Source organism: Cibotium barometz, chromosome 37 (assembly GCF_041138505.1).
Source record: "Cibotium barometz isolate CiBa-2024 chromosome 37, ASM4113850v1, whole genome shotgun sequence".
In the NCBI taxonomy this organism is placed as follows: Eukaryota; Viridiplantae; Streptophyta; class Polypodiopsida; order Cyatheales; family Cibotiaceae; genus Cibotium; species Cibotium barometz.
In genome coordinates, this window is record NC_141082.1 from 38831978 (window position 1) to 38904066 (window position 72089).

Genomic DNA, 72089 nt, shown 5'->3' on the forward strand with positions numbered 1-72089 from the left:
TAGTTGCTTATATATCTAGGTGAGTTATTTTTCTACCCTAACTTTATTGTGTTTTGGGTAGTTATCATTAGAAAGGCGCCAATAATTCAATTTCTTTTCTAATGATGTACTCAGAAGGATTTATTCTTTGATGTAGTCTCAAGTGTATAGAGACAGGTTTAGTATGTGAAAGTCTGGATAAGGCCATCTTATTCCTTTTATACAGGATTTTATTCATATTTCCTAGACGACATACTAGGGAGTTTCAAATTGTTAAGGTATGTATGGGTGGTATCATGGTGGTATGGGACGCTAGGGATCCCTCACATATATTATCTTATGGGATAATTTGGGCTCAAGATTGTTGCTTTGCTTACATCACTTGGCATGTTGACCTCAACATTCAAAGACAATCTTATTTTCTAAATTCACTAGAAGTTATAGTGTGGGCATTCTCTAGATAAACATCTTTTATCTATAGCCTACATGTTTTGATGAGGGTAATCTCATCGGCATTTTCACTTGTTGAAATCTCTTTCTTTAGAGTTCAAACAAGTTTATCTTGTTGTGTTCGGATAAGGAAATTTGGATTCTTCCTTTGTTGGCATTTCTTTCTCTAGTTCCGTAATTTAGGTGATTTACACAATCAACCTGATAGGTTTACGGATGGATATATGTGACTCATCGAGACGTTGATGATTCTCTATGTTGATATGGACGTCGATTATTCCATATGCAGATGTGGGTATGTCGGGGCGCCGATGAATCCCTGGTTTCTGCTGTTATAATGCCATGTTTTCCTACTTTATTCCGAATGGTTTACAACGAGGAAGTTACTTTGAATGTGAATTGTTCTGATCATCCGCAGTAGTCTGATGGGCAAACAGAGTGTATGAATCAGATTATAGTGTATATGCTTTCTGCATATGTCTCTAGAAAATCATCATATTGGGAAATATCTTCCAATGATGGAATTTGCCTATAACAGTTTTAAATTTACGGCTATTATTTTAGTCCGTGCATACTTATGTATGGGTATTAACTCAGGGCACCTATTGATGTCAGTCTTAAGGACATCGAGCTTGATGCATCGAGGGATTTCTTGCGAGATATGTAGGAAATTCTGACCGAAGCTCGGGATTCTATCAGGAGTGCTCATGATAGGGCACGGTTTTATGCTGATAGGGGACGCTCATCTCGGTCTTTTGAACCAGGAGCGTTGGTTTATTTTAATGTTCCTAAAGATTTTCAGACTTTGTCAATGGAAAAATGCTCGAATTTATCTCCTAGATATTATGGTCCATTTCGAGTTATATATCGGATTGGCACGGTTGCGTATGAACTAAAACTACCTCCAATTGTTAGAGTTCATCCAGTCTTTCATATCGATAGATTGAAAGGGAAACTGGGAGGTGAGGATGACACAGTTACTCCTCAAGAACTCGTTGAAGTCGATGAATTATCCTATGTTCCACATGAACCTGATAAGGTACTTGAATTCAGGGAAAGGAAACTTTGTAGTTGACTAATTCCTGAGGTTAAATTTAGGTGGAAAGATAGGGAAATTGAGAATTCGACTTGGGAGTTGGTTGAGATTGTTCAGCGCAGTTCTTCTTCTTTTCATTGCAAGAGTGCAATGTTTTGAGAGAGGGGAAGTATGTTATATGTACATTATGTGTGCTATATTATATACACATTATGTGTGCATATACTAGGAGGCTAACCCACATTAGGCTTGTGAGCATGGGAGCATGGGAACAAGCTCTAGTGGAGCATGGGTTAGGACTAACCTTAAGGTTTAAGGTTAGGGTCAGGCATCCAAGGGTCACACATGAGGAATGGAAAGTCAAGAGTCACTTGAGGGCCCTCCTATATAATAGGGGCATGGGGCACACTCAAGGGGGCTTGGAGCTTGGAGGCTTGGAGGCTTATGCTATGGTCTCTTGTGTAGAGGTCCATATCTTCTCACCTACCATTTCACACTATAGCTACATGCTATTGGATTGTGTTATACCTCTTGATGGTATGGGACATCAAGGTAGAGGTATGATGTATTTCATTCATTATTCATGTGTGCATCCCTTGGGCTCGGGGGTGGTTGGGTGGTTGAGTTTATGCCTGATTTATGCATGTTTTATGCATAACAATTATCTAGAGAGATCTTAGGGTTTTAACACTTAAGGCGGCAATGATAAAACGACAAAGCTGAAGAAGGCCACCAACGTACACCTAATTCATTGCTTTGGAGACTGATGGCAAGGAGCTATTGGTTCTACAGCCAAGCTCTGAAAAGCGTAACAAGAGCCAACACCAATGACGACATGAAAGGTGTTAAGGCCAATGGCAGGAAGGCGAGGCGGGACGCAGGCACAAACTTTGATGGTGGCAGGTGTGCCAATAGTCGAATACAGATGTAGGCTCCAAAACCAAGACACTAAACTTGGCTCTCATACCAATGTTGGATGAGGGAGAAGATGCTCTGTACCTCCTCTATACACTCACATAGACACATACGCACATAATCAAATCGAGCTCGAAGAACGAGAGAGAGAGAGACCAGAAGCGAAGTTGGAAAGTACTTGATGATAATGACAAGGAATGAATGGAGTACAAATAGCCTAGCCCTAGGACTGATGTGGCTAACACACAAGAGTGTATTCACATGGGGAAAAAACCCTTGCCAGCACAAGGTATGTAGGTCTGTTCACAAGGAGTTTCTAGTTTTGTTATTTTGTATAGGATTAGGTGATCACCTAGATATTGTATAAACTTTTGATACTTAGAGTTTGCAAGGAGTTTCTAGTCTTGTTATTTTGTATAGGATTAGGTGATCATCTACAATGCTTAGATTTTATCTTCTGAGCTTATAGCCCAAATTGGAGGGTTTTTTTTGAGGTTGAGTCTCTTTTCAAGGCTGAAGTAGATTCTTGTTGCGTGGGTTCTTGCTAATATATCAAACCACTTTTTCATAAAAAAAGGTATCAAGTGTTAACCCAGTGAACCCAGTGAAAAAGGTATCAAGTGTTAACCGCTTTTTCATTAAAAAAGGTATCAAGTGTTAAACCAGTGAACGCATTGACTAGGTATCAAGTGTTAACCCAGTGAACGCATTGACTAGGTCAATAAGAATCAACAAAGTCAAAGGACAATGTGGAAAGTTGATGCTGACAATGTCAAGAATACAAGGACTAGCCATGGGATCAATGTGTGCAAGACACAAAGTGCTAGCAAACTAATATGTGCAAGATACAAGGACTAGCAATGGGATCAATGTGTGCAAGATACAAGGACTAGCCATGGGATTAATGTGTGTAAGATACAAAGTGTTGGCAAACTAATCAAGCACATGGGTTGCACATCTAATTCATGGTGGGTGTCATAAGATGAGTACACATGAGAGATGCCAACAACAATATCAAATATCGCACTTGTACGTACTTGTAATTGTGCTCACACTTGTACTCACACCACCTCGCTCTCGCACTTGTACTTGCGCACTTGTTCACCTAATTTGTAAATAGAGACAAGTTAGTCTAGGAAGCTCGAATCATAGATTTTGTAGTGAGCACTTGCTTCAAAAGATTCAAGTGGATGGATTAGCCAAGAAGAGAAAAATTGGAGTAGGTCAACCGCTCTAGTTAATTTGCTAACTCTTCTAGGTGATAGCTAGAAGAGGGAGGAACTAAGAGATCCAACAGATCGTCTTTGACCTTGTCTAGCGCCCACCTCAACACAATAGCTATCTCTATGGCTATAAACCCTGAGAAAAACATGTGCGTGTTCGTGATGATTGGGTTAGCATCAAGTGGTACGGATGCTCACATACCTTGGGTATCAAGCTTATATCATAAGGAAACTAGAAAATAAAAACAATCATATGTAAATAATGTTAGAGCTAGCAAATGGCTGTCTTTGGGTCACTTACTCTTAGGCAAGCTAGTGAGAAATAAATTATGGAGCGTAAAAGTAAATTTCCTCATTTTTGTAAGAATTTTCCCATTTTCATATGCAATAGACTAAGTGGTCTCTCTACTCTCTCTCTCTCTCTCTCTCCCTTGAAACTCCTTTTTTTTTTGGTTGGGAAAAGTAGGTATATATTTTTGTTTTTATATTAAGGGCTCTCTCTACTCTCTCTCTCTCTCTCTCTCTCTCTCTCTCTCTCTCTCTCTCTCTCTCTCTCTCTACCTTGCAACTCTATGCTAATGCGTGTGGACACGTTGATGTTTAGGGTTTGGGAAGGTAATGCCATCTCTTTTCCCATTCTATTCTTTTCTCTTCTCTTGTCTTCTCTCATCTTGCTTGTGGGTCTAGGCATAGATTGAGGCTTTTGGCGACCAGACAAGCCTTGGGTTCATCAATTCATGATACCCATTACACTTTGAGCAACCACAATGTGGTAATGCTCATGGGAGGACCACTCCATAAAGGTGGAACACACAAGTTTGGCTTTGTTGTAAGTTTTTTCCATGACCTTGTGAGAATAAACAAATAGAAACATCCATTGATGAAATGAAGGCCCTTAAGGATGAACTCTAAACACTTGGTGAGAAAGGCCTTTTGCAATGGTCGAAAGAACCTAGCTGTATGGAAGAAGGCACACTAATGAAAGAATAAGCTTCATTAGAGCTATGATGATTATTGCTAGTGATGAAAGATTCTTGAGCTCTTGTGAAAGGAAGAGGTGAAGGGAGCATCATTTGCCAAATACAAATTGTAAAAGCAAAAAATAAGCAAAATTGGAGACAACCTACAAAATCGACAAAAAGAACGGCCCTCATGAGACTACCATTTCATACTAAAAAAACAAATCTAAAAATAAGACTTTTTTTTTTCTGTAATACACTCTTAAGCGTAAATAATTTTTAAGCTTCAACCCCACCCAAAAGAAAATGCTTTTAATTAATATATTGTTTCAAACGATCTCTTTAAGAGACTTTGGGCGTTCACACCCTTCGTATGCTCAAAGCCGAGCATCCCTCTCTCTCTCCGCATTTTCCTCGTCTCTGTGTCGTTTTCATTGTCTGTAGAAGGAAAGAAAGCTGCAGTTTTGGCCATGGCCGAGCCCGGATCTCACAGCTTCAACGCCATTGCCGCTTCTGCGACCCCTCAGCATGACTGGGAGGTGCTCTCCATGTCCATGTCTGCCTCCGCTTTCGGAAACCCCAGTTCGGCAAGCGATACTAAAACAGTCAAGATCGAAAACCCTGATTCTCAGATTGAGACTCCCAACCCTCAGATCGAAAACCTTAATCCCCTGGTCGAAAACCCTACCTATGCTATCGGAAACGCTAGCCCTAGCTCTGACAATGGAGCTTCATGCTCTGAAATGCCTGCCGTTACGTGGACAGATCCCTTTCACGCAGCCGGGAGCAGTGATGGCGGCAACAAGATAACTGAGCCATTCACAGAGGGATGGAAACCTCACCTCTCAACTTCTGCAGATCTCCATGGATATCGTGCAGAGCATGGCGAAGGGGATACGCGCTCTTTCAACCAAAGCACAGAGCCCTCCTTTCAGAGAGACACATTCAGGGAAGCATCCAAGGGCTTTTGTGTAACAGAGAAAGAAGCTGCAGAAGCAGAGAAGGGTGTTCTGTTAGGCCTTTATTCTGATGATGTTGATGTCGATCAGGCTCTGACGAAGAAGGCTCGCAAGGGGTGGAAACGGTCCCGGAAGTCCAGAGCCATGTGGTCCATAGCAGTGGCAGCCACAGTGGTGGGAATTGTCGTGTTAGGGCATCGCTGGCAGCTTGAACGGCATCATAATCAGCAGCTCCGACTCGAGCTTTCTGCTAAGGATGAGGTACACTTCTAAGCTCCAACCTGCACACATTTCATACCATTTGCATCAGTGAAATTCTCTCCATCTGGCCTATTTCACTGCATGGATCTGCACTGAATGTTTTTGTAATGGTTTGTGGCACCTCTCTACACCATTGCCAAGACCTTGCTCTGCAAGTCGAGTTTCCTAGAGGACTCCTTTTGATGGATTTCTTTAAGGTTTTGGATGGTATGAGCCTTGGGGCAGTTATTTAAGAGATCAAGTTTTATTTAAATAGCAGAATTATTTTGATGGTTCAATTATGATTGAGATGAGATACTTGAATCGTTTTTGGTGTTGGTGAAAGAGGGCATTATTTGATGAATGTGACAAAGGGCAAAACTATAAATTTTTTGGTTTGCTTATATGGTAGGATTTTTCGAATGCTGCTGAGCTAAAGACATGTAGCACACATCTTCAAGGCTGGTTGAGTTGTTTTATCTATCAAATCCTTCACATTAGATTTTAAGTACCTTGTTTAGGGTATTGCTCAGTTGTTTTATGGCTTCGAAGCAAATTGCTTAAAGCAAAAGAGGAAATGCAATCATTTAAGAAACGAACCTAGAGCTCATGGTTACTTTGTTGTGAGTTATTTTTGAGTATGGTTTGATGTTAGAGGATGTTTATGGGCTGGCCTATTTGTATTTGATCATTTTTCCCTTTGTGGTCAAATCAATACAAGAGATATAGTCCACATGTTTTTAAGAGACACTTGGACATAAGCATTGAGAAGGTGCTGTGGATGGAGATATCGCTGCATTGGATGCAAATGAGATGCCGTGGATGAAGAGATGGTTGCATTGGATGCAATTGAGACATGGGAGTTGGTGTCTTTGCCGAACGAGAAGAAAGCAATTGGATGTTAGTGGGTCTAAAAAGTAAAACAAAATTCAGATGGTCCTTGAGAAGGTACAAGGCAAGATTGGTTAGTAGAAGGTACAAGGGAAGATTGGTTACTAAGGGATATGCATAGACCTATGGCATTGACTATGAGGAGACTTTCAGCTTGGTTGTTGAGATGGCAATCGTGAGAGTGACCAAGGTTTGGCTCTTGTTTACTAGCCTTTATTTGTGGTTAATCAAATTTGGATGGGACTTGTTTTTGTTTCTTGGGAGTCGGTTTTTGGCAGAAAGAAGATTTTTTAAATGAAAAATATGGTGTGAAGATCTACATGTGTAACAAGTTCTTTCTATTAGTTCCAAACAAGAACTTTTGCTTGCAAGTCGATTACTTCCTCTAAGAAGCTAGTGTGTATAATGTAGAATATACTTGGGGGGAAGGGGGAAGCCACAATGGGGGTTTGAGATCCCTAGTGAGGCGGTCTTTTTGGGTGAGAAAAGGTCGCGGGCACCAAGTATGATGAAAAACGACAATCTTTTGAGTCATTCGTTAGGCGCTCAAAGTGTCTGTGAATGAGGCTTGTTAAGGTACAAAGAATGGTGTATGGTCTTTGCCGATAGTGCTTGTGACTTTGTGGCTTCATGCACCGTGTCCGCTAGATAGGCTAGGTATCAATGTTGCTAAGAAGCTCATCAATGCGAGTTTGAAGAGTTCATGGTGCCGTTATAGTTAATGCGGTAATAGTAGCGGAGATTTTGAAATGAATGCTAGAGCATTGCCATTCTCCCTGTAGAGGAGTGGTGCATTTATCTTTGCAGTGTGAGGGCAAAAGGTCGAAAGGACCAGATGTATGAGAGATCAGAGCAAAACAACATAGCATGAAATGGTTGAGTGAGTCTATATATGATGGTGAGTGAAAATATTTACAAGAGGTCCTCTGATGTGAGGGGACTTTGTGAAGAAGATCGGTGTAGAAGCAAAGATGATGGCGGAGCTGAAGCACGGTCCGTGACGAAGGCTTGCGTGACGCGTCAATGTGAGGCAAAGGCACTCCGTGAGGTGGTCGGTGTTGAAGGCTCTTGTCAATGAATGCAGAGGCACTCCAAGGTGGTAGTGAGCAAAGGCTTGCATGTTGGGCCATACCGTGCAATCTTTTGGACCATTTCAATGAAATATGGAGACCTGGCAACATTGAATGCTACATGATCATGATAAAAGAACCTTGCAACAGTTGCATCTACCCTCTCTTTATTGCGGGGATCCCAAGCTCCCAAGGTTTGCTGCTTGCCGGAGCTTGCACCCATAGGCTGCGAATCTTGGAAAAATGCAAAGCTCCCAAGTCCTCCATACTGGTGTCCATCTCCCAAGTGTACATCTTCCCCATGCCTACTGAAGTAAGATGCATCAATTGCCGGTTTCTTTCGTGCATATGCTTTCTCCTCTTCACTTGGGTACTTTGCCAAAATCTCTCTACGCATTTCAGGTGTTGTCCCTGGGCATTTGTTCACTTGTGCTTTTTCATTGTTTACATGGCATAGATGTGCTCTCACATGGTTTGCTCCTGCTAACTTCTCTTTGTTACATTGCTTGCATTTCCATCGTGTTGCCTGAAGTTTGAACAGTGACATAGGTAATTTTTAAAAGACCAAAAGTTCAAACTTCAAACAGAGAAAGAGGGAGAGAAGAAAGAGAAAAGCTTGTTGCCTTGCCTTGTGAAGATGTAAACTTGAGTCTTGATCACTCTGTTGCACAGGGCCTAGGTAGGTTGCAGTGTGCACTGTTGTGCTTGCAGGCTGGTACTCGGCACGGTGGTGAAGCACTTACAAAAATCAAGTCATTGACTTGTTTTGTCCCATATTTGTTCCTCTTCTTGGATGCAACATGGCTGAACACACTCCATAGTTGCTCAATCAGAGAGGAGCTTGCACCTTGAGACAAGATCCTTACTACCAATGATTGAAGCTGTGGTGTACGAGCCCCATAAGCAGCCCCTATCTTAAACCTCTCTCTTTGTGCATCAGCCGATCCAAACCTTCCCAACTTGCCGCGATAAAATCCAAGTTGGTCTTTCACCAACCTTCGTTTATCTGCATCACGAACCTGCCTAGAAAGCATTGTCTCCCAACCATCCATCACCTCATCATCAGCCTCTTGTCCACATCCTTGGAACTCGGGATCCAAGACATACGCAGCAGTATGCATAGGAGAATGATAACCATTCCATCGTGCTTCACATAATTCTCGAACCTTTGCATATTTCTCAGCAGACAAGTCCATTTCAACCTTGCCAATGCATTGCTCCCGTCCATCTGCAATCCGCATCAAGCACATGATCGGCTTCATCATAGCATTGATAGTGTTGACTTCATCCCAAAATGTGAAGTCTTGTATGGTTCTTGCAACCTCTATGCCGACTCTTGAGCGAGAAAGAGTCCATCCCATCCACTCATTGCATACAACCAACTGCTTCAAAGGCAAGGGCACTTTGGATAACCTCTTCATCATGAGAAAGTTATAACCAAAGCGTGTCTCTGAGTACTTCAGGAGATCCTTTTTGGGCGATCTCTTGCGGAATTCATTCAAAATAAACTGATGGTTTTGAATGAAGCTTATTATCTCCTTGCCTTTTTGAATGTGTGGATCAACCCATGGCAAGCTGCCAACATCCTTCAATAAGTTGCTCAAACAATGAGCAAAGCATGGACTAAATGTGATATGCGGATACTTGTCTTCAAGCTTAAGACCAGCTGCTCTATTTGTTGCCTCACCATCAGCTAAGAACTGAATAACATTCTCTGGTCCAACTTTCTCAATACCTTCGGCCCACTCTTCCACAAGTTGATTTGCAGTCTTTCCAGTCCCAAAAGCATCATGTGAGGAAATGAATTGCATTCCTCCTCGAGAATAAGCAACCATGTCATGAATGGACCTTTTTCGAGTGTCACTCTAGCCATCTGCAATAAGTGACACACCATTCTTTGCCCAACTTTCATGCACAGACTCTAAAGCACATTCAATTGCAGCTTTCTCCTTTTGCAACAAGGTGGTGCGTAGTGTCTCATACGAAGGAGGCTTGTATGTTGGGCCATACCGTGCAATCTCTTGGACCATTTCAATGAAATATGGAGATCTGGCAACATTGAATGCTACATGATTATGATAAAAGAACCTTGCAACAGCTGCATCTACCCTCTCTTTCTTGCGGGGATCCCAAGCTGCTCCCAAGGTTTGCTGCTTGCCGGAGCTTGCACCCATAGACTGCGAATCTTGGGAAAATGCAAAGCTCCCAAGTCCTCCATACTGGTGTCCATCTCCCAACTGTACATCTTCCCCATGTCTACTGAAGTAAGATGCATCAATTGCCGGTTTCTTTCGTGCACATGCTTTCTTCTCTTCACTTGGGTACTTTGCCAAAAGCTCTCTACGCATTTTAGGTGTTGTCCCTGGGCATTTGTTCACTTGTGCTTTTTCATTGTTTACATGGCATAGATGTGCTCTCACACGGTTTGCTCCTCCTGACTTCTCTTTGTAACATTGCTTGCATTTCCATCGTGCTGCACCTCCCTTAGATGAATACCTTTCTAGCCTTTCAACCTCGTCCCACCAAGTAGCATTCGAAGCCAATCGCTTTGAACCCGAGTAAGCCATGTGAAACCGATCCCGTCAAGTGGGAGTAGACTCCGTTGGACACCCACTCGTGTAGTAGCACAACTTAAATATCACTATATGAATGGACAACTCAATAACAACTGAAATGAAATAAAGATCAATGGACATCAGCACTGGGGCTGGAACGGGCCGACCCCCCCCTCCATATATATAATATATTATTGGGAGTATTTAAGGGGTGCAATGTTCCATGGGTTCAATGAACCAGATGATGTCCATGTACAACTGAAAATGAATACAGTTGCCAAACAATAGTCTTGAAGTAGACGTTTGAAGTAGTGCGAACCATTTGAAGAAGTCTAGGCTCTACGGTCCCGTGCCTTCACTGGAATCCGTAGAGAGCGCCCCACTGGTGTTCCAGGACCACGCACGGACAGGTGCTCCCGTACTAACGCCTGGCTCTCCCGATCTCGGCACCCACGGACCGTGGTTCTCCAAAAGCTTGGACTACCTGGCACCGAATAGGTGTTAGCAGTAGTGAATATCCCTCGAAAGATTTACACCAAGGACCTTTGCTTGAATCCCTTTCAATAATTTTTGCAAAAACCTTTGGTATCAACAGAGTATAAGCTGGCCAATATGTGTGAGTTCGCGGTACTATACCCGGGCTGCAGCATCAAGTATTTAGAGACCTGAATATGGGACTGTTGTGGGTCTGAATCGGGCTGCCCCACACACTTGACTGGAGCTTACGTTTGATGGAGAGATGGGCTACTGCAGACTGTTGTTGATCGGCTGTGCTTGCACGGAAGAAAGCCCTGAACAGCAGCCCAATAGCCAGCAAGAGAGAGAACCGCCTGGTTGCTGCCCGCCAGCCAGCAAGAGAGTGAGAGTGTCGCCTGTTGCAGCCGCTTGCGGGGTTAGTGGGGAAGAGTCGCCTGGGTGCAGCCCGCTTGTGAGCAAGAGAAGGAAGAGTCGCCTGGGTGCAGCCCACTTGTGTGCAAGAGAGGTGGTCGCCTGGGAGTAGCCTGCTTGTGCGCAAGCAAGAGAGAGGCGCCAAGCGACGGTGAGGGCCCCTCGTACAGCTGGCTGGCCTACTCTTTGCATGGGGGCGGCCAGTTCGAAGGTACCCAAGGGGGGGTGGGTAGGTGGCCATGCACCCACCCCCACACACACGATTAAGGGAGGGCTTCCCTCCCCACCATGGCCCATGTGTGGGTGCCCACCCTACAAAGGGCACCAATAAAATATTGAGGAGGCCGCCCACTCATTAATGAGTGTGAACCTGCAACCTTATAAAAAAACAAAGGTTAGAAATAATGCTATAAAATAAACAAATGCAATACACTTACCACCTGTTCACTCGCAACAAAACTCGTCAGAAGACAGAGCAAACTTCAGGACTCACTGGCAGGCGTCCCTGCTCAGTAAGTGGCACGTCAGGCAGGCAAACACAAGAATACAAGTCACGCGAAAATAGTTCCAGGCATGCAAACATGAATGCATGTGCAAACAGTATCATGGACATATCTCCTGCTCATGGAACAAGTGCTAAACATTCCTGTCGGGCACAGTGATGGCATGACATAGTATAAATCCCGGTCTTCCTATGGAGTGATAGTCCCATAGGTAAGACACAGATCCAGGCACGAGCCTCCCTATGGAGTGACAGTCCCATAGGCAAGACACGGCACAAATACTGGCTCTTCCATGGCGTGACAATCCCATGGATAGAGCACAGTCCAGGTCATACACGGGTGGCACCAGTCTGGCTCCCGTCCATACGACACCATCCTACTAACACATGGGTGGCACCAGTCTGGCTCCCATCCATGTTATGCAAAATACTGGCCCCTTCACATGAGACACCGGCCTGGCCTCAAGTGAACAAGACACAGATCTGGAGATGGACCAAATGGTCGGCCAACTGGTGACACTATGATTTTTGCAAATTCGGGCAAAAAGTTGAATAGACTTTCAAAGTTAACCATTACAGAGAAATGAGTCCTTTTTTTGTCTATTGTTTAATGGGGAGAGACTGTGTAGTCCAGATTGTGACATCGGTAATTTTTAAAACACCAAAAGTTCAAACAAAGAAAGAGAGAGAGAAGAAAGAGAAAAGCTTGCTGCCTTGCCTTGTAAAGATGTAAACTGTTGAACTTGAGTCTTGATCACTCTGTTGCACAGGGCCCAGGCAGGTTGCACTGTAGCTGCTTGCAGGCTGGTACCAGGCACAGTGTTGAGAACTTGAGTATACTACTGTTGTGGACTTGTAGACTGTAGTAGAATGTAGTGTATACTGTACACGGCAAGGGCTGGGGGCCTGGAGGCTGTGGCGACTCAGGGTTGGTCGGCAGCTGGAGTAGGTTGTAGGTTGGCTAGATGTACTGCCTGGTACAGAACAGTACGGGCAGGCAGGCAGGCAGGGCCTGCAGGCGACAGCAGTACAGGGCCACGACCCACAGGTTTCGGGCGTCGGGCAGGCTGCAGGTCGATGAACTTTCGAAAAGCTACGGGCGAAAGGCGACAACAATACGGGCGTCGGGCTTCTATCAAAAAAATAAAATAAAATAAAATCCACGTCATCGTTCCCACGTGGGGGAACGGCAGCCCAACGTTCCATCTCGCGTTCCACCGGCGTTCCACGGCCGTTCCCCGGCGTTCCACGGACGTTCCACCACCTCGTTGTTCTTGACCCCCGTTTCCATCGTTCCCTTCATGCTGGCCATGGGGGAACGCGTTCCACCGTTCCCCATGGGGGGAAACGAGGTTCCCCTGCTACTATGCTTGCAAGGGCTTGGGGGCTTGGAGGTTGGGGCGACTCAGGAGTCACGACTGGCTGCAGTCATAGTTGCAAACATTCGCGAATGCAAGGCTTTGCAAACGTTTGCAAACGTTTGCAAACGTTTGCAGTTTGCATCCCTTTGCAAACTTTGCCTGCAATTTTTTTAACACTTACAATTTTTTAAAACTTTGATGATGAGAGACTTGTTTCTTCACAAGAGGCTCGTGAGTCTATGGAGGATGAGGAAGAAGAGGACATGCATGCAGTTGGTACTGAGCAGGCTGAAGCTGATATTGTTGAGACAGATGAGGATGAGGAAGAAGAGGACATGCATGCAGTTGGTACTGAGCAGGCTGAAGCTGATATTGTTGAGACAGATGAGGATGCTACTTCATCTTCTTCCTCTGAAGAGGAAGATGATGAATGATCATGATTCACCATGTACATGACCTCTCACACACGGGCACTTTTTACCTTGGCTGGACAAGGGTTTTTTCCCCGTGTGAGCACACCACTTTTAGTGTGTTGGGCTCTTTGCCTTGGGACTACAGTCTAGTACTCTGACTTATGTACTTCACTCTTTATGTGATAATATGAGTATTGAGTACATTTCCAGCACTCTTGAGTCTTGAGTCTTAAGTTCTAAATTCTAACATCTTTTAAGTTTCAAGCTTTCAAGTTTTTCATTGTGTTTTCAAGCATTGACTTTGAACATTCTATTTATGCCCAAAAAAATAATTTTTTTACCCGCCACGAATGCGAATGCATCCACCCTCGATGCATTCTTTTGCAAACTCGGCATTCTCGAATGCGAATGCACGAATGCAAAGAATGCTTGCAACTATGGCTGCAGTTGCACTGTGCAGGTCACAGCTAGTTGTATTGCTTGGAGGCTGGTACACAATAGTACGTAGTATGGGCACTGGGCGGCTACAGCACTACAGGCGGCTACAGTATGCAGTACGGGCACAGGCAGTCGACAGCAGTACGCAGGTTGCGGGCGGCGACAATACTACAGGCGGCGAAACTTGAAAGTACTACAGGCGGCCTGCAAGTACGGGCGAACCGGCGGGCGAAGCAGTACGGGCATTTAAAAAAAAGCCACGTCATCGTTCCCACGTGGGGGAACGGTAGCCTAACGTTCCGCCCGGCGTTCCACGATTGTTCCCTAGCGTTCCATGGCCGTTCCACCACCTACACGTTCCTGAGCGCCGTTTCCACCGTTCCCTTCTTGTGGGCTAGGGGGGAACGTGTTCCACTGTTCCCCAAGGGGGGAAACGGGGTTCCCGTGCTACTATGACTCCCAGACTGTCATGTGCAAAGTGTGTATCTACCGTGTGCTATACGCATGCAAGACTAGTTTCGAGGCTTGGGGAAGCTTGGAACTAGGCAGGCTGATTGACGAGCTGAGTTAGGGAAATACTAACGGGCGAGCACCCAAGTATGGACGGGCGGGCGCGCAAGTGTGGACGCCCGATGACCGGCCAAGAGCCTATAAAAGGGTGGCCAAGGTTAGTTATTGTATTATAGAGAGTCTCGCGAGTTTGTGAGAGCTCTATGGTCTTGGAGCCTGGATCTAGTGTAGACGTGCACCTGCTTTATGTAGCCGAGGCCGGCAGCAATCTCGAGGCCCGCGAGGGCAGCTTCGTGGCGGTATGGGACGTCGCGAGGAGGTCGGTCGGTCGGTACGTCAACCTAGTTAGCTCAGCTCGTGGCTCGGTGGGGACAGCCAAGACTGTGGGCTCGCCCACGGCTGTCATGGTTGGGAGGTGAGTCAGGCCTGCACCCCCTTGCTTGTTTGTTGTTCGTTTGTTTGCAGGATTCGAGTTTCGAACCAAGATCGATCACGAGGGGATCCGTGGGGATTTGACAGTGGTATCAGAGCATACCTCGTGAATGAGCAAGTCGGTAGGTAGAGAAGAAGAGGTCGAAGAACGGTATGTGTTAAAAAGTCTTACTGTTTTTTCTGTGCATACTGCAGTTTTCAGATTTGGTATGTGTTTTTTTTCTTCATCAAAGAGACCCATGTTGATGGGAGATGGTAGTTAAGTAGGGTTGATTGCTTTGCAAAGAAGAGGCCTGTTTTGTTGTGCTTACGTATAAACTGCAGGGAGAGAAACAGAAAAAACTAGAGAAAAAGCATGTTTGCTTTTCGTTGATGTTGAACGAGAGAGAGAGAGAGAGCGAGAGACGTGCTGTTCACGCTGGCAGGTTTGTGTGCTGGCGCTGGCGAGTATTGCAGGCGGTGGTTATCGGCGGGCTGAAGGTGCCTAGGCCAGGCATGGCGGGTGCCTAGGCCACGTGGCCTTGTGGCCAGGCTACCGCAGCCAGCCCAGGCGGCGCTTAGGCCAAGTGGGCAGCGCCGAGGTCAGCCCAGGCCTACGCAGGCACCCCAGCCAGGCCTACGCAGCCTAGCGCAGGCGGCCCAGGCCAGGCAGGCCAGCGCTCACGCCAGGCAGGCCAGCACCTAGGCAGGTATCCCAGCCACGCCCATGTAGGCGGCCAGCTCTACGCTGGCAGGCGGCCCAGCGTAAGTAACGGCTGGCGCACACCGCCATGGACTCCAACCACAGGCGACGACGGCAGTAAAGCTGACGGCGAAGGTGACGCTTGCAGATAGCACGCCGGCGGGTTAATCCAGGAGGAGGAGAAAAAAAAACCAAAGGAAAGCTTACGTTTTTAGCTTTCGTTTTTTTTTTTAGAGTTTAAAATTTTCTAAGTTTTAAAAGACCCTCCTCCAAAGTTTAAAGGTGTTTATTTTTTTTAAAGAAAAAAGAATATATATATATATATATATATATATATATATATATATATATATATATATATATATATATATATATATTCAAGAAAAAAAAACACAAAAGCTAAAGCAAAAGCTAAGCCTAGCTTTTGGAGATTTTTTGGCTTTTGGGAAACCTTTATAAACCCCTCACGTGGGCTACTTGCCACACATCTCTCAAGTTTTCAAGCTCTTAAGCTCTCAAGTTCGCTTGCACTTTTGTTGTGCAAAGATTAAAATTTCTCTCCACGTACCCTCTTCACGATGTGGACCCAAGAATCAGAATTGGAGCCCCTTGTGGAACGCCAAGGCTTGCCGGCTACGGAAGGTACCGATGCCGATCTTTTTGACGATTTTGTGTCAAAATCAGATTTCCAAGAGTTCAAAGTAGCTCTCGAAGCTTCTTTGACGGAACGTCAGGCACAAATCGCAGCCTAGATGCAAGCTTTGCAGAACTCCATCGCTCTATTGACCACTACCCTCTCTACTTTCTCGGGTATGGATACCTTGGCTTCAGCTTTAGGTCCCAACATTACTCCGGAACCGTTTGGGGGCGAGCAAAAGCAACGCACCAAGGAGATCGTGGACACTTGGCTACATAAGTGGCAAGTTCACTTTCAGTTTCATCCATATGATGATGGAAAGAAGATCCAATTAGCAGCAGGTTTCCTGTCCGGCAAAGCTTTGCTTTGGTGGAAGGAACTCAACCCTAAGCCAACGACTTGGGCACAATTTGAAGATATCTTCAAGAAAGAATTCCTCAAGAAAGAGGATGATTACGATGTTGTTGCCCGGTTTTCAGCTTTGACCATGACCTCGCAGCACCTCACTTATGAGGTCTACCTCCAGAAGTTTCGTGACTTGCAGATGAAAGCTACAAAGATGGATCCCACTACTCTTTTGGGGTTTTTCGTAGCTGGTTTACCCGGCTCGTACTGATAACAGGTCAAAAATAACAAATGTAAAACTTTGGATGAGGCCATTCGTTCAGCTCGTATCTATGATGATACGATGGTCTCTTCCAAGTCGAAACCCGTTACCGAGAAAGGGAACAAGCATAAAAGAAAGTTCTCCGCACCTATGGCTAACACGACAGAGGGAAAGTCTTCGGACCAACCTTCGAAGAATTCAAGTTCGACACCAGCGAAGAAGAAACGACTCTTTAGGGCTTTAAAGCTCAAGAAGGAAGGACGTTGTTTTATCTGCGAAGAAAAAGGACACATGCGTAATGAGTGCCCGAAGCAAAAGGGTACCAAGTCAAACGCAGGACCCAAGCCAAAGGCAGCTAACCAGTTGTCTTTGACAGGTACGTCAATTATTGTACTTTCTCGCCCTAGTACTTGTTTTGATTGTCTGTTCAATTCTAAGGTATTTGGCATGCATGATCTTCTCCGAGTTTATGGAGAAGTGAATGGCCATAAGATTCACATTCTGTTAAACCCTGGCAGTTCGCATAACTTTGTTAACTACAAACTTGTGCAGAAATTGAGTCTTGATACGACACTTAGCGACCATACCTATGAGGTACGTCTACTTGCGGGAAGACAAGATTGGGATCGCAAGGTGGAGATGCTTCCAATCCAGATTCAGGACTACAAAGATACTCTGGAATGCTATGTTATGCATCTGGAAAATGTAGACTTGTTATTAGGGATTGAGTGGTTTAAGACTCTTGACGTCCAGATAGATTGGTCTAGTTATATTTTTTCTTTTCAGCATAGGGACACCAAGTATAGTATTTTAGGTGATTGTATTCATCTCTCGCAGGGACCTCTTGTAAATACAATTCATTTTGGAAATATAATGAATTCTTCTTTGTATACCGCTTTCCATTGTGTATTGATTCCACTTTCTTCTTTTCACCTGTGTTGCTTAGGAGAAAGAAGGACAATACCTGGAGAATGTGCATAGATTACAAGAGATTGAACAAGCTGACCATTAAGAACCGTTATCCTCTCCCTAGATCAGATAACCTGATTGACCGATTAGCAGGAGCGAAATATTTCACGAAGATAGATTTACGTACTGGCTATCACCAGATACGTATTCATGAAAGGCATGTCGAAAGAACCGTCTTTCGGACTAGGTATGGCCATTACGAGTTTCTCGTATTACCTTTTGGGTTAACCAATGCTCCAGCCACTTTCCAGCAAATGATGAACGATCTTTTTCGTAAACATTTGGGAAAATTTGTGGTGGTGTTCCTGGACGATATTTTGATTTATAGTCGTACTCTTGAGGATCATGTCAGACACCTCACGATTGTCTTATCTATTTTAAGACAGAATCGACTATCACTTGGAATAACGATTTGGATATGGCCTTCAGACTTTTGAAAGATAAAGTCAAGGAAGCACCTATCTTAGCATTGCCTGATCCTAGTCGGCCTTATGTTCTTGAAACTGATGCCAGTAACTATGCTATCGAGGTTGCTTTATTTCAAGATGGTAGACCGGTTGCTTTTGAAAGTAAAAAGCTAGACGACACTCAATCTCGTTGGGCAACCCTTGAGAAGGAGCTTTATGCTGTGATTCATGCTCTCAAGGTTTGGAGACATTATTTATATGGCTCCAAGTTTGTGGTATTGACTGATCATCAGTCAATAAGTATGTGTGTGATGCGGATGATTTGAGAGGAAGGAAAGCTCGTTGGGCGGAGTTAATGCAAGATTTTGATTTTGAGATCCGTTATCGGAAAGGGTCCATTAATAGTATTGCAGATGCGCTTAGTCGGATTAGAGAGGTGAATACTTTGTCGTTCACCGAGATTTCTACTGACTTATTTCAGTCATTGAGAGGGCTTTGCAGGACTGATAGTTATTTTGGTCCATTTTGGCAGAAGATCCAGGACGGGAGCTCATTGATTGACCAAGACTCCATGATTGAGCAGTCTACCATTCAGGCTGCAGGAGGTCAGTGGATGATTCGGAATGGTTTACTGTTACGTAATGACAAAATTTGTGTACCACAGATCCCGGACATTAGGTCCAAGATTCTTAAGGAGTGTCATGACGTCCCTTCTGCTGGACACCATGGGGTACACAAGACATTATCATTAGTGAAACACACTTTTTATTGGCCGAAGATGAAAGGGTATGTAGAAGATTATGTTCTCAAGTGTCAGATTTGTCAGGCAAATAAAGCTAAACGCTTTAGACAGGCTGGGTTGTTGCATCCTTTGCAAATCCCAGGTAATAAATGGGAAAGTATTTCCATGGATTTTATTACCGGATTGCCAAGAACACATCAAGGCCACGATTCTATTTGGGTTGTGGTAGATCGCTTGACAAAAATGACTAGATTTTCACCGACCCGGAAGACTATTACAGCTACGCAATTAGCTCGGCAATTTATCGAGCAATTGTTTAGACTGTACGGGTTACCGCAAGACATAGTCAGTGATAGGGACTTTAAGTTTACGAGTGATTTTTGGAAACTTGTTTTTGAGAAGTTGGAAACAACTTTGAATTTGAGTTCCTCAGATCATCCTCAATCTGATGGCCAGACTGAAAGAGAGAATCAGATTTTGGAGGATATGCTTCGAGCATATCTATCCAAAAGACAGAGTTCATGGGAGGATTATCTTCCTATGTTAGAATTTGCATATAACAGTACTAAGCATACGAGTATAGGGTTTAGTCCTTTCATGCTTATGTATGGTTTTCAACCAAGATCACTTGTTACAGTAGGATTCTCAGGACTTCAGCATGATGCAGCACGTGCTATCACCAGATACGTATTCATGAAAGGCATGTCGAAAGAACCGCCTTTCGGACTAGGTATGGCCATTACGAGTTTCTCGTATTACCTTTTGGGTTAACCAATGCTCCAGCTACTTTCCAGCAAATGATGAACGATCTTTTTCGTGAACATTTGGGAAAATTTGTGGTGGTGTTCCTGGATGATATTTTGATTTATAGTCGTACTCTTGAGGATCATGTCAGACACCTCACGATTGTCTTATCTCTTTTAAGACAGAATCGACTATATGCCAAGTTGAGTAAATGTGAGTTCTTTATGACCGACATCATTTACTTGGGACACAAGATCACTCGAGATGGATTGAGCATTGACTATGACCGAGTTCAGAAGGTTTTGGACTGGCCTATACCACGAACAGTGAAACAACTTCGTTCTTTTCTCGGTTTTGTTGTTTTTCTTAGGAAATCTGTACGGGAGTACTCTCAGCTCACACTACCGATGACCGACTTATTGAAAGGTCGTGGACGTAAGTCCAATCAGCCTATCACTTGGAATAACGATTTGGATATGGCCTTCAGACTTTTGAAAGATAAAGTCAAGGAAGCACCTATCTTAGCATTGCCTGATCCTAGTCGGCCTTATGTTCTTGAAACTGATGCCAGTGACTATGCTATCGGGGCTGCTTTATTTCAAGATGGTAGACCGGTTGCTTTTGAAAGTAAAAAGCTAGACGACACTCAATCTCGTTGGCCAACCCTTGAGAAGGAGCTTTATGCTGTGATTCATGCTCTCAAGGTTTGGAGACATTATTTATATGGCTCCAAGTTTGTGGTATTGACTGATCATCAGTCAATCAAGTATGTGTGTGATGCGGATGATTTGAGAGGCAGGAAAGCTCGTTGGGCAGAGTTAATGCAAGATTTTGATTTTGAGATCCGTTTATCGGAAAGGGTCCATGAATAATATTGCAGATGCGCTTAGTCGGATTAGAGAGGTGAATACTTTGTCGTTCACCGAGATTTCTACTGACTTATTTAAGTCATTGAGAGGGCTTTGCAGAACTGATAGTTATTTTGGTCCATTTTGGCAGAAGATCCAGGACGGGAGCTCATTGATTGACCAAGACTCGGTGACTGCGCAGTCTACTATTCAGGCTGCAGGAGGTCAGTGGATGATTCGGAATGGTTTACTATTCCGTAATGACAAAATTTGTGTACCACAGATCCCGGACATTAGGTCCAAGATTCTGAGGGAGTGTCACGACGCCCCTTCTGCTGGACACCCTGGGGTACACAGGACGCTATCATTAGTGAAACACACTTTTTATTGGCCGAAGATGAAAGGGTATGTAGAAGATTATGTTCTCAAGTGTCAGATTTGTCAGGCAAATAAAGCTGAACGCTTTAGACAGACTGGGTTGTTGCATCCTTTGCAAATCCCAGGTAATAAGTGGGAAAGTATTTCCATGGATTTTATTACCGGATTGCCAAGAACACATCAAGGCCACGATTCTATTTGGGTTGTGGTAGATCGCTTGACAAAGATGGCTAGATTTTTACCGACCCGGAAGACTATTACAGCTACGCAATTAGCTCGGCAGTTTATCAAGCAATTGTTTAGACTGTACGGGTTACCGCAGGACATAGTCAGTGATAGGGACTCTAAGTTTACGAGTGACTTTTGGAAACTTGTTTTTGAGAAGTTGGAAACAACTTTGAATTTGAGTTCCTCAGATCATCCTCAATCTGATGGCCAGACTGAAAGAGTGAATCAGATTTTGGAGGATATGCTTCGAGCATATGTATCCAAAAGACAAAGTTCATGGGAGGATTATCTTCCTATGTTAGAATTTGCTTATAACAGTACTAAGCATACGAGTACAGGGTTTAGTCCTTTCATGCTTATGTACGGTTTTCAACCAAGATCACCTGTTACAGTAGGATTCTCAGGACTTCAGCATGATGCAGCACGTAATTTTTTGCAAGATATGCAGGAAATGTTACAAGTTGCAAAGGAATCTATTAGAAGTGCTCAAGACCGAGACAGGTTTTATTCTAATAGACATCGTTCACCTAGAGAGTTCTCTGAAGGAACGATGGTGTATTTGCGAGTTCCGAAAGATTCCGAGACTTTACGGACAGGTAGATCTCCGAAATTATCTCCTAGATACTGTGGACCATTTCGTGTTACACGACAGATTGGTTCAGTTGCATATGAATTGGATTTGCCTTCTCATGTGAAAGTTCATCCTGTATTTCATGTTAGTAGACTTAAGGAAGTACTGGGTGGAGTAGATCAGTTAGTTACTCCTCAAGAAATTATAGATGTCCAGGACATGACATTTGTTCCGCACGAACCTGAAAAGATTCTTGGCTTTCGTGAACGAAGATTGCGTCATACGCTTATCACGGAATACAAGATCAAGTGGAAGGATCGTGTTGAGGAGGACGCTACATGGGAGACATTGACTTCTCTTCAGAGAGATTACCCTGGCTTTTTAGTGAGCTCAAGAGTGAGCTCTTAGAGGAAGGGGAGTATGTCATGTGCACAGTGAGTATCTACCGTGTGCTATACGCATGCAAGACTAGTTTCGAGGCTTGGGGAAGCTTGGAACTAGGCAGGCTGATTGACGAGCTGAGTTAGGGATATACTAACGGGCGGGCACCCAAGTATGGACGGGCGGGCGGCTAATTGTGGACGCCCGATGACCGGCCAAGAGTCTATAAAAGGGTGGCCAAGGTTAGTTATTGTATTATAGAGTCTCGCGAGTTTGTGAGAGCTCTATGGTCTTGGAGCCTGGATCTAGTGCAGACGTGCACCTGCTTTATGCAACCGAGGCCGACAGCAATCTCGAGGCCCGCGAGGGTAGCTTCGTGGCGGTATGGGACGTCACGAGGAGGAGATTGGTCGGTACGTCAACCTAGTTAGCTCAACTCGTGGCTCGGTGGGGACAGCCAAGACTGTGGGCTTGCCCACGGCTGTCAAGGTTGGGAGGTGAGTCAGGCCTGCACCCCCTTGCTTGTTTGTTGTTCGTTTGTTTGCAGGATTCGAGTTTCGAACCAAGATCGATCGCGAGGGAAGATCCGTGGGGATTTGACACTTATGAACGTCAAAGACAACAAGGTAGCAGATGCATTATCTTGGAGACTCCTGAGTCATGCGGTTTCTATTGGTTACCATGTGGATTTCTTTGATAAAGGATCTTTATGCTACCAAAGAGGATTTGAAACATGCGTTGGAATAGATTGGAGAATAGAGATTTGGTGACTTCTTATGTCATCAAGAAGGGTTTTCTTATGATGCAAACCCGTTTATATGAAACAAAGGATTTGAGGCCAAAAGTGAACAAAGAAAAGCCATGCTCCACCTTACATAGGGCAAAGAAGCAGACTGACTACAACTCAAGCTTTGAAAAGCTACTCTTATTAGGCCTTGTATGAGAAAACATTGAGTTATACGTTTGAGAATGTTTGGTTTTGTCAAATGGTCAAGTTTTGATTGACAAGAGCTAGCAGGATTATTGTACCCATTGAATATTCTATGGGAGAGTATTGTTATGGATTTTATCTTCGGATTGCCAAAGTTAGGGAACGAAGAAGATCTACCATGAATGTCATCGATTGGACCTTTCAGATCATTGGATGACACATAATGCCTTCCTTGACAGTTTATTGGAACCATGTACATGATACCCCTAAAGGAGCCTGTTTTGGAGGATTCACCTGTTGGGTTAAAGGCTAAATGCCTCCCTTGTATTTGTATATAGCCTTTTATAAGGCTCAATGTATACTTTTAAAGTCTTGGCCAAGTTCACATTGAACTTGGCCTAGGACTATTTTTAAAGGCCCAAAGGCCACAACAATAAAAAAGGGTAAGTGGGCTTCTAAAGCACACAAGCATTACCCCAACTCCAAGAATCGTACGTTTTCTCTCTCTCTCTGATTTTCGAATCTCCACGCTCACCCTCATAGAGGCTCACGCTCCATTTCTCTTGCTCAAGGCTTCAAGCCATTGCATCCGGCCTTCATCTCGTGCACTCTTTCATCCCTACAACTGGTATCAGAGCATATTAGGGTTACAAAACAGAAAGTGCAGGTGGCTGGACAGCAGCAAAACAGGTGTTTTTTAGCAAGATTTGGCGCTTCTATCGCGAAGCCCCTTGCTTCCGGAGTACTTTAGGGTACCTACAGTGCCAAAACAGCCCTAAACAGGCTGAAATTAGGGCAAAAACAGGTTATGACAGCAAAAACACAGGTTTTTATTTGATGTTTTAACTTGAGGGAACGATTCCTCTTGCTTCCCACAACCCGAAAACACCGAAATTGCCGCAAACAGGTCGCCAAAACAGAGTTTTACAGCAAATTTCAGATTTGCGCAGGTTTTTATAAGCGTACGGGGGATGCATTTACATTGAGGGAAATGCAAATTGACATAATTTATGCACAATTGACCAAATTTGCTCATGTATGACCATTTGTGGCTCAATTCCATGCAAACTTGATGCTACAAATTGGGGCTTTTCATGCTACATGCTTCTACAGGCTGTGAATTAGCCTTATGTATGTCTTTTGAGGGTAAAAACAACAAAATTTGTTGTTTTTAGGCACAAATCAACTTGCTGTAATTTTCTGCGCAGAAAATTCAGAATTGATTTTTTGTGCCCAAACGGACCCGTTTTGCCTTAAATTGCTCCTGTGACCATTTAGAGCTGCAGTGCACACTTCTGTGAGGCTATACTCCGATTTTGGTGCATTTTTGCCCAAAATTTCAGATTGTTAGCCCTTTTGTGCAACTATGGCGTCATCCTCCGACGTGAAGAATCTCTTTGAGATCCGGCGGTTTGAGGGTACAGGTTTTGACCTATGGAAGGAAAGGATTCAAGGAATCCTCTTCCTCAAGGATTGTGACAGGGCATTAGAGGCAGAGAAGCCAGGGGACATGTCTGAGGATGCATGGGCTACTTTGAACAAGAAGGCTATTACGTACATAAAGATGGCCGTTTCTGACGAGATCTTGGTTGATCTCAAAGGTCTTGTCACTGCTTTTGAGCTATGGGCAAAGTTAAAGGCAACGTATGAAAATACAACGCCGGTCAACCAAGTGCATTTGATGAGAAAACTTGTTGGCATGCAGCTGGATGAGTCCAAGAGCGCTGCAGAGCACTTGTCGTTGTTTACAGGTACTTTATCACAGTTACAGGATTCTGGCATGCCTCCCTTTGAGGATAAGCTGAAAGCTATCTTCTTGCTTATGACGTTACCTGATTCTTGGGAAACATTGGTGGTTTCGTTGTCTAACAACCCCAATCTGACCTTTGATGGTGTTAGGGGTTCAATCTTGAATGAGGAAATCAGGAGGAAAGCAAGTGGAGAGGGAGGCAGTGCAGCCAACATGGTTAGAGGCAGGACAGAGAAGAAGACTGCCTATGCACAGAGAGGTAAGAGTAAGAGTAAGGAAAGGGGAAATGCCAGCAAGGGCAAAAGTGATGTGACTTGCTATCAGTGTGGCAGGAAAGGTCACAAGAAACCTGATTGCAAGTTCTACAAAGCAGAATTGGAAAGAAGAAAGAATGGCGGAGACAAAAAGAAAGAGAAGAAGGAAGTCAAGGTAGATGCACAGGACAGCTCTAAGGACAAAGAGAAGGCCAATGTGGCCTCAAGTGTTGTTATTGAGGAACTGTCAGATGTAGAGGACATTCTATGTGCTACTTTGTCAGCTGATGATGTCCATGAGTTTGATGCCTCTCTCTATGTTCATACACAGGATATGCAGATCACTAAAAGTGATCTCATTGATGCTTTGTTGACTGTGAACGATGCATTGTCTCAGACTTGGATTGTTGATTCCGGTGCCTCGTTTCATGTGACTCCTATTAAGGAGTGTTTTTCCACGTTTACTGCAGGCAGCCATGGCCATGTATACCTTGGAAACAATCATGCATGTTCCATTGAGGGTATTGGCACGGTGCATCTTTCTACGGATGGCACGAATGAGCTTGTGCTGCATGATGTTAGATATGTGCCGGGAATCAAGAAGAGTTTGCTTTCTGTTGGGCAGATGGATATGCATGGTTACAGCATCTTGTTTGAGAGAGGATCATGGAAAATGACTAAAGGCTCAAGGCTGATTGTGAAAGGCACAAAGAAAGGGACACTTTACTGCTTGCATGGCAAGGCCTTGTTGGGCAAGTTTATTGCCTTGGCTGAAATTAATTCCCATATGGAATTGTGGCATAAGAGGCTTGGCCATATGAGCCAAAAGGGCCTCACGAAGCTTTGTAACTTGAATAAGCTTGATGCTAAAGGCACAAAGCTTGAATTTTGTAATGAATGTCAATATGGCAAGCAAGTGAAGCGTTCTTATTACTCCGGTGTCTCTCGTAAGCCATGTGTGCTTGATCTTGTCCATTCTGATGTGTGTAGCATGCCCGCCAAGTCTATGGGGGGTGCAAATTATTTTCTCTCTTTTGTGGATGACCATTCTAGAAAAATTTGGGTTTCTTTGATTAAATCTAAGGATGAAGCCTTTGCTGCGTTTAAGCGCTTTCATGCATTTGTGACCACCCAAACAGGTAGAAAGCTGAAATGCTTGCGTACAGACAATGGGGGGGAGTTCACAAGTGCTGAATTTACGAGATTTTGTGAAAATTTAGGCATTAAGAGGGAGCTTACTGTTCCATACAGCCCCTCTTCTAATGGTGTGGCTGAAAGATACAATAGGACACTTTGTGAGAGGGTGAGATGCATGCTGTCCACAGCTAATCTCCCACATGGTTTTTGGGGAGAGGCTTTGAAAACTGCAGTACACATATGCAATCGATCCCCTCACATGTCTATCAAAGGTGACATCCCTGAAGAGGTTTGGTCTGGCAAACCTGCTTCATATGATCACTTACGCGTCTTTGGCTGTGAAGCTTTTGTACATATTAGACCTGAGTTGAGAAGTAAACTCGATGCCAAGTCCATTAAAGGCCTCTTCATGGGATATGGTGAAGAAGGCGAAATGGGTTACAGGATTTGGTTACCTTCACTCAGAAAGGTTGTACGCAGCCGGGATGTTGTGTTTAATGAGGCAAAGCTGCTTAAACACAATTGTGCCTCTCATGGTGACCATAAAAAGGTCAAATTTCAGCATGTACAGCCACCTATTAGGCCTCTTTTAGACCCTCAGGATGCACCACATATGACTGAAAATGTTGATGAGCCAGTGGTGTTTGAGCCAGATGATGTTGGACAGCAAAATGAGGCTCCTGAAGGGCTTGGACAGCAGCCTATCAATGCTGAAAATGGTGCTGAAATTGATGGACAGCAGCCCATACTTGATGATGGTGTTATCCCACCTGATGTAAACCCATTTCCGGATAATGTGGATCATTGGGTGAGGCGTTCTACTCGTCCAAGACGGAATGTGAGTAGATACGATCCCTCTTTGCATTACATTATGTTGACAGATGAGGGGGAGCCTCTTACTTACAAGGAGGCAAAGACATGTGAGCACAGCAGCAAGTGGGAGCTTGCTATGCAGGAAGAGGTTAAAGCTTTGCATGCTAATGATACTTGGGACTTGGTTGAATTGCCCAAAGGTAGGAAGGCCATTCCTAACAAATGGGTGTATAAAATCAAGACAGTTGATGCAAAACCCAAGTATAAAGCAAGGCTGGTTGCAAAGGGATATGCGCAAACAAAAGGCATAGACTTTCAGGAAGTGTTCTCTCCTGTTGTGAAGATGACCACTTTGCGTGTCTTGTTTGCCATAGCGGCTGTCCTTGATTTGGAATTAGACCAAATGGATGTACATACAGCTTTTTTGCATGGTGATGTTGAGGAAGAGCTTTATATGAAACAGCCCGAGGGTTTTGTGATTCCCGGAAAGGAACACATGGTATGTAAGCTCAATAGAAGCTTATACGGGCTGAAGCAAGCTTCTAGACAGTGGTACAAAAAGTTTGATGCGTTTATGCTCAAACATGGTTACAAAAGAAGCCATGCAGATCACTGTTTGTATACAAAACTTGATGAGGATGGCAGCCCTATCATTCTTGTGCTCTATGTCGATGATATGCTGATTGCTGGTAAGAAAAGAGGCACTGTTGATGCTCTTAAGCAACAGCTGAAATCTGCGTTTTCTATGAAAGACCTTGGGGCAGCAGAGCATGTTCTTGGAGTGAGAATTAGAAGGCAAAGAGACCAGCGCATATTGTATTTGTCGCAAGAAAAATACATTGAAAAGGTGCTGGACAGGTTTAACATGGCTGATGCAAAGCCACTTAGTGTGCCATTACAGCCACATGTGAAATTCTCCAAGGAAGATTGTCCCAAGTCTGACACGGCAACCAATGAGATGCAAAGTGTTCCTTATGCATCAGCTTGTGGTTCACTTATGTATGCTATGGTTGCTACTAGGCCTGACATAGCCCATGCAGTGGGAGTTGTGAGCCGTTTTATGGCTAATCCAGGCAAATTGCATTGGGATGCAATAAAGTCCATTATGAGGTACTTGAAAGGGACTAAAAACAAATGCCTCTGTTATGGTAAGGGTCCTTTGGAGTTGAAGGGATTTTGTGACTCTGACATGGCAGGTGATGTGGATACACGCAAATCCACAAGTGGTTATGTGTTTACTCTTGCAGGAGGTGCCGTCTCATGGTGCTCTAGACTACAAAAAATAGTTGCACTGTCTACTACAGAGGCTGAATATATTTCAGCCACTGAGGCTTCCAAGGAAGCCATATGGTTGGCACGTTTATGCAGGGAATTTGGTTTGGCTGACAAGGCACCTATGCTTGGTTGTGATAGCCAGAGTGCCATATGTCTGGCAAAGAATGCCATGTTTCATGCGCGCACAAAGCATATTGATGTGCGTTATCACTTCATTCGAGAGGTGCTTGAGGATGGACTTCTCACTATAGTTAAAGTCCATAGGTCACAAAACCTTGCAGATGCTCTCACTAAGTGCTTACCCAAAGCACAACATCAGCTATGCATACAGATGGTGGGAGTTACATAGCTGAAAGGCGCCATTTATGCCTTTAAGTGGGAGGTTGTTGGGTTAAAGGCTAAATGCCTCCCTTGTATTTGTATATAGCCTTTTATAAGGCTCAATGTATACTTTTAAAGTCTTGGCCAAGTTCACATTGAACTTGGCCTAGGACTATTTTTAAAGGCCCAAAGGCCACAACAATAAAAAAGGGTAAGTGGGCTTCTAAAGCACACAAGCATTACCCCAACTCCAAGAATCGTACGTTTTCTCTCTCTCTCTCATTTTCGAATCTCCACGCTCACCCTCATAGAGGCTCACGCTCCATTTCTCTTGCTCAAGGCTTCAAGCCATTGCATCCGGCCTTCATCTCGTGCACTCTTTCATCCCTACATCACCAAGGGTGGAAGAGCTAGAACAGATTGAGTTTCATTCTGTGTGAGAAAAATAGGAAAGACAATGGTCAAAAAGTTCCTCTTGGAATTTGAGAATTATTCGCTATTAGATGCTAGAGAAGTACTTAAAGGACTATCCAGATATACTTCGAGCTTATGAGGAAGTGGTTTGTCCAGATGTATTTGAAGTACATATATGGACGCCTTGCGATCAAGACAGATTCAAGAGGGAGGGATTGTGCCTCTACCCTCTTCATTGTATATATATATATATATATATAGAGAGAGAGAGAGAGAGAGAGAGAGAGAGAGAGAGAGAGAGAGAGAGAGAGAGAGAGAGAGAGAGAGAGAGAGACCAACTGGTCAGTAACGAGATGCAGTAACAGATTACAATAATCATTGGTCCATCATACAATATATATATATATATATATATATATATATATATATATATATATATATATATATATATATATATATATATATATATATATATATATATATATATATATATATATATAGGACTAGAATTGATCATTATTCTACTTATATAATAATTACTTGGACATGCTGTAGTTTGGGTGGCAATGATGCGTGATAGCCCAAGGAGCATGACGGGGAGAAAACAGCAATTAGGGTTTAGAGATCATTCATGGGAGACATACACAGAGAAGCAAGGGAGAGAGAGAGAGTTGTGGGGATAAGTCAACTCATGAAAAGCATGAGTGTGTGACTCCCCTATCACACATGTATATTGCACTAGTACACATAGTGCACTTAGTACATTAAAAGTACTAAGTGTACTATGTACTATAACTTATGGGCTTGTACACACTATAAGGGTGGGCATTACGCCTTTACCCCAACAACCTCCCACTTAAAGGCAAAGTGCCCTTAAGTAAAGGAAAAGAAAAAATCAGCATGTACATGATAATATACAAGGCCATATCAAGGCTGAAAATGGCCTCATCCAATGCCCATCAAGTGTCTGCAATGAGCAAACCGCTCCGGAGGCAAACTCTTCGTCAACAGATCAGCCGGGTTGTCATCCGTGTGAATCTTAACAAGCTGAATTTGCTTGTTCTCTATCACCTCTCTGATGAAGTGATACTTCACATCCACATGCTTCGTCTTTGCATGAAAGACAGGGTTCTTTGCCAACTGAATGGCACTCTGACTGTCACAATGCAACAATGGAATATCCCCTGTATAACCCAAATCAACCACTAACCGAGATAGCCATAATGCCTCCTTGCAAGCCTCTGTGGCTGCAATATACTCGGCCTCTGTAGTAGATAAGGCAGTGCACTTCTGCATCCTGGATATCCATGACACAGCACCTCCTGTGAATGTAAATACATAACCGGTAGTAGACTTCCGGTTATCTGGATGACCGGCATAATCCGAATCCGTGTAACCATGCACTAATGCATCCTGTTTGCCAAAGCAAATGCACAAATCCTGTGTGCCCTTCAGGTATCTCATGACACCTTTCACTGCTTCCCAATGCTTCTTGCCAGGGTTGGCCATGTACCTAGAAACCACTCCCACTGCAAATGCAATGTCCGGCCTAGTAGCAACCATGGCATACATGAGACTGCCACAAGCTGAAGCATACGGAATCTTGGCCATATCAGCCCTGTCTCTATCTGACTGTGGGCTGTCCATAGCACTGAGTTTCACATATGGAGGCAAAGGAGTACTAGCCTTCTTCCCCCCGTCCATATTGAACCTCTGCAAAACTTTGCCAATATATTCCTTCTGAGACAAATACAACACATGCTGATTTCTGTCCCGAAGTATCCGCATACCCAAGATGTGATTTGCATCACCCAGATCCTTCATATCAAAGGTCTCATGCAGCCTCTTTTTCAATGCATCCATCTCTTTACGAGATTTCCCGGCAATCAACATATCATCAACATACAAAATGAGAATCAAGAGACTGCCATCCAAAGCTTTCTTGGTGTACAAGCAGTGATCTATGTCACTTCTCCTGAATTTCTGAGATTTCATGAATGTATCAAATTTATGATACCATTCTCTTGGTGCCTGTTTGAGCCCATAAAGACTCTTTTTCAGCTTGCATACAAGCTTCTCCTTTCCACTCACTGCATAACCCTCTGGCTGCTGCATATATATCTCCTCATGGAGATCACCATGAAGAAAAGCAGTCTTCACATCCATCTGAATCAAGTCCAGATCATCATGCGCAACCAAAGCCAATACAGCTCTAAGTGTGGTCATTTTGACCACTGGAGAGAAGATCTCATCAAAGTCCACACCATATTCCTGCTTGAAGCCCTTAGCCACTAACCTGGCTTTGTATCTTGGCTTAGCATCTGATGCAACTTTGAGCCTGTATACCCACTTGCATGGCAAAACCTTCTTGCCTGCAGGCAAAGGCACCAACTTCCATGTTCCATTTTTATGCAGAGAATCCATCTCTGACTTCATGGCACGCTCCCATAGAGCTTTGTCTGCCCTCTGTAAAGCCTCTTTATAACATGAGGGCTCCCCACAGTCAGTAAGCATCAAATAGTCAACCCCTGGAACAAACCTGTCAGGGGCTCTGGAGGGTCTAGTGGACCTCCGTACCCAATGACCATCATTTGCAGGTTGCTGTCCAGCCTGCATATCACCCATTGGTGGCTCCTGTTCCATGCCATAAGGCTGAAAAATCATGCCCGGTATATCCTCCAACTGTGGTATATCCATAGGGATATCTTCTGCCAACTCTGGCTGTCCATTTGGACCATTTTCAGCACCATTTAAGGGCTGGTTTTCCTGCTGTAATGGCTGATTTACAGCCCTTTGTTGTTGTCCATGATGTCCATCATCATCAAAGATGACTCTGCCAGGCTCCTGTTGCCTTGCAGGCTCCTTATACATGCATGTTTCATCAAAAATGACATCATTGCTGCGTATGATCTTTTTATTCATGGGATCCCAAAGTCTATACCCCATTTCACCTCTGTCACCATATCCTAGGAATATGCATTTGTGAGACTTAGGATCAAGTTTGGTGCGCATTTCCCTGCGTATGTGCACGTACGCAACGCAACCAAACACTCTCAAGTGCTTGTATGACGGAGGCTTCCCTGTCCATACTTCTTCTGGCACTTTCCCACCAAGCCTCGTGTTAGGTGACCTGTTTATAAGGTGAACGGCTGTCATAACAGCTTCAGCCCAAAAACCATGAGGTAATGCAGCATGTGACAACATAGAACGGACCTTCTCCTGTATGGTCCTGTTCATCCTCTCTGCTGTCCCGTTTTGTGGAGGATCATAAGGAGTAGAGAGCTCCCTCTTGATGCCTTTAGCATCACAAAAGTCCTGAAACTGTTTGGACGTATACTCTCCACCATTGTCGGAACGCAAAGCCTTCAGTGTTTTGCCAGTTTGATTCTCAACAAGAGCAACAAACTTCTGAAACACTGAGAATGTATCACTCTTCAAGCGAAGAGGATAGACCCACACCTTGCGTGTGGCATCATCAATGAAAGACACAAAATATTTTGCCCCTCCCAAAGAAAGCTGAGGCATCTCACATACATCTGTATGCACAAGCTCTAACTGAGCATCTTTCTGTCCAAGAGCTTTCTTGTGGGGGCACTGTAGTTGCCTACCATATATACAATGCTCACAAAATTGAAAACTTGAAAACTTTAGAGAAGGCAAGTAACCCAAACGAGACAATTGCTCCATTCCCTTGACACTCATGTGTCCCAACCGGCTATGCCACATAGAAATTTCCGGCAGCTCGGTTGCATTTACATTAGCATGGTGACAAACACCTGCATGCATGAAATAAAGAGTGTCCACCTTAGAGCCTCTGGCAACAACCAGTGAGCCCTTACTAATCTTCCACTTTCCACTACCAAATGTGGTAACATAATCAGCATCATCAAGCTGTCCAGTAGAAAGCAGATTCTTCTTGATCTCAGGCACATGCCTGACATCATGGAGCATAAGCTGTGAGCCATCTGAAAATACAAGCCTCACATCACCTCTGCCAAGAATTTTGCATGCATGGTTATCACCCAAATAAACCACTCCTTCATTGCCAGCAGTGTACCTGACAAACAAGTCTCTGCAACCTGTGACATGAAAGGAGGCACCTGAATCAATGATCCATGAGTGCATACCATGACCACCTGTAAGAAGTGAATGGGCATCAAGTGAAGACGTAAAGAGGACCTCATCCTCACTGCCACCTGCATGTGACACATTGATTTCTTCGATCTTGACTCCACTTTTGCCCTTTGGCTTTACATCTTTGGCTTCATCCTTCTCTTTGTCTTTGCCTTTTCCCTTTTCTTTTTGATCATTTTTCCATTTGTAGCATTGCTTTTTGATGTGTCCCTTCTTGCCACAATAATGGCATTCCAAATCCTTTTTCGAGCGAGACTTGCTCCTTCCCCTTTCTTGGCTTTTACCCCTTTGCTGGGATCTCCCACGTGCATTCATTGCATTGGACTTTCCAAGAGAGTTGTTCTTCCTGTTCATTTCTTCTTGAAGAAGAGCACCCTCAACATCTGCATATGACAGCATAGCATTCGAATTGCTAGTGGCTGTCCTGAATGTGTCCCAACTCTCTGGCAAAGTGCATAACAAAAAAGTGGCTTTGAACTCATCGTCCATTGCCAACTTTTGATTTATAACCTGGCTGACAATACCATTAAACTCATTGAGATGGGCTGTCATAGAAGCCCCTTCCTTCATCTGAAGGCCTATGAGTTTCTTCAACCAATACACTTTGCTTGAGGCACTTTGTTGGGCATACAAGTCCTGCAATCTCTGCCACATTCCCCAAGCTGTCTTCTCTTCACGAATGCTGAAAAGTAATGAGTCTGACACAGACAACATGATAGTAGATCTTGCCAGCTCATCCATATCTTCCCACTCTTCAGCTGTAAGAGAAGCGAGCATCACACCCCTTTCTTTGATAGGCTTATGTTGCTTTTTCTGAAGCAACACATTGTAGCACTGGGTTTGCCAAATATCATAATTATGCGAGCCTTCAAGCTTCTTGATGTGAAGCAATGAAGAGCTCTCACCTGTGGTTGCCATAGCAAAATGCAACCTGTAATGCCTGACTCCCTGCAAATGTGCAAACACTGCACCCTAGGCACACAAAGTGCTTACAAATGTTCTCCCAAGCTTTATCTCCCACTGCGGAAGCAAGAATGCAACTTTTCTCCCACTTTTTGTGATGAAAACACCAAAATCTGGTTGCTGCAGATTTTGGACAGCACCTTAAATGTCCTCTTTTGCCCTTCCAAAGTACTGTACAGCAGTACTAAGCGCTCTCCAATGATGTACCAAACCTGTACCGGCAATTTCAGCAACTGAATTTGAACCTTTTGATCACTCAAAACAGTGTACAGCCATGCCCAAACATGCACAAAGCTGTGCCAAATCTGTACCAGCAGGTACAGAAGCAATAAATGCTCTACTGGCTGTCCAAATGAGTGAAAATCAGACTTTTACAGTCTTGTATACTGCATACAACAGTCCCGAACAGAAATTGGGCAAAAGCCCCTTGACTGCAAGCTGATTTTTGAGGATTCAAGGCATAAAAGTCTCGCCTGCTGCTTTGCCAAGCTCAACGAGCATTCAAACTTGAAAAGCCCCTTGATTTGAGATCAATTTCTGATCATGCATGGTACATTGACGCACATGAAGGCATCCAGAGTGTTCACGATGCTTCCCCCTGGCCACATATACATCAAATACATGAAAGCCCCTTGATTTACAGGCACATTGAGTGCTTGTAAGGCATCAGCACATTAACCACAGCATCAAATGCGATTGCCTGCATGCAAATCAACTCAATCGGCACAAAAGCCCCTTGATTTGCACTGCAATTTGCTGCGATTTTGCCCAAATGTGCGATTTTTCACGTCATACAGCATGTATGAGTGCTTAATTGCACAATTACATCAAAAGCCCCAAATTTCGACATCCAATTTCCTGCAAATTGATCCTGATTGTGACCAATGTCACCCAATTTTGCCAATTTTGCTCAAAAAATTGAGCAATTGGGCACCTGTATCTGCTCAATTGATTACTGTACTTGCTCAATTGCAAATCCCAAAAAAAAATTGAAGCAGAATACCTTGTATTTTTTTTGATTTACTCTGATTTGCAGGCGGGTTGTTGAATTTGGTGCTGCTGCAGAAAGATATTGATGCTGCTTCACTGCCTGCCAAGACAGTGCTCACAAATGGCCACCAACATTGGATTGAAAGTGAGCTCCTCTGCGAGAGCTTGCAATTCTGCCAGCAAATGAGCTACCTTTTCTTCTTCCAAGCCTTTTGTGTCCTTAAGCTCCAACACAGGTGGCTCACGTGGATGGGGAAGAACGTTGAATCACGGTGCAGTCACCTCCAAGAGCACGTTGTTGTTTCGTAGGAGTCGCAGCCTTCTCTTGTTTCGCCTAGCGCCTGCTGCCTACCGTGTAGCGCTATAGTAGCCAACGCCGCCTTCGCTTAGTGCTCGCTGACGTATTCGCTGTCTCCGCCTACTGCTGACGCCCGCCTGTGGTGCTGCCTTCGCTACACTCGCCTAGCGCCTATACGCCCAGCGCTAATGCGCTTTGCTCACACGCTTCCGCTGCTGGGCAGTCTATCCTCTTCGTCAGTCTTCGTTTGGCTGCTGGGCAGCTGGGGCAGCCCACGCTGATAGCTGGGCAGCAGTGGAGCCAGCCCACGCCTACTGGCTGGGCAGAGACCAGAAAAGATACAGCAGGCGAACTAGCATAAATTCAGCAGGCGACCAGCATCAATACGACCAGAACAGAATGAGAACCAGCAAAAGGGCAAACAATTCTTGATGAGAGGGAGGGGAATCGGTGACCAAGGCTCTGATACCAGTTGACGGGGAGAAAACAGCAATTAGGGTTTAGAGATCATTCATGGGAGACATACACAGAGAAGCAAGGGAGAGAGAGAGAGTTGTGGGGATAAGTCAACTCATGAAAAGCATGAGTGTGTGACTCCCCTATCACACATGTATATTGCACTAGTACACATAGTGCACTTAGTACATTAAAAGTACTAAGTGTACTATGTACTATAACTTATGGGCTTGTACACACTATAAGGGTGGGCATTACGCCTTTACCCCAACAGAGCAATATTAGTATTTGGGTGGCAACGATGCCAAATGACCCATTGGATGGCAACGATGCCAGATATCACAGTCGAGCGGTCATTGTGACCAGATGGTCGAGATGATTGTATTGGATTTCACATCCGCGCGGTCATTGCGACCAGATGGCTGAGATGATTGGATTTCATAGTCTGGCGATTAATGCGACCAGATGCCCGAGATGACTATTGATGAACTCTCGGGCGGTCCTAGTGACCAGATGGCCTTAAGCGATAGTTTGAGTGGTTTTTCTCGGGAGCCAAATAGCTTAGCATGGTTTTCGATGAAACCAAACATGACAATCCATGAACAGGATGATCATTACTTGTGCATTACATACCGATGTATGTTTGAATTTCTTTAACTTTGTGTGTTGCTTTTGATATGTGGACAATGCTTGGATTTATGGCATGTGATAGTCCACTAGGCTCTAGACTACATGGCCGGTATCTTGAATACTGAAGAGACTCGAATGATGCATACTTGTTTGTTGACTAGCTTCTGTCTAGTTCTTGTAGGAGATAAGTATTCATTTTTTTATCACAGGCCAAGAAGACATACCATCAAGAACAAAGACATTGCCATCAAGAACAAAGACATTGGTCAAAGATAAGGCATAGAGATGTTGCCAAATGAGTAGATGACACCATAGATATGGGGCAAAACTAGATTCACAAGCTCACCCGATCGGGCTAGTACTGGAAAATATTTGAAACATATGGATGTACTTGGAAAACATAGATATACACGGAACACATGGATGTGCTTAGTACATTTGCAGTCTGCAGTTGACGACAACTGTGATATAAGAGGGAGGGAATGTAATGATTTGGCTCTCCGAGCTCTATTTCACATGATGGAACCCTTGCCCAAACACTAGACAGGCGAAAGAAGGCATGGGGATAGGGACCGTAAGGTTTGTAAGAAGGCATGGGGATGGGGACCGTAAGGTTTGTTCAAGAAAAAGTACCAATCTTGGTCAAAAAGCAAGAAAAAGCAAAAAGGTCAAATTGAGTTGACTGCGAGCTAAGGATATCATTGGCAAGAGGAGATTGAGCTGGATCAAAAAGTTAAAAGGCCCTTTCTCAAAAAGCAACTCTAAGGCTAAAAAGCAAGGCCTTAGAGCCAGAAAAGCAAAGCACAAGAACTTTATCAAAAGTTGAGTAATATTTTATTAATAAAAGTAAAAAGAGCAAAAGCGAAGGAAAAAAGGAAAGAGCAAAAGCAAAGGCAAGCTTTTTAACAAAAAGCAAGGCTTCCCCAATGTATAAAAAGACTTGAACCACTCCCTTCTCTTCATCGTTGAGGGCTGGAGCTAACTATCGCCATCTTCGTGAGCACGATTGTTGAAGTGTGTGAAGATCGTTTTCATCATCATCAACACCATCATCACCGATGATGTTGGATTACACCTCCAGAGCCAGTCGTTGTGCGTCGCCCTGTTTCACTCTACGCTGCCCAGCTCTGTCGACTACCGCCTCCGCCTCCCAGCGTCGCTACCGCCTCCCAATGCCGCCGCCACCTCCTAGCATTGCCATCGCTTGCGTAGCGCCTCCCGTTTTCGTTGCCGCCCTGAGCTGTCACTGCCTATGCAGCGCCGCCCATAGCCGCTAGCGTTGTCAACATTTCCTCCAGATTCTCGTTAGGGAGGATTGGCTATCAGACTCATATATCTGCCACCTTGGTGTTTGCTTTTTTGAGAAGCTTCTTAAGGATCTTCCTACAAATTGGGTATTGAGTTTTCTTGGACATCTTTGAGATTTTGGATTTGGATTTGGACTTAGATTTGGACTTGGATTGATTTGGATCTGGATTTGGAGTTAGATTTGGATCTGGATCTGGATCTGGATCTGGATCTAGACTTGGACTTGGATATTGGATATGGTACTAGCCCGATGAGAGATTCTTGTGGGTCATCCCCGTGGTGTGCTTGACATTCGAGATCTCGTGCCTCGACATCAACATCGGCTTGGATATACTACATTGGCATATTTTGTTTGCTTTTGTATTCATTATTGTATTGATCCTGGCTAGTGTGCTTGTGGATTGTTCTTGAATAAATTCTTGAAAGGGGGTGGGGCATGTTTCCCCGCCGAGTGTGGTGTACTGTGCAAGATCCCTATTCCCTTCTCTCTCCCCTCCCCCTCTATATCTTTTTCTTTTGGACACGTGGTAGAATCTGTTACGGCATGCCCCGCTGGGCTTACTATCCCGTAGGTAACTAGTCTCAAAATGAACTCGTATATGAGTTTAACCCATCAAGCCTTTTGACCCTTGTGGGGGAGCATTGGTCAGTCCAAAGGATAGCACCAAAAACTCATAATGGCACATCCCAAGGTTTTATTCTTATTTGATGGTAACCGTTGAGAAAAGTGGTGCTAAGCGTAGCACTAGGAGATTTCCACAAAATGGATAGACTAAAGGTCCTTCATTACCTTAAGGTTTTGGGGTCTAGATGGCTAGACCGATTTGTGGAAACCTCCAGTTAAGCGTGCATTGGTGTGAACACAATTGGGATGGGTGATCTCTTGGGACTTGGCCCCCCACCCAATTTCCAAAATGGTATTAGAGCCATGGGTTGAAGTGTAACCTCTGAGTTGAACCTGAACAAATACAAGTCCAGAAGAAGGCCCAGCAGGAGGTGATATACCACAAGCACCAGATAGATGATGTGGTACCGGATATGTCTATGAAGTGGTACAAAAGACTGAATGAAGTGGCAATGCTATATATAGTCAAGGGGGTTGTTGAAAGGGCAGTCGACTAGCAGCAAGGCACAAAAAAGATGGATAAAATCTAATAAATTCAGATAAATCCCCTATTACTTCTCCATGCAAGGTCAGTACCCGCGACTTCCTTGGTTCATCTTCACGAGAAGGTGAACTTGATCCCATAACTCTTCACTCTTGGATTCATTAGTTTGAAGCCTACTTTGCTGTTGGTAGGAAGTCAGACATAGAGAAGGTGGTGTTAGTTAGCTGCTACATCGAAGGGGAAGCCATCTCATGGTGGACAAACTAGTCCCAAGCCAATTCCAACTATGGAGCTGCTGACTACAACTAGGACCAATTTGTCACTGACCTCAAGAGGTGGTTTCTACCACCTCATTATGTTGAGCGACTCGAGGATGAGTTTTGGGGTTTGTGCCGGAATGCGCTACCTGTAGGCTGTCCTACAATTTGCAAACAAAGTTACTCACTTGGCTTCACAGTCGCAGAGACAAAAGAGGACAATTCCTCGTACGGTTTGGACACAGATCCAATGGGATGTGTGTATGTTTGAACCAGAAACTTTTGATCGTGTACTTTCGCTTGCGCAAAGTGCCAAGATGAAGTATAACAATGGGAAACCTCTTCTCATGCCTGGCCAAAAGAAGTACCTCTCGAGTGGTAGGCAGAATTCCTCTATGTCCTGCATAAGGAGGAGCATGGCATTTATCCAAAACTTCTTGTCTCGTGTTTGAAACTACACATAGACAGTTATCTTTTATAAGATAGCCATCTTTTACTACATATGAGGCGTGCACATGACCAGCCATCAATCAGCCCATATATCTGCAAATTCTGCATCGAAATGATACGTCTCACATCGCATAGGTCCTAGCCTTGGACATTGCAACGAATCCCCCATTGGGCTCCCACCTCCCGGTGTGCTGCCCCCCCCCCCCCCCCCCCCCCCCCCCCCCAAAATATCGGTTGGGGAAGATGACTATGACAAGGTGCAACTCTAGCCTATATACAGCTCTTCGACTTCCCATGCTTCCGCATATGGGATAATCCAGCACACCTTCCAGCCGTTTCATGCTCGAATCGCCTCCAACAAAGACCTGGGCTCAAGTGACCATCTCTGTGTCCAAGGAGCTATTTGTCAAGAGCTTTTGTCACATAGTAGTACAACACATATGCATATTTCATGATTCCATTCAACCTCTGGCCTCCTTGCAAACACTAGATGACCAAGAACACCTTCCAAGAGTAACCTCATTTATCTCTCTCTCTCTCTCTCTCTCTTTTATCTCTCTCTACAATCATGTGACCACACTTACTACTACCTATATAACCCAAACACTTTACTCTGCTGCCCTTTGGAGTTCTCTTAATTGCCCAAAATGTTACGTGTATGAATGGATGCATAGCATTCTCAAATGCACCGTTTTGTGTTTTGATTCGTTTGCATTCTGTGAATTTTGTCTATGTATATTGTTTGATTAGTTGTGGGGCATGGCATGCTACATAAAATGAAAGGCAATGATACCTTTTCTCCCTTTTAATGGAACAGAAGACTTCTTTTCATAGAAATCTTCTATCATTGGTCATTTTGCATTTCATGATATTTTAGGCAATCGTGTTTAGGATTTTGTTGTCCAAAAACACTACAAGTTTATATAGGAACACATATTTTAGGCAATCGTGTTTAGGATTTTGTTGTCCAAAAACACTACAAGTTTATATAGGAACACATATTTTAGGCAATCGTGTTTAGGATTATGATATCCAAAAATTCTACATGGTTAATGTTCTCTTTTGTGTACTCCGTTGTGTCCTGCAGAAACTTAATGAATTAATGTACCAGATTAGTCGCCTGAAAGAAGTCATTGGTGGGCATCATAAAGTGCCTGCCATGATGAGCTCCAGTTTTTAGCTGCTTTCATGACAATTGAGGCATGCGTTTTTTATGCATGAGGTCTCAATGGTGGCTGAATCCTTTGGTCTCTATGTTGCAGTCCATTGCCTTCGTTCGCCAGCACTTGAAGTAATTATGAAGGAAACACTGTGCCATAAGGCTCTTCATGGTATGCATCATCACACGTGGTGATGTCTTGCTTTAGTTTTTTGTTGATACTGTACATATTTTAACCTTCCCTTATCTAGCTTTGTATGAGTCTTTGGTGGGTAATGGACAAGCAATTGGGTGGCTTACCAATGTTGCAAGTTTCAGGGCGGCTGGGAAGCCCTTAATGTCTGTAGAAACTGATGTAGTTGTTAGTTTATGTTCACGTTTTTAAGTTTTACATATTGGGTCCTCATAGTTGACAATATAATGGCCGTATGTATACGTCCCAAAAAAGCAGTAAACAATGGTACATACCTACAGGGTTTCATAGATGTTTTAGCTTTGCAGTCAATAATAAATGCTTTAGTTTCTAACATCGGTTTGAATTTCAATTCTCCTTAATTGCACCAGTGGATTGCCCCATAAATCCCCTTTGTTTTGATTTATAGCATTTTATATTTTGTCAGAAACAGATTAAATGATTGGAAAGCTGCTCTTTTGTGTGCACAAATTATCAGGGGTTCTGTGTAAGACCAGAAATGCCTATTTACCCAACATGGAATAGACCACAACCACTCTTTGTTCAATTAGGAGCAGTCTGACAAAGAGGTTGGTTCAATTTTGTTAGAACATACCATTAGGCTCTTTGTCTGTTCATGAATTGGACCATGTCTTTGGATCTCCAGTAGAAAGATTGCCACATATCTTTGGTCAAACTCTCTGACTCAACAAAGAGGACCAAGTATTTTTCTAAATGGGTGATTAAAATGACATCTAGTTACACAGTATGGTGTGATAGCGTGCTCCTCGATTTCAACCTCATGCATACCACATACTATGCACATACACAGCTGTCCGTTCTCACGTGGATGATAGGTCTCTGCTTGCCTTGATGTGGAGCCTATGTGTCTTTGGTTCTCCGGTAGAAAGATTGCCACTTATCTTTAGCCAACACTATGACTCGACAAAGAGGACTTGGGCCTTTCTTTGTTTTTTTTTTTAAAAATAATTTTAAAACTACTTTCACTTTCACAATTCACCTAGAAGGCTCTACTCTAACTAAAGGGGGCACACTAAAAGAAAGGTGGCACACTCCTTTGGCATACTTTAAGGTCGATCTAAGTAAAAAATGAACTAGGACCAAATCTTAATGGTTATCTAAGTAATAACTAGAAAAATGATAGACTAGTCACATAATGATACAAGCAAGAACTCAAACAAACTTGAGTGGAGACTTATAAAGAATATTGAAATTGAAAACAATAGCATTATGTGAGGATGAGTTTAGAATACATCTGGTTAGTTGTATGGTTGGGAAGTTAGTCTTGTAGAATTGTACTTGTAATGTTGAGAACCTCCATTGTTACTTCCTATGAACCTAAAAATAATAATCTTCAAAATCATCGCACAAGTCACCTCATCAGATAGCCATAACTCATACGCTAGGTTGAACTCAGTGTCACTAAGTTTAACATCCTCACGGTTTGACTCCAATAGATATGCATCCTCTCGTGTATAAGGTAACAATATGAGTGCATGGACTCACTATGATATGGCATGGGTACTACAAACAAGTGAGTTAAGTAGCTACCGCTATCTAAGTTGTTAAGGGAATGATCCACCATGTTCTAGAAGAGAAGGTTGGTAACATCATTTCATAATGATGCTATAAGTGTGTAAGATTTGACACTACAAGCTCTTCATGTGCATCCCTTATTTGATAGGGTCCTCCCATTCGGTAAAGTATACTCATGTCATCATGTCATGGTATCTCTCCTACCATGGACTGCAAGAGTCCTATTCCATAGCAACTAAAATAAGTTCTCTGGTGTCAGCATAAGTAGGACGCTACGATGACATGCGACACTCACAGCCAAGACATGGTGTAAGGGGATGAAATTGTAGGTAAAACAGGTCCACAAAGGTGGCTTCACAACATCGCTCACATATATCATGAGCGGGTTTGGAAAGGAGGAATACTCAGCTACCCTTGATAATACTAATCCAGAAAATCCGGGTCTAGGATAGGGTCACTTTTATTAGTCGATGAAAAGTCCATGCTCATGGCCTATAGCAATAGCAAAGTTTTACTTTCATTCTCTTATTTTGGTATGTGCTCTTTCTCATCATCTTCTTTAATTTTTATTATTAGTCATATTTATAGTATGTGTATAGGTGCTGTATTGTTGTACATGTTGGTACAAAGTATATTGTCATGGGTTAGATTTTTTCAATAGGCTCCTTCCTGAACATGAAATTTGCTGGGAAGCAAAATGTGGGGGCAAAAATAGCCTCAGCTAGACCATAGGCTCCTGCCAGCTAACATGCCCCCTCTCATTACAGTACAAACTATTTGAGATAGCACTTATACCCATCTCCTCTTTCCACATGGGCTCTATACTTTTGTTTTACCTTCTCATTGCATCGACTCATTAGCTCATACCTTATAGTTGCATCTTCTACACTTGGCCTACTCAATAGCATAATCACCAACCTCAAGTCCCTTTGTAGTCTTCTTGCATGGCCTCTAATTGATAAGCATGCATTGAGACCATATCTATCATACTTCCCTCAAACTTCTACTTGCATGTCCTTCCACTGCCTTCTTGGCCATTTCCAAGAATTTGTTTAGTCCTATCGAGTGAGGATTGATCATCATCATTGCTTTCCATACTTGTTCCTCATTAAAAGTGATTTGAATTGGAGGTTTTGGAATGTGTTCAATTTCAATACAACCCGGATCATCTCTTGGATCGTTGGTTTTTGTGCCTCTCATCCCTATGAGAGCTTGTGAAGCTTTCTAGGCTTTCTTCCTATAAGTTCTTTAGTTCACGTCATTAGGATTGGCTCATTGAGGTTGTCTATTCTCCATTCTTCTTCGAAAGTGATTTGAGTGGAGGAATCTAGAACATCCTATTTTAAAATAATACCTCAGAAGGTCCCTTAGATCTTTCTCTTTTATTTCTTTGTCTCCCTTATGACTTTGAGAAGTCCTTGGTTTGATTAGTTTGGTTGGAGGCTCAATTGACAATGATGTTACCTTCCCTTTGCTGATGATTCAAGAGAGATTGGCCATCCTCTCATTCCTCTTGTGGGTCACAACATCTATAATTATTCTTATCTTAGGGGCTAAATGAGCTTGGGCCTTGTTTTGGTCCTTTTTGCTATTGTCTTAGGAGCCATTGTAGCCATGCGTCTAGGAGGCACATGAGTATAGGATGGTCATGTATAACCATAGGTTGGTGCCCTAAAAGATGCTTCTCTTGGCTGCATATGAAGCCTACATGTATCATTGTATATTTTTATATTGGTACTCCATGAGTTATTGATATACTTGAGGCTCTATGTTCATGTCTCTCAACTCTTGTAGTTCTTTATCCTAAATGGATTGGTATGATTGGCTCAAATGGGGTTACCATTCTAGTTCTTTCTACAAGCACAATTTCTACTTCTCTTGGCTGCATATGAAGCCTAAATGTACCATTGTATATTTGTATACTGGTACTCCATGAGTTATTGGTATGCTTGAGGCTCTATGTTCATGGCTCTCAACTCTTGTAGTTCTCCATTATAAATGGATTAGTATGACTAGCTCAAATTGGGTTACTGTTTTGGTTCTTTCTACAAGCATAGTTTCTTGCCTAATGGTTCTCGTTCCAATGGAAACTAGATATTCCTCCCTTATTGGATCTAACATGGAGGGAAGCCTGACTTCAAATTAAGGTATGTTGGTGATTTCCCTTGCAAAATAGAATGAGAATTCTCCTCTTTGTTGCTGTAGAGCTTCCATTTATTTCCCTCTCTTCTCTTAGCCTCGAATTTCTATGTTCTAGGTCAATATTGGATAGGATGACTCCCCCCTCCCCAGACCCTTCTATACCGATAACTTCTTTAGAAATTCTTGGGATGTATGTGTCTGCATATGTAGTTTGATCATTTGTTGGATAATAACATTTGCTGATTAAGGGTGCGTTTGGAAATTTGAGGTTTCCATCCACATCCCTTGCATAATGTTGATGATGTAAAGGTCACCAAAGGCATCCTCATGATGACATACGCCACCTTGATTGACTTAAACTCTTCTCAGAAAGAATCTATCCACTACTTCTGATGGGGGAATTGATCGCTTATTCCCTCGAGCAACCAGCTGAGAGTATGCGCGTAACATACACCAGGTGGATACAAACACAACACGAAACAGACATTGCCCGTAGGCTACGGTGATCACTTACTAAACAAAATAGACAGACATGATGACTTAACAGACAAATTTAATCAAGAATATATGAATAGAGATGAATACACAAAGACACAAATAGGAAAGAAACACATATAGAAGGTAGAGAAAAAAAAACAAAAGAATAGTCTAGCTTTATTCCAAAGATGAAATATAATACAAAATGGCAGCTAGCTTTGTAAAGCTCCGGATCCATCCTTTTATACTGCTGCCTACTTGAAGTATCTATTGGTACTATGATTCCCTAGGTGCGCCAATTGATGTTAAGGAAGCGTCATTGGTGGTGCTGACATGTAGGGCGGCAGGCCGGCAGCTCTTGTGTGGCATAGGCTAGCCAACGGGCATGCCTGGTGGGTTGGATTCCCAACTCGACGACCCAAATCCAAAATTTTTTTGTAAGATTTTGGAATGTTAGATGCTCCTTAGTACTATGGGGGAGTTCTGATCATAGCTAGTAGGGGTTTCGTCGATGTCCTCTAGCATGGGGGAGTTCTGATCACAGCTAGCGGGGGTTTCGTTGTTGATGGCCTCTATAGCAGAGGCTTTACTGATGACCCCTAGTAGGAGTATCAAGGTCCTTGAGGTAGAAGAACGGATCTAAAAGGTGAAAGATTAAGCATGCCTTCCACGAGATGAATTCCGAGGATGGCTTTTTGGAAGCAGACTTTTGGAAGAAAAATTCCAGGGTAGTACTTACTTCTTCCCAATGAGTTTGCCTTGAGTTCCTTGATGGCGAGGATCTCGTTTGCTATCTTGCTTGTCGCCTTGCTATTTCTTGTTGTAGGTCATCACCATGGTGATTAACCTGTGATGCAGCTGGTCATAGTTGTTTTGGAGAGTCTTGCATACTCCTTTAATAAAGCGAGTAGCCGTAGGATTCCCATGTTGACTTTTGCCTTCTCTTGTGATTCAGTCAGGTTTCGGAGAGGTTTCTGGGGCTGGGCCCAAACAGACCTTGATGGAGTAGGCAAGACCGTTTCTCCTTCTTCTGCTGCTTCCTAATTAGCTTCACCACTTAAGAGGTTGAAGTGATGCTTTCTTCTGGCTGAGGTGAGGATGGCTTTGCCTCTTCTAGTGATATACCCACTATATTTGGTAATAGCACCAATAGAGGAGGAAAAGGAGTTGCCCATGATCCTTGAAGATGAGCCCAAGTGTCTAGTTGCTTCTCCATGCCACTATCACTGCTAGTAGCTTCATAACCTTGATGGCCTCTCTGGTTTTATGCTACCATGGTTTCTGGTCCTCTATCTCTCAGAATGCTAGCTTCTAGCTTCTCCCTCCATAGTGATTTCTCATATCAATAGAATCGTGACTTCTTTGTTGGTTGCCATAGCCATATGGAGTGTACCCTTTGATCTCCAGTCTTGCGAAGAAGGCATTGCTCTTCGTGGCGCACCTCCTCTTCTCTAGTTGTTGTAAAGGTCTCTACCGCCCACCACTAGATGATTGGTCTTCACTGTAGAAACCCTTCCGAGGATCTCGGAATCTCGGTGCCCCCTTCTTGATGGTAACCACCACTGCTGCTATATCAAGAACCAGAAGGAGGAACTCGGCTCTTCGAAATGTTTGGTACTTTGGCTTTGATAATTAGCAGCTGGTCCTTCTTCTCATGTGTGTTGTTCTTCGGGAAAAGCAGAGGTTGTTGTTGGTGTCCCGCCATTGTGGTGCGTCGGCGTCGGTAGAAGGGGTGAAGGTCACCATGGCTAGGTGCAAAGTAGGTGGTTGGCGAGAGGAAATGTAGAAGGTAGTTGTACTCGAAAGGTTGATGTTTTGAGCGAGAAGAGGTTCTGATTGCAAACAGAGAGAGACACAATAAATAATTGGAGTATGCATGGATTTAAATAAAGTTACCTGGTTTGATTGGTGCGTAGCAGTTGACAACTCTTGATGGGACTACATCACATCGCTCGACACTCGAGACGAATTTTTCATGATGGTTCGGAGAGGTTCCATCTCATCAAGGTGATGAATACCCAGGTAATGGGATAGTGGTGCTGCCGATCGCGAGAAGGGATTTGTTGGCATCGGTGTGGTAGGGTCATAGGCGGTAGTCGTGATGGGCTTCTGGAACCGTTCGTTGTTGGCATGTCGAGAGTAGGAAAGTGCTGTCGTAGAACTTTTCCACTATCCAGAACGGTCCCATCCACCAGAGCTACAGTTTTTCGAGATGCGGACCCATGCAAGACTGAAATAACAAGACCGGATCATTTTCCTTGATGAACACACAGAACTTAGAGTGGCGGTTGACCCACTTCTTTCTTCTTTTTTGGATGATTATAGTGACAAAGAAACTTTTGAGGCGTTCTTCATTCAGCTCAAGGAGTTGGTCTAGGGCAATGTTGTAGGGACTCCTCCAGGCTTAACTTTTATGCAATGGCAATTTGGATGCTCGGCACTAGGAGTTCCGTCGAGACAACTACCTCTGTGCCATAAACTAGTTTTGAATGGGATCACTTCGGTTGAGACCTTGTACGCTGTGCGGAATGCCCATAAAGCTGAATACAGCTTTTCATCCCAATTAGTGCGATTTTCATTGACTAGATTTGTAAGGATTTTCTTGAGGATTTCTTGGTCGACTCGACTTGACCAACCACTGTCTTGTGGAGAACAATGTGGAGCATTTATGGATAATGAGATGCTAGGTGACTAGTTCCCGGATGACATCATTGACAAAGTGATTTCCTTGGTCATTAATCAGCTTGATTGGGCATCCGAAACAAGTGATAATCATCTCGTAGAGGAATCTAGCAGTTGACTTTGTTGTGTTATCGGAGAGCACGGGCTTCTACTCATTTAGTGCTATAATCTGTGGCTATTAGGATATATTTGTGACTGGTGAAGCGAGCTGGGGGCTTAAATGGGCCTATAAAGTCGAGGCCCCATTTTTGGAATGGTTCTAGAGGCAGGATTGGGTTGTGCGGCATCCTGTCTCTATTGGTTGGCTGGCGAGACGTTGGCATATGTCACACTGCTTAGCCCATTTCTAGGCATCACCGAGTACGGTTGGCCACCAGAGACCTGCTTGGAGATTTTTTCTCCCGGTTACTTCTCCAGCGAAGTGTCCACTAATTCCTTGATGAGATTACCTGAGGACGGCTTCCTATTCATGTTCCTATTCATGTTACTTCTCCAGCGAAGTGTCCACTAATTCCTTGATGAGATTACCTGAGGACGGCTTCCTATTCATGTTCCTATTCATGTGGTGAAATGTACCGCCGAAGGATTTGATCAATCCCCTTCTTTTAAAGTTGTCCGGCTATGCTTGGAAGTGCCCACTATGGACCGCAATCTGCTTTTGCCCGTCTCTGGGAAGATTCTCCTCTAGTAGACTTGTGGCAACAAATGTTAGGATCTGATCATACCAAGTTGTGGGAGTTGAGATGATTGCTGCAAATTGTGAACAGTTCGGCATCTGGTAGGTCATCTACTACTCCGCTCGGGGCTTCTTTGGCCTCCAGTCCGTTAGTATAGATAATTTGCTACTGTATGATTTGTTCCCGGTGTGTGCACTATTGTGAACTTGAACTCTTGGAGTATTAGCATCCGTCCTGCTATTTTTCTTGCTAAACTCTGCTTATCCCCACTAGATATAGCAAGGCAGAGTGATCCATATGAAAGGTGAACTTATCACCTTGTAAGTAGTGCCGAAACTTGGTGACAGAGTAGATCATTCCAAGGGCGTCCCTGTGTGTGGTGGAGTAGTTTCTCTCAGCATCATCGGAGAGCCTTCCACTTGTGTAATAGATTGGCCGGAACCAATCTTCTCAACCTCCTGCATCAGAACACTGCCAATGGCCACATCAGAGGCATCCATGAAGACGTGAAAGGGCAATTCCCAATTCGAGGCTTGCACGACAGGTGCTTCAGAGAGCATGAGCTTGACGCCGGAATGCGATGTCGCATTCTCCGATCCATTGGAAATCTACCTGCCGTAGTTTCTTGGTCAATGGCACTTTGATTTGCATCATCTACTAGTTCAAAGGAAGTGCTACTATGTGAGCCAGATATTGGAGCATGCGGCTGTGCCATTGGACCTGTCCCAAAAACGTTCAGAGTTCTTTTCCATTTGTCAAAATTTGAGCTTTCCAGATGACCTCTACCTTGGCTGGGTTGACTGCAATTCCTTCCTTGGAGATGATGTGGCCCAAAAGCATTCCACTTTGGACGGCAAATGCACACTTAGGCGGATTCAGGCATAATCTAGACTTGTCACTTGGCCTGGCAATTGCAGATGCATCAAGTGTTGAGATGATTTCCTAAAAACACTGAAATCATCAATAAATACCTTCATGAAGGTGGTTAAAAAATAGGTAAAAATTTCTTGGACCATGCACTGAAATGTTGGAGCATTCTTGAGCCCAAAGGTCATGACATTGGATGCAAAAGGCTCCCCATTCTGTGATAAAAGCAATTTTATACCAATCTTCTAAAGCCATTCGAACTTGATTATATCCATTAAACCCATCTAGGAAGGAGTACATCTCATGACCATCTACAGCATCAAGCAACGAATCCGTGAATGGTAAAGGAAAAGGATCTGAGATGGTTGTAGCGTCAGTTTTTGGTAATCCACACAAACCCGCAACTTCTAGTTTTTCTTTGGGACAATCACTATTGGGGACAACCAGATCGCCTGATCAATTGGATATATGAATCTGACTTGAAGTAGCTTGTCTAGTTCCTCTTTCACCCTTTTGGCATAGTTGGGATTCATCTGGTACCTCTGTTGTTGCCAGATAGGGATGGCTTCAGATTAATCCGGTGTTAGTAGAACCTTGGATCAATCCCTTTCATTTCAATGTAGCTCCATGCAAACACATCGTTGAAGGATGTGAGCAACATCCGGACTTCCTCTCGGAACTCAGCATCCAGTCTGGCACTGACCCGAACCATCTTGGGGTCATCATAAGTTCCTAGATTCATTTCTAGCAACTCATCTTCCTTGACCCACTTGGCGTGCTTCAGGCTTTTTCAGCCTACAATAATCTATTGTAGGATTGGTGTACTGCCATCATCAGCCAGAGCCTCATACAAATCTTCAGCTTCTTCTGGGCTTTGCCTTGTGCTTTCCAGATCAGATTGATCCTTGGTGACTTCATCCTTGTTTGGAGGACTTGGGTGGTATTTGTCCATTATCCAAACAACATCAACCTCGAACAGGTTGACCAGGTTTGCATTTTGCTGGAGATACTCTTCCTCCTCTCATCTAATCCTTTTAGCATGTTAACTCCCTTAGCTACTTTCGTCTGGGATGGTTTCTCCACCTTCTACCTACTGGCCAGAGATCCTTAATTTCTTTATTCCATGCCGGGCGGATAGTGATCATATCTGCATCCCAATTTTGCTTTATTCGTACCTGGTGGAGCCAGGGTCTACCGAGAAGCATTGGGTAAGCACCTTTGATATCTTCCATGTAGAGTACCACTACTGCTATCTTCCATGTAGAGTACCACTACTGCTATCTTCCATGTAGAGTACCACTACTGCTATCTGGAAACTAAATTAGGATACTTCCAGTGTGATCTCGCGAATTAATTTAAGTGGCTACTGAAAGATCCCTATCCCCATCGCGCAACGAATTCAGGGGTGCTAGCAGCGGAAGTAGCACTTCTTGCGCGGGGCAGGGTCCCTCACTCGAGGCCTCGCCCACGGATATCCGGACAAGAGACTAATCCCTCGGTTCTTCCAAAACCGAACTCGAAAAAACTTCCCTCGCTCGGAAAGCACGGGCAATTCCTCCAGGATAATTTTACTCTAGCGTAGTCAAAAGCCTTAACTAACTGAACTGATCTGACCGGACCCGTAAGTCCCATAGTCAGATCAAGGAAAATATTGCACTTGGATCATAGAGACCAATGCTTTTTTCCTCATTGAGAGGCACAGCCGTTGATTTTTTTCTATAGAACAATTTTTATCCGGGATTTACTTCATCTATCGTACCATAACAGAATGGGGTCTCATTTTAGGGACCCATCAATCCAGCAGTCCCATGGGTTAGCCAATTGCCCAACAACTGTAGTGATGGGATCCATTTAAGAATTTGGTTAGATTTTGTCTCGAGTACTAGGGAAAAGAGTTCCTAGGCCCCCTAGCCAGATATTCATGCAAACTTAAAACTAGTCACACCACTTACACACCCAATATGAAATTGCCTTTTTCATAGAATCAGTTGTCTTTAAAACAATCATTTAATGAAACCATAGTGTCACTGATCATAATCCTCCAAAATATCTTAATTTTTAATTTTTTCTTCATCGGTGTACCTATGGCATCATTGGCAACCAGAATGCTCACCACCTATCCACTCAGGGGTCTTTTCGATAGTTCCTAGCTCATAGAGTAACCGGCAATATTTTCACTTATAAAAATCAAAATGGAATCTCCGTTGAAGATCAGCAAAATCAACCAATAGATCTATATAAAAGAGCCATGGACTCATCCGTTGAGGACCAGCAAGGTCAATCAACCAGATCCATGCCCGAATTTAGAAAACAACTCTTACTCCTTGTTCCAATATCTTCCCCAATGCACGTGTGGGTATCTTCGGCAACCCAGAGCCCGAGCACCGTATGGTCAGCACCCTCTAGGATCCTTCGCAGGTCACCTAGCGCTTCACTCATAGGCCGCTTCCTTGGACTGTACTGGAAGCTCACCATTTAAATCGAACCAAGGCTGGTCAAGACCTCGGTCGACCTTGCTACGCAAGACATCCTCCATTCACTCTCCGTTAGCTGTTGCAACTTTATTAGATTAGGTCTCCAACGACCTCATTCACAAGACAGTCAAAATGCTTCCCCAACATTCTTGACATAAAACAGTCATTTAAAAACATGTCATAAATATAGTTTCTATAACGAACTCTCGTCTTTCCATATTGTTCCACATCAATTCTCATTTATTTCATATGTATTCCCATTCTCATCACATCATTTTTCATTTTATCGCATCTTTTCTTATTTATCCGCATCATCAGATCTCATCCACTTGCATCTACCCATCTCCACATCTCATCACATCATATTTGTTCACATCACATCACATCTATCTCCATTTACATCACATCACATTCATTCATATCCATCACATTCATTCGTTCATATCCCCACATACATTCTCATAACCATCCCATCATATACATTCTATCCACATTATATCACATCAATTCTATCCACATCATATCTCATTCATACACATCTCATCTCATTCATCCACATCCATCCAATTGTTCACATGTACGACTTCTCACATCTATCCATACATTCATATCTATCACTTCGCATCCACATATATTCATGTCACATCACATCTCTTTATATCACATCACATTCTTTCACATACACATCGATATCCATTCTTTCACATACATCCACATCCATTCTTTCACACATACTCATTCACATCCATTCTTCATATACACATCCATATCCATTCTTCACATACATCCACTCTCATTTACATCCTGATTCACATGACATCACATCTCATCCATTCATTCACATCTATCTGATTCACATCATATCTCATCACATCTATTCACCTCACATCTCATCACCTCTATTCACATCACATCCATCCATCCATTCATTCACATCCATATTTCACATCACATCTGATCACATCTATTCACCTCACATCTGATCATGTCTATTCACCTCACATCTTATCACCTCTATTCACATCACATCCATCCATCCATTCATTCACATCCATCTAATTCACATCACATCTCATCACATCTATTCACCTCACATCTCATCACCTCTATTCACATCACATCCATCCATCCATCCATTCACATATATCTGATTCACATCACATCTCATCACATCTATTCACCTCACATCTCATCACCTCTATTCACCTCACATCTCATCACCTCTATTCACATCACATCCATCCATACATTCAGTCACATCTATCTATCACATCACATCTCATCACATCTATTCACCTCACACCTCATCACCTCTATTCACATCTCATCACCTCTATTCACATCACATCCATCCATACATTCATTCACATCTATCTGATTCACACACATCTATTCACCTCACATCTCATCACCTCTATTCACATCACATCTCATCTATTCACCTCACATCCATCCATACATTCATTCACATCTATCTGATTCACATCACATCTCATCACATCTATTCACCTCACATCTCATCACCTCTATTCACATCACATCTATCCATCCATTCATTCACATCTATCTGATTCACATCGCATCTCATCACATCTATTCACCTGACATCTCATCACCTCTATTCACATCACATCCATCCATCCATTCATTCACATCTATCTGATTCACATCACATCTCATCACATCTATTCACCTGACATCTCATCACCTCTATTCACATCACATCCATCCATCCATTCATTCACATCTATCTGATTCACATCACATCACATCATATCTATTCACCTCACATCTCATCACCTCTATTTACATCACATCCATCCATCCATTCATTCACATTTATCTGAATCACATCACATCTCATCACAGCTATTCACCTCACATCTCATCACCTCTATTCACCTCACATCTCATCACCTTTATTCACCTCTATTCACATCCATCCATCCATCCATTCATTCACATCTATCTTATTCACATCACATCTATTCACCTCACATCTCATCACCTCTATTCACATCACATCCATCCATCCATTCATTCACATCTATCTGATTCACATCACATCTCATCACATCTATTCACCTCACATCTCATCACCTCTTCACATCACATTCATCCATCCATTCATTCACATCTATCTGATTCACATCACATCTCATCACATCTATTCATAGAATTTGAACATAGAATTCAAGAGAATTCTAATTTTGATATAAAAATTCTTTATGCATCTATTAATGCATAAAAATCAATTTCAATGGGAATAACACTTTTGAAATAAAAATAATTCCTTTATGCATCTTTCTATGCATAAAAATCAACACTTTTGAAATAAAAATAATTCCTTTATGCACCTTTCTATGTGTAAAAATCAATTTTAATGAGAATAACACTTTTGAAATAAAAATAATTCCTTTATGCATCTTTCTATGCATAAAAATCAATTTTAATGATTAATATCAGTGGATATCCATGCATTTTCATAGGTGAATATGTACATGGAGTAATCAGAATATTTCTTTTAGATGCAAAAATGGTGGGAATTACTCTTTTAGAATAACATAAAAACAAACTTTCTTTTCCACAACATTTTGAAAAATTTTGCCATAACCTCCTTTGTATGGCTGACCATTTCTCATTTTTATCATTCTTTAATTGACTTAAATTAACCCAAATTAGATTCATAAAACTTTAATCTACACAATTTTCTAAATTCAAGAGAGTAAACAATAAGAAGAGTTTAATTAATCCTTTAGTTAATCTTTCTAGGATTAAGAGGCTAGAATGTAAAGAAGAGAAGGGGGTGGCCTTTTCATCAAGGCATAGCAATTGAATTTAATTTAATTTACTGCAAAACATAAAAATCAAGAAAACCATAGATTTAAAATTAAACAAGTAAGAAAATTAACTTACATAGAGCTTGTAAGCTCTCCTTTGGCTTGAGGGATTAAGGGTTCTACTCTTGTTTGAAGCAAGAGTGGCCACCAATACACTTTGGAGAGGATTAGGCCAAAAATAATTGAATTATTAAAAAATTCAATGTAAATGGCTCAGGACAGGAGCAGAGTAACAGTTCATAAACAACATTAAGCTTTTACAAAGGGGGAGGCTTCTATTTATAGGAAAAAGTGAGCCTCTAACCAAGTAAACTGATTCTAGAATTTTTCAGATCAGTTTTTTGGTCAATTTTTGACCATTTTTGGGTCAGTTTAGCTTACTTTTTGGGTCAGTTTAGCTTACTTTTTGGATCTAGTTGAAACAGGAGAGAGGAGAGATGAGAATATCTCATTATTTTTTAGTTTAAAACTCCTTCACACGTGAAATATGCGCCTCCTTCATGAGGAGAGATCCCCACACTGAGGTGTCAAAAATGCATCATTTCCTCTAAATATCTCTTAATTTTTAACTAATAAACCTTGTACTCAGTCAACTCTTCATCTTATGTGAGCATTTACTCATTTTTAGGGGTTTTTCTTTTATTCTTCAATTTATCTCCTTCCTACATTTGGATTAATCTTATTGGTCCATAGGAACCTTAATTAGACCATAATCCAAAAATTTTTGAAAATTTGGACCCTTAGGTTAAGGTCCTTTTTACCTATTCTCAATTAATTCCAATTACACATTGGAAAGTTCTTTTTGAATTTCTGTTTCAAGGAAAACCATTTTAGACACTAGGAGGATTTTTATATCCAAAAATATCTCAATTTTGAATTGCCTCCCTCTAGACATTTTCTCTCTCCACCAGGCCAAAACAGGGTAAAACAGGATCTTTCTTTTATTTCAGAGAGGGGAATAATTATAAGATTAGAAGGGGAGGTTCTTATACCTGCACACCTCAAAAGCTGGAGGGAGGAATCTTACAGCTACACTCACCGTTGATCTGTCATCTTGATAGCGAACAGTGTGGGTTCCCATCTGCTCAACTCGAGCATGCGTCATGTTGTATCCGATAGGATGTTGACTCTAGAACCTCCATCTAGCAGAACTTCTGCTATATCCCCTCTGGCCAACTTGACATGGATCATTGGGATGACTTCATCATAAACTGAGGCTTCCCTTGGTGGGGTATTTGCCTTCTCAATATTCAAGGCTTCCAGCAACTGCAAGGGTGGAGTCTTCTCTTCTTGAGGTTTCAAGCGACCCATTAGTTGCTCTCAAAAGCATGGGACCAATGTGAGGAGCTTCTCCATGGACATGTGAGTCGAGTGCCACTTCAAATCTTTGCATAGATCGTACTGTGGGGTTTTGGCTTTTGTGATAGCAGAATGTGAGAGTGTACCCCAAAGATATTGAAAGACTTTCAACATTTTTATTCTAAGAAATCACAAGTCATTAGTCTAGAGGAATCTAAGTAGTCTCAAGATGCTTCTAACTTCCAAATCAAGGGTTGTATGGATACACTTCACTTTGCTCCACTTCAAGCAAATCCAATCATGATGCTTTCAAGGTGTCAAAATCTACATTTTCCACTTATTTGCACTTCCATCAAGTGTTAAGGAGGCTAAATGCCTTGACACAAGTCAAATCATCCCAGTTTACCAAATGTGTGATAGATTTGTGTGAAAATCTCCAAGTGTTGTGTGGAGGGTCTGTGTCTCCTTGAAATTTCTCCATTAATTTAGCCAATTGAGTTGGCTTAATTTCTCCATTAATTTAGCCAATTGAGTTGGCTTTATATAAGTCCCTCTTGGATCTCTCCCTCCTCTTCTAACTTTTTTTGCCATTGTTCTTCTATAATTCTATGCCAATTTGCTATAACGTCATGGTGTTGGTAAAGCTAGTATTACATATCCACCTTCAAAAGCATTTCAGCAGGAATATCATATGAGAAACTTTGGCTCGTGGGGTTCTTATCTCTCTCTCTCTCTCTCTCTCTCTCATATACACGAGTTAGTAGCCAAGAGTATATTTCATTATACATAAGAATATGTCCATGCAACAAAGCGAAATCTACTTATATACCTGGCCCACACTTGATAGTCTATCATATTAAAAGACTAAAAAAATACTTAGGCTTTAAAATATTAGCTTTACAAAGACTTTGATAGCTAATACTATTGGCTAAATAGCATTAGCTTTACAAGGATTTGATAGCTAATATGATGGGCTAAATTACATTAAAATGGATTATAATAAAATGTATGGCAAAAGGCACTAACCTTTTTTGGCATCATATATACAAGGTACATCAAAATGTATTACAAAATGTATGGCAAGAGGCATTAACCCTAAACGGTGTTAACAAAGCTCAAACACTACTACATATAGGACATACTCTTCTATACTTGCAACAAAAAGAAAATAAAAGCTTGTGATTGAGAAATGAAACGCTTGCCTTAAGACAAAGATCGGAAGAAGTCTAAGAACAACAAGCATACATATTACAATGAAGAAAGCCGATTTTTAAGAAATGGTTGAAATCCCGGCCTCTCTAGCTTAGCATCAATTCACATTATGTATAGTCGTGGGCCCTAGTGATGTGGCAAATGCCTAGCCGTAGGCTTGTATATACTAGTAGAGATAGGCTATGGACACCCACTTGAGTTGGTCTGGCCGGGCAAATCTCCATGTATATATACAAATTTTGAAATGTGAATGGGACAACTATTCTCACTTTTGTAAAACTTTTCTTCTTCTTCCCTTGTGCTCTTACCCTCTTGCTTGCTTTTGGTCACGCCCCCTCAACTCCAACATCATGCAGTGACCAATTATCACGGTACCCAAAGTTCTTTGAGAAATCCTTGGAGGATGCGGATGCTCACATCCTGCTATTTGACAACACACATGGCATGTGAATTTACCCGTCTCCCAGTGAACCAGCACCTCAAAAAGGCCGTGTTTGTCCCAACACTCCACAAGGGTGCCGCTCTCTTGGTTGCTCAATATGAGTACAACCTTTTTCCCACTTACAATGCCATCCGTGATGCCTTCCTTCAACGCTTCAGGGAAGACAAGACCTCCATGCATGTGTTGGATAAGCTATCCAGGATCACCGTCGAAGATTATGCTGCCAAATTTCAGAAGCTTCTCTGCTGGATGCAGCCAATCGGCCAGTGGAAGAAATCCTCAATTCTTATTTCATGAAGGGTCTCAGCAAACAACTAAAGCGCTTCATCATTAGTGTAGACCTAACTACAATCACTCTGGGAGTAGCTCGTTGACTTAGCCCTCGGAGCCTATACTAGTAGGCTACGCCAAAGGCAAAGGCAAGTCCAAGAGTAAAAGGAAGTCCAAAAAGTACTCATGCGAATCTTCAAATGAGGAGGATGATTCAGATGCTTCCACAACAAGTGAGGACTTGGAGGAGGAAGATCACAATGCACGGTGGAAGATTACAAGTGAGGAGGAGTAGGAAGATCACAAGGCATAGTGGAAGAGCAAGAAGGCAGGAAAGATAGCCAAGGAAATGATGGTTGCAGTCGTGGCTCATATGACCATAGAAGGTGCGAAGTACACTCCTACTATCCAGTCAGGAACTTGGTGTGCAAGATATTGCAATCATGGACACGGAGCCAAAGAATGCGGCTTAAATGAACTCTGGTGTGCCATTTGCAGAATGGCCACACATACAATTGAAGCCTCCCACTACACCAAGAGAGCCCCTCTGCAAAACCAATGATCCTAGCTCCTGTGGTGGTGCCGTCCAGCCTGCCCAGCCAATGGCTCTGCTAGATCCATACCAAAGACCCCAATTCCACCCACACAGAAATTTTCCTCTTCGGGAAGGTGCCGGTGTTCCAAGGACCACCTTCACATGCTTTATTACCATGGGCAAGGCCAATTGAAATCTGGAGAAAGCATAGGGAAAAAGTTGAAGGTGCCCAAGCTCAGTATCTAGCCCATCAGCCACCATAAATGCCGTAGAAATACAAGCTCTGGATGAGCAAGTAGTCACATGGCCCGACAACACAACAGGCCAAATCATCAACCATGGTAGTGACAAGATCCAAGAAACCTAAGCCTCCAAAGGCAACGCCCAAACTGACCTCGAATAAGAAGGGGAAGCAGCGCGCGAGGTCACCTAGTAAGGAACAACATAAAATCCGAACAAAAGTGTCCAATTGGGTGGAAAAGGAGCAGGCCAAAGAAGCGCTGTGGAAAAAGGATCTGGAAGAGCTCAGGTAGAGCTGTCGCAAGAATCACAATTCAGTGTTCCGGAGATGTACCCAGAAGAGGAAGGCAAAATATCCTTGCCAGTGGAAATGTAAAGGCCAAAACAAGGTGTGGAGACACCTCGGAAAGAAGGATGTGCAGAAGCATAGCAGCGGGTAGCTTGCTCGAGTAAATCATTTTACAGGTTATTGCAGTGTGATTGCCTCTTTTGGAGTTGCATGCCATCCTTTCTCAAATAGATTGGACATCAAATCAAGCTCTGCCAATTGCTCTTTAGAAAGCTCTAAGATATGGCTTGGAATATCCAAAGGTTTTGTGGGTTGTGAGGCTAGAATTACATTTGGATGAGCCTTAGCTTAGCTTTAAGCTTCTCTCTTGATATTCACGCATTTCTTGCTTAGGATTAGGCTATTTAATACTTTGATTGGAGCTTCTTTTTGAGTTGTGGAGGCTGAATCCAAAATGGAAATTAGGAGTCCCTTATGATATTAATAATAGCTTGGCAAAGATTCTTGGAGTTTATCCGTGTATGGCAGGTTTGGTTCAAGCTTAACCTCATATCCCAAGTTCTCCACAGGTTCCTCAATCAACACTTGATTGATTGGAGTGGTTCTGGGTGCTAAACACTATGGTGGTTATACAGGTGGAGTGGTTCTCAGTGCTAAACACACTATGACGGTTATAATACAAGTGGAGGTTTTAGGGAACTTCTGGTATATACTCACCTTTTGATTATTTGTTGCACTTGTTGCTAGTGCTTGAGCTTGATTTACTACTACTGTTAGTCATGGTGGTGCAGGTGGGCAAGTGGTGCTCTTTGTTGGTATGGAAAGGAATTTGACATCCTAGAATGACATCAATAGGTATTATGGTTATCCCATCGCATATAATGCATACAATATAATGAGGACCTTTGCCTTGATTTGGTAAATTGCACACCATACTATATTCTTACGAGTATACAAATAAGCATATTTTGCGTTATCTTGAGCATCTATAATTTGAAGTTTTGGTCCCAATGTTGCACTAAGCAATTGATTGCTCTTTGGGAGTTGGATGAGTAGCTTGGGTTGCTTGACATATCATTAAGGGAGTTTTCATTGTCAAATCCTTCATGTTATCATCTAGTAGCATCCTAAGTTTCGAATCCACTAGCAATTAGCGCAGGATCATGCGCAATAATTGATCATTGTTTGCATCTCAAACTCGGGTGTTTCATTCGAGTACTTTCACTCTCATTTTGACTGATGTCTATGGTTGGGTGGTGCACTAGATTCTAGTCTCCTTATGTTTCTCAGAACTGCTAATCACATGTGGTTTGAAGGATATAATCTTAACAGATCCTCCCTTCCCCCACCCCCACCCTACAACAACTACTATAAGTTGGCCAAACCTTAAAGATGTGATAAAAGTCACTCGACATGTTTATATTTTTCCAAAATGGTGTCCACATGTAAGGGCCAAGGTCCTCATGCTTCCCAACATCGGTCTGAAATTCCCTTGGCCAAGGTCCTCATGCTTCCCAAGATTGGTCTGATATTGCTTCATACTTATCAACTTATACTCAATGTTGATCCTATAATTATGCTTTCAAGAACAAGTACAAGTGAGTATCCTTTCAAGTACAAGTACCTCAACTAAGCAAGACATTTTCCTTTGACTCAAATCATTTATCATGTCGATTTAAATAACTCGATGGTCACTTGACTCATCTAGTATACCTTGTGGATAGCATCAATAGCCATTGTGCATGTCTCTGAAGCTTGATGCATGTGACAATGCAATGCATCTAGAGCTCGATCTTACTTGATTAGAATAACTTGAATTATGTGCATGATTCTGAATTATTTTTTGTACATGCGGAACATAGATTTTGAGGGCCTATATGAATGAATAAAGATGACTAACTTTACTAGAGGGAAACTTTATGTTGAATGACCAGTTATTAATCATAAAGAATAATGAAGATTATGCAAAAAATCAAGAAATACAAACATGAAGATATAGCAAGACAATTAACCCTTGAAATCTGGATCTTAGAAGGATCAAAGAAACATCTGAAACCCATGGTTAATTAAGAAGAAATCAATGCTCTAATCACAATTGAAAATTACATAATGTTTAGTATAAACAAGCCTCTAATTTATTGCAAATTAACTCTCAAAAGTGAGGTCCTTGCACATCATAATCTCATGGTACCTGCGATTCTCTCATACACTCATGTGACATTGTCGTCAACTAATATTACCTAATTTACATGATTGCTTACATCGTGTAAAATCTCACAGTTTTTTCGCCATCTTTACATTCTCCACTCACACAACCTTTGAGCACATAAGCACATACATAGAAACATAAAGGAAACTTGCTTTCCTTCAATCGACAAACGTAAATCTCAATCAAAACCTTGTGAGAACCCTTGCCGCATGCTAATAAATGCAGACCCACAAATTCCATCTCACCCTAGCAATGCATTCCTAAAATCTACTATTTCCGAAACCCTATATCTCAGACAGGCTCGATCAAGATGGTCTAGTTTGGGATCATAGGTGCTTTCGAAACCCTCGCAGGATAAGGCACGAAGTGTTATCCTAGAGATGAAATGTTTTGATGTCATGTTGCAAGGATGTTGAGCAGTGGAGCTGTTGCAACTGATTGAGTAAAAACTGTTCGTTGATGCCTCAGAATGTGCCAGACATATGTAATGCTGAACTGTAGGCTCAAAGGCTATCCATGCTATTAGCAGTTTGTTGTTTAATGATCCTGAGAACAACTACAATCACCTTCAGTAGCTGCGTTGTGCAAACCTTTTATCTGTATTGCTTTCTTGTGGGGCCATTTTTTTGAGTTGACACCGAGTGCTGAAATAAAGAAGGCAGCCAATTCAATTCACTATTATAAAAGAAATAGACCTCTTTGCTCCTGATAGTTTTCACGAGAGACTCACTATTAAAGTTTAATTGCTCCCCATAGCTTTTGCACAGAGAGAGAGAGAGAGAGAGAGAGAGAGATCTCAATCTCAGAAAAATCAATCTGTGTCTCTCTCTCTCTCTCTCTCTCTCTGCACCCTAACAAGAGGAATTTATTAAAAAACCTAACCTAGCTAGCAAATCTAGTCTAATCACCTCCTAATGAGACTTTAATGCCAAAACGAAAATTGGATCTAACGAGAATAAAGCAACAACTAAAAAGAATGGTTGATTAAGAAGATAATGACCCTCTAGAGTCTAGTCACAATTGATCACGACAATAACTAGCATAAAGAAACCTCTAATATCATTGCAAATTTACTCACAAAAGTGAGATTCGTGTTCATAATTATATGGCTAAAAATTTGAGCATCCGAATCCACTCTTTCCTCCATGATTCTCAGCATCAAATCCCTGAATCATCTCATGCTCTCATTGATTTTCTATACATCCATGTGGCACCTTGCATCCAGAGGTATATCATCACTTCATCATAACAACTATTGTATGTTAAACAAAGGAACCTCTACAGGACTCAGGAGGAGGAAGAGGACCAACCCAAGCTTGGGTGAATATTATTTACTTATGTGTATGATCAAACAAATTGATTTGAGGCATTGCCTTGTGCTTTGAGGGAATTCCACCTTGCATACTACTACAATGTCATGTGGTTTATATGTGAAGAAGTCTTAGTGTTAGCATCGCTAAGACAACAGTAAAGGCTTCCCTTTACATTGAGTTATAGAAAGCCTTTGCTTTCTAACACACTGCTGGTTGTTCATGGACGTGGCTTTGTTAGGATAATTCACGAATTCTCAACCAAACAAATAGACATATTACTGAAGCAATTAACCCACTCAAGAAGATGGGCTTGATGATTTACCAGCATTGTTTCTAAAATAAATTGATCAACCAAGCTCTTCAATCTGGTTAAATAAATCATTATCTATAACACGCATCAATTTGAGTGCAAAGCTACAACCCATATCTATGTCTGCTATCTTAGAGGAAAATGCAAATAGGACATGGTTATCCTCATCGTGTATCTGATAAATGCCAGCAAAAACCTCATGTAGTGCATCAACAACAAGTTTAAAATTATGTATATCTCTCGGGATGACATTCATGACCAGCATACCACCATCATGCAAGGCCATTTGGGTTGCCAACAAAAAGGTTTTGGTCAAGAAGGTTGGAGGAGGTGAGAGCAAGCCTAAGCAGGCATCACCAGCATTCACATCAACTATGATCACATGCATTCTAGCATCGATATCATCACTTAAGCTTGAAATATTGCTGTACCAGACTCCTTGGGCAGCATTTTGGCCAAGTGCTTGCCACTCCTTCAGCATCTCTGAGGAAACCAATTTTTTCCTGCTGGCTTGGTGAGCGATACTGACTACAGCATCAATGCCATCCTTTATTTGTACTTGCAGGTACTCATCCTCCACAAGCCCGAAATGACGGCGAGCAAGTTCCACAACAATCTCGTCTGTGTCAACAGCTATCACATGAAAACCTAATTTCCTATGCAAGAAGAGCGGTAAGGCTCCTCCACCAAGTCCAATTGAAAGAACTCTAACTCTGCTTTCTGCTGTTATGCATGCCTCCAAGGTTGGAGAAGCAAGGACAAGACCGGCAACAATGGGTGGCAGGTACTTATGCACAAGCTCAGAGTAGTTTGGTCTCACCTCGAGCTCTTTCCCAGGTAGTTTTCCAACACCAACAGTCTCCAAGTCTTCTCCAACCCCAATAGCTCCATGCTGTTTTCCAACTAAAACAGCTTTCAAGTCCTTCATGACCCGCACATCCTCGAGTCCATAATTGAGATCAAGCTGCCCATTCTTGTAAACGGCAATGGGAACCTCTGTTTGGATGAGATTAGGCATCTTTTCAAAGCGCATTCGTCGTCTGAGTCTAGTTTTGTGCCTCTGGGGTTTCTTACCAGGATGTGTGTCATCATCTGAGCTGCAATCAAGCTCAACATCCTCAACAAGGATGTTACCAAGGATCGGGGAATTGCATATCTCCACAACTAAACGAGTTCGGACACAATCCTCGTATGATACAAAGGGATCAGATGGGGGTCCACTGGGGAAGAGACGCCATGGAAAAAGAGAATGCAGAAGGGGGGAGATTTCTTTCTTAAAAGACTCATCATCATCATCATCATAATCATGTGGTTGTGGCTGAGTAATACCTGGTGAGGGTTTTGCCCTTGCTCTGCCGTGGGCATGGCCATGCCTGCGCAGATCTCTTTCTTCTTCTTCTTGGATGTTGTGTGAGCTTTGCCTTCGCAGGACGACGAGGCGCGAGACGGAGGCGGAGAAGAGGAGGTCCCAGAGGCCGTTGTGGGTGCAGAAGATCCAGTCAAGCTCTCGCCCGCGGGGAACCAGAATGGCTGCGAAGGGTCTCGCCATCGCAGCTTGGAAGTCTGCCGGGGCATCCAGCACAGACAGAGAGAGGGTGGAAGCTACGGATGGGTATGGGCACGGCAGCTGCAGGTGGGTGCATCGACCTGGATGGATGCCCTCAAACTCGCTGATCTCGACCTCCATGCTTCAGCCCTCCGGAGATTTGGATATATTTAGACAACACCATTTAATTCATTAACTTTATAGACACCTTGTGGTACCCAACGAACAATAATTATATATATTTATATTAACAGGTCAAAAATTACCGTTTTTTAACCTACTACCACATCACTTCTACTCCCAATCTCTATTAAGTAGATCACATCTTGTATATCCCACCCCTCATCCTCCCATACAAAAGGAGATATCTCCCAAGATATGTGGTAACCCAAACTGCATACAAGCCACCAACAAAGTGTCAGAAGTGCATCCCTTCGGAGTCTGCTCTTCAAAGTAGTCACCCTTAGTGGAGATAGCCAAGCTGCAGAGGCGGTGGTCATCATCAAGATCATGAGAAGCCAGCAAGAACCCCTGTAGGAAGAGCTGGACAGAAGAAGGAGGGAAGCAGTCTAGATGGATGATTTGCAAAAACAGATGCTGAGCCTCTATAAAGTGAATGAAGAAACAGAACAGGAGGTGGTAACGATAAAAGGGGCCCTGGCCAAGAATGAAGAGACAAACAAGCAGCTGAAAGAAGAAGTAAACAGGGCCAAGGAAATCCAAGTAAGGGCTGAGGGCCAAATCCTCCTACTTAGAAAAGAACACATTAATATTATAAGAGAGGTGCAAGCCAGGGCGGATAAGGACAAGGTGGAGCTAGTCAAGGCGGAAGCCAGACTGGCAGTTTTGGATGCAGAAGAGTTTCCGGAGGTGTATGAGTTGGAGGCAGAGAAAATGGAACAATGGGAAAGCCATGCAGTCGAAGACCTAAAGGATGTGTGGGGTAAATATCTAAAGAAGTTAATAGAAAGCGGCAATGCAAGCCCCCACACCTACCTGTGCAGGTAGATGGTTCCCTTCTAGACTCAAGATAGGAATCCGGATGGAGGATCCAAAAATCCAGACATAGCAAAACTGGCAGGATTAGAACCTACAAGAGCTCTGGGAACTGCTAAACACAACCAAGAGGGCAAGGAGGCATAGCGGGGAAGGTGCAAGTAAAGAAAAGGAGCTGCAAGCGCAAAATGAGTAGCTGAGAATGGAGCTGGAAGTATGGAAGAAGCAGTTCACTCTGCAAAAGGGTGATGGGAAGAAACCACAGGAGAAGTCTGAAGGGAAGGGAAAGGAGCTTGTATTATACAAAGGGTCATCAATGGACATAATCCTACAAGAGCTCTGGGAATTGCTAAACACAACCAAGAGGGCAAGGAGGCAGTACATAGCGGGGAAGGTGCAAGTAAAGAAAAGGAGCTGCAAGTAAAGAAAAGGAGCTGCAAGCGCAAAATGAGCAGCTGAGAATGGAGCTGCTTCTTCCATACTTCCAGCTCTGCAAAAGGGTGATGGGAAGAAACCACAGGAGAAGTCTGAAGGGAAGGGAAAGGAGCTTGTATTATACAAATGGTCATCAATGGACATAATCCCCGATGATGAGCTACGAGAGCATGCTTGGGCTACTACAAATAAGCTGGAAGAAAGGGCCATCTGCGAGATGAGGCTGCACTTAGGGTCCAAATCGAAGAACTAGAGGCCCTGGTGGATGAGTTCAAGGAACAACAATGGCAGGATGGGTTGACAATAAAAGCCCTCAAGAAGGAATTAGAATCCACAACCCTTGCCAAGAATACAAGAGGAAAAGGAGAAAGAACAACAGTCAATGAGATGAATGTTGCTTTGACAACAGCCCATGCCAATCTAAAGAATAGACAAGATCAATTGGATGCCATGAGAAAAACACATGCAGAAGAGTTGAAGGCATCCAAGGCCAAACTCAAGAAAAGGCAAGAATAGGTGGAGACCATGAAGAAAGCACATGTTGCAGAAGTGCAGAATAAAGAGAAGATGATTGAAGACTTCCAAGGATGGGCCAAAAAGGAGAAAAGGGAAAGAGAAGCACTGCAGCAAAGACTCTGGGAAGAGAGGGCACAAAAGAGCGTAAGTGTTTAGAAAGCGATATACCTCAACCACATGAGAAGCTTAATTCAGGTTGTTAAGCAAGCATGAGTTGTAAGGCTGTCCAATTGGGATGATATTGCAGAATTTATGAACTAGTTGGACGCATCTCAAGTAGAGAAACAAGGGCAAAGCAGCTCCCAGACAAAAGAGTTAGCGCTGGGAATAAACCCCTCATCCGGATCCCAAGCAGTGCAGGGAAGTGGCACGATCTTATGACGTGAGGATCCAGGTGAGGGGGCAACAACTCATGCACAGACTAGGACTGCCAGTGCCCCTTGCCAATGGAGTTACCTAGCAGAAAGAGAGAGGACAAACTCCATATCAAAACCAACAAGCAGGCCACCATATGGGTGGAAATGGAGTTAGGGGGGAAGAAGAAGACCAAGAGAGCCTGAACAAACTGTATTTGAGGATGTAGCCATTACCCTAGAGCAGATAGCCACGCGCGTCGGCAACAGCAGGGATGAGCCATAAGCCATAAGCCATAATGCCTATTGCAACACATTAACCCAATGTTGAGCAAACAACACAACAACTCATTGCAAGGGGGATTTACAATGCACAAAATGTGTCGTTACCTCCACCAATTTGGGACCTCAACCTCCACCCCTGAGGATCACACCATTGAATTAAATAAGTTTCGAGGAACCTTTTGAGTGTCTAGAATACAAGGTTGACTTGGATAGTGCATCATCATTTCAGCATTCATTATCTCATCTCTCCTCAGCGTTTCCTATCCATGGAGCAAGGGAGACAGTAGATCAGCAGTATAGTCAACATATAGTTCATCTTCCTACCTCCTACATAGAGGGAAGCTAGCATCCAAGGGTGGACCTCAGCAGTGCAGCAAGGAACAGTCATTCTCCATCAGCATTCAACATCTCTCTCTCATTCTGAGAAGGATTGGTGAAGTGTCCATCCTCTAGAGATCCCTCTTGGGAAGTGGGAAAGTTAGTGGGGATGTCGTAGTATCTAGTCCATACTATGCATAATGGAGTTGATAGTTATATAGTCTTGTGGGTTGACCACCATGAGTATATAACATGCTCTTTCCTAAAAGGTGAATTTGGGCATGTTCCTGGATTCATCTAGGTATATATATATATATATATATATATATATATATATATATATATATATATATATATATATATATATATATATATATATATTTCCAAGGATTTTATTGTCGAATTGCCACAAACCAGTAGAGGGCATGTTCCTATTTGGGTGGTGGTAGACATATTGACAAAGATGGCGAGGTTTTGACCTACGAACTGCATAGTAGTTGTCTCAATGGCATTTGCATGGAAGTGGACAGTACAGCTACTGCGAGACTGCCTATGTCTCTGGGCTCTCTGGTAAGTGAGGGTTCCTTCCACGTGTGCATCTCATATCCATCCCTAGGGAATGAATGAATGGACACATCCTGCTCAACCTCCTCAAACATTCTTGATATAAGGTTTCCTTGAGATCCTTCTTTAGACTCTTCTAGAATTAGAGTAGACACATCCAATTCTTTTTCCCTTATCAGTTCGTTTCTTGGATACATTGTATCCCTGGCCTGGTTAGCCCGTAATTTGGCTTCGTGAAGTCATTGAAACTCTTCGACTACTAGGGCCCTAGCTTCTTCAAGCTTTCTTATCTCTTCTTCAGCATTTGGGTATTCACCAATTCCCTTAGGGGTTGTTGGTTTTCTCGTTGTGCCTTAGTCCTGGACTTCTGCCAAGCCAATAAAACGTCCGTTTTTCTAAGTCATAGGTCCATTGTACCCTCGGATGACCTGTTGTAGGCTATTCATAAAGAATCTTAGTAGAATCCGGTACACAGAATCTATGTCACCAACCTAGACATTTCCTAGTATGAAAGGGGTCTGGTGGAGTCCAGGACTTCTAAAGTACAAGCTTTGGGAATGGGAGATTATCTTGGAATACAAAGGATCACACTCCTAAAATCTAGGAGGGTTACTATTTTTGGCCTGATTTCGATGGAAATTTTGTTCGCGTCATTACATCTGGAATTGAGCAGATACCGAGAGTTGGCAAAGTGCCTATGATAGAATGTCTACCAGTTGGGATATTTTTAGAGATAAAGTTTATGGAAGGACCCATCTCTTAGATTGGGACATGTGGCAAGAAAGTGGACCAAAGTGAGACGAGTGGCCTGATACTTGTTAGAAAGAGATGAAGGGCTTACCACCTGAAGTGGTACAACACATCATCCCAATCATGGACAGATCAAGACCAACCGAAGAAAACTTACATATTGAGGCTACCTCAACGTTTTTAATTGTGACTCTTGAGGTCAAACAAAAGCACTTTACAAGTGTCTTTAAGGAGTAGCTAAGTTCATCTTTCCTTTAGACAAATACACTAGTAGTTTATTTTACACAACTTTCAATGCACTAAAGGTGGTGATTCTTTCTTATTAATAGATGGTTGTTCTCGTGCATGAAGAGAAACAAACTAGAGGTAATGCCACCATTAGGTCAAGTAGATAGACTGGAAACTTGAAGGAGATAATGTATACCAAGTTGTATGCTAGGGATTATTAGGACTCTAAAGTGTTGGTGGTTGGATTTTCCACACGAGCAAAGGAGAAGAAGCATTTCATAGAGCATGCAAAGAAAAAGGGAGGCAAAACAAAGTGAGAAAGGTATTTTAAATACTTTAGTGCATTTGTTAGAGTGGAGATAAAGGTAGCAACACACACACACACACACACACACACATATGCAGCAAGTAAGGAGAGATAGAAAGAAGCATAACACTCAAAGCGAGAAAGGTATTTTAAATACTTTGGTGCATTTGTTAGGGTGGAGATAAGGGTAGCAACACACACACACACACACATAGATGCAGCAAGTAAGGAGAGATAGAGAGAAGCATAACACTCAAAGTAGATTGATTAGAATGATTGAAGTACGTGTAGTGACATGATAAAGTTACTTACACACACACATAAGAGTGTGTATATAAAGTTACTTACACACACATAAAAGTGTGTATATACACTCCTGGAAAAAACCTCCTAAAGAGGGAACAGTGGCGTGGCCCATTATTAGCCTATGTCTACACATCACTACCATATATATGGCTACAAATCCCTTGTGTAGTCATGATGTGAACATGTATAGGTATCATGTGGCTAATCAATCCCCAAATGGCAATAAGCCTAAAGCTTATATCTTCTCTTGTGAACATGTATAGGGATTATGTGGCTGATCAATCCCCAAATGATAATATGCCTAAAGCTTCCATATTCTCTCATGAATATGTATAGGAAAAATGTGGCTGGGCAATCCCCAAATGGCAATAAGCCTAAAGCTTCCATCTTCTCTTTGAGAAAGCCTTGAACATATCTACAACATAGTCTTATATAGAGACATAAGCTAGGCTAATCTCTCATGTAATGAGTCTCTTTCTAACATAATGATAATGCATCTCAATGTGCTTTATGCAATAACGAAACATTGAGTTCCATGGCTAATGCAGTCTAGACGTCAATGAAGATGGAGGTGGGGGATCAATGTCCAAATCCAAGACCTGCTAAAAGGCATTTGAGCCATACACAATCCACAATCACTATAAAGGCTACCCTTCACAATCACTGTAAAGGCAGTGTAAAGGCTACCCTTCACACCTAGAAGTGGGCCCACTATCGATGGTTGCTTCTTGCTAGGTCGTGATATACATAAATCACCAAGATGAAAGCAAAATCCATTAGTGGACAAGCACATGTCATAACATCTAGCCTAATTAGAATCATTGAAAGCATGCAGCTAAATATCAACCCCCTTAGCATAGAATAGGCCAAGGGACTCAGTGCCCTTCCTCAACACTTATTTATTTTCTTTTTGTGACTCTTACACATGGGTTGAGATAGAGAATTAAGTGTTGATGTGTGGTGAGGATGGTCGATAAGGTAGGTGTAAATAAAGTTGGGTTGTGTATGAGAAGAAAGAATTTAGGACACCTAGTATGGAAGAATTTAAGACACCTAATATGGCATTTAAGACACCTAGCATCTATGAAAAGAAATGGGTGGCTTGTCGAAACATGGATGAATGGATCCAAACATTTCTTGAGACTCTTTTGAAAAGTTGATAGCTATTGGGCATGTTTTCTCTTGAAGCATGGTGATGGCAACAAAAAGTAGGGAAGCATGATAGAGCTTACATGGCCTCAAGGTGAAACTTATAATTGTGGCATGTGACCTTTGGGGCATCTCTACCTCTCTTGATTTTAGCATGGTTGGAGGAATTTTTTGTGCCTTGGTGGAGGGAGAGCGAAGCCCAGTTGATTCTTTGACTTTTGTCTACTTCGGTTGCGTTGCTGGCTCTTCTCCCCTATTTATATTCTCTTCTCAAGGGAGGCTTTCATGTGCCCACTCGTGCCCTTCACTCTCTTTATCTCATTCTCTCATTCTGTCTCTCTTTCTCTCTTTCTCTCTCTTCTTCTCTCCTCCTCCTCCTCCTCCTCCTCCTCCTCTCTCTCTCTCTCTCTCTCTCTCTCTCTCTCTCTCTCTCTCTCTCTCTCTCTCTCTTCTCTCTCTCTCTCTCTCTCTTCTTTGTTGTTTGTTATTTTTTTAATATATAGATAATTCATTAAAAAAGTTAAGTTTTAAAAATTTTTGACCTTTTTTTTTAAAATTTATACTCGACCACCTACTCTAGTAGTAGCTTAATTCAGCCTGAACCTTCCTTACAACCTCCTAGGCTTATTTCATTTTCTCCTTCTTCAACATAGATTTGGGGTATTCTTTGAATTTCTTTAGAAGGTTCATGTAGTCAATGGGTTTCTTCTCTTTGAGCAGATCACTCGTTATCTTTGTGAGGGAGGCAACTTTAGAGCTATCAATGTCTAAATAAATTTAGATAGTCACGATGTTGTTACTCTTGACAAATGATCATGTATTGCATTTTTGCATGCTCTTTGAGGTTTTGGACCTCTGATTTGAGGCCTTTAGCCTTTTCAGGGGCTATATAGCCTTTGGGGCTTGCGCCTTGGGATCTAGCTTCAAGGTTGAAGCTTGAGCTTTTGCTTCTTTGCTACCCTGGGGATGTTTCCTTGGCAAGGACTATCCTCATCTTAGTCTTGAGCCTTATGATGGCATTATGGGGGACTATATGAATAAGCCTCCTTGTATGCTTAATAAGTTAAGGCTTTCCAAAGTGGCTATGATGCTCTTGCCATTAGGGTGACTGTCACTCTGTTGGGATAATTGTTAAAATCATGTTCAACTCCACACTTGTAACATGTGCCTTTGTATGGAATGACTTTAGGGTTTGGCATTGGCTTTAGGGATAGAATTAGGTCACTTGATGTGGTGGCTCTATGAGAGGACACTCAACAACACGGTGCAAGCCCTTGCAATGGAAACACTAAAGAGGTGGCATTATGCATGACATGTTATTGAAGTCTCTCACCCTTTGTTGCACCATGACTTTAGACAAGGAAGCATAGTCAATCTACTAGAGGTTTCTCTTGACATCCATATGAATTGTATTTCTCATATATAGACTCTTAGAGTCTATAACAAGAAAGTCACCTAGTACTATTGTATGGGTGCATATTTTTGGTAAGCTTTCTAGAGTGAGCTTTCTATAGTGAGCTTTTTTCCTATTTTGGTGAGCTTTTATGTCCACACATAAAAATATCTTATTTTTATCTATCTTTGCAAGTCATATCATGACAAGTTAAAATCTTGGGATAGTAATAGGATTCAAGACAACAACTTAGCAATAATGTGAGGAAGCAT

General features: G+C 42.8%; 2 protein-coding genes across 3 annotated transcripts; one reads left to right on the top strand and one right to left on the bottom strand.

Annotated features, from left to right (window-relative positions):
- Positions 1-4916: 4916 nt before the first annotated feature.
- Positions 4917-41193, top strand: LOC147617260 (uncharacterized). Of its 2 annotated transcripts, none has more exons than XM_086776898.1 (2): positions 4917-5782; positions 40593-41193. In XM_086776898.1, the coding sequence occupies exons 1-2, from the start codon at positions 5033-5035 to the stop codon at positions 40683-40685; spliced, it is 843 nt and encodes a 280-aa protein (XP_086633024.1). In that variant the 5' UTR covers positions 4917-5032; the 3' UTR covers positions 40686-41193. The 2 variants fall into 2 exon arrangements, with proteins under 2 accessions (XP_086633024.1, XP_086633025.1); XM_086776899.1 differs by having other exon boundaries at positions 40768-41193.
- A 21359-nt stretch (positions 41194-62552) lies between these two features.
- LOC147617261 (uncharacterized) lies at positions 62553-64418 on the bottom strand. The gene has a single exon (XM_086776900.1). The coding sequence runs from the start codon at positions 64356-64358 to the stop codon at positions 62709-62711; it is 1650 nt and encodes a 549-aa protein (XP_086633026.1). The 5' UTR covers positions 64359-64418; the 3' UTR covers positions 62553-62708.
- Positions 64419-72089: the final 7671 nt, after the last annotated feature.

Excerpts from the sequence above, each read along its gene's own strand:
- LOC147617261 (XM_086776900.1), bottom strand. The coding sequence starts at position 64,358 with ATGGAGGTCGAGATCAGCGAGTTTGAGGGCATCCATCCAGGTCGATGC.
- LOC147617260 (XM_086776898.1), top strand. The coding sequence starts at position 5,033 with ATGGCCGAGCCCGGATCTCACAGCTTCAACGCCATTGCCGCTTCTGCG. Across the intron at positions 5,783-40,592 it reads AGCTTTCTGCTAAGGATGAG|AAACTTAATGAATTAATGTA; the intron begins GTACACTTCTAA and ends TGTGTCCTGCAG.